This window comes from Lytechinus pictus, chromosome 17 (genome assembly GCF_037042905.1).
Source record: "Lytechinus pictus isolate F3 Inbred chromosome 17, Lp3.0, whole genome shotgun sequence".
Lineage (NCBI taxonomy): Eukaryota > Metazoa > Echinodermata > Echinoidea > Temnopleuroida > Toxopneustidae > Lytechinus > Lytechinus pictus.
The window spans coordinates 8,962,736-9,034,824 of record NC_087261.1 but is presented as its reverse complement, the minus strand read 5'-3'; the positions used below and the strand labels follow the sequence as shown (position 1 = coordinate 9,034,824).

The following is a 72,089-nucleotide window of genomic DNA, read 5'->3' as shown; positions in this document are numbered from 1 at the left end:
TAAAAAAAAACTAGTCAAAGGGAAATTTGTAATATTCTTCAACTTTTCTTACATACGTTTGTTTATAGTGAGTGGGTAAAAGTGCATTAACCTGAGCATGCACATGCTGTTCACAATTTGCCATAGTATTTTATATTGTTTATAAGATTTTATATTTTAGGGGATATCCAGTTGATTCGATGTTGAAATTTGATTTTTTTTTCTTCAGATTCTGGAGGCCATTTTCCCCGCACATATACGTAAGTTTATTAGTCTATTATGAGCTTTGTGCCTGAGTAAACTTGAAAGAGTCTTGAGCTTCAAGGTATCACAATAAGACCTTCTCAGCTTGGATTATTGTTGATTCTCTGCTTTTATGCTTCTGTGAATGGGACTGCGTGCTATATTGGACAATCTAGACTTAACACCTTCAGCTATACCTTGGTCACATTTGCTCTACGGCGGCCGTACGGCGAGTCGAAAACAGCCGTAGTATGTAGTTGGACAAAAAAAATGTGAAAACGGCTGTTTCGACTCGCCGTACGGCCGCCGTAGAGCAAATGTGACCAAGGTATAAAAGTCTTCAACAGAAAACACTTACTCAAGACAGTGAGGAATAATCTACAATACAGTGGCGTACAGATTGATTGATTGCAGGAAAGAAGGGCCAAATTTTCTTAATATTATTTCAAAATATTTTTTTTTTTTTTTTTTTTTTTAATAAATGTTGCCCTGTACGTTATATCTGCCCCCTTTTAATTTTCTCTCCTTATGACACTGCTACAATCCGAATAGTACAACAGCCTTTGAACTAGAGCTCCAACAGACGCGTACTCAGCGTCAGACCCTACAAAGCATTTCATGGGCCCAATTCAATTGTCAGGGACAATAGTCATGATAGTGACTCTTTTATGCTTGTGCATAAAAGAAAAATACATTTTCTTTGTCATGGTAGATGCTGCATGGGTACCCTAGTGGGTGACGTGCATGCAAATCCTGGACTGGAGAATCGTGATGACCCTGTGCTGTCATGATGACCATCTGCTACTCACAGGGTCCCCTGTACTCTCCTCTGAACTCTCTCCATGGAGATTCACAAACTTTCCAGTATCGTCTGTTTATGACGCCATCCACACCTGAATTGAATTGAGCGGGGAGGTGGGGGTGGGGGGGGGGGGGCAAGGAAAGGACGAAGAAGCGGCAAGAGGAGAAACCTTATACGACAATAAAAAACGTCAAAACCATCAGAACAGCTTCTTCTTTGCTCCACAAAATATGTTCATTCAGTGCGCAACAAATGGAGATGGCGGGGTTCTGAATTCTGATTGGTTCTCGTCGGGCGAGGGTAAGGCCGTGACGCATGCGCAATGCCTTAAAATGACGTAATCTCGTATCAGTCGTGTATGTCGATGTATGATTTTAAAAGTGCTTATTGATCACGACTTCATAATTATGTGTCAGTAACGCCGATCTGCTCCCTGTGACAGAAACTTGGCTCACAGACAGTGACTCGACAATAAATTCTGCGTGAATTTGTCCCCTTGACTATATGTTTATTCATTACCCTCGAAGCAACCGCCGAGGTGGGGGAACTGGACTAGTTTTCAACGAAATCATCAATGTATTTCAAGCATCTGCCGGTGAGAAAAGATCGTTTGAATTTTCAAGTACCAGTGTCATATAAGTCATATCAGTTATGCTTTATATATATATATATATATATATATATATATATATATATATATATATATATACATAAGCACAAATGGTTTAGAAAATGCCGTAGAAATAAAATCGTATTTTAAAAGGAGCATAGCTCTCAAAAATGAAAGGTAAAGTCACACTCTTCGTCAGTATTGTATTGTATTGTATTGTATTTATTTAATCACGGTAAAACTTACATTCAGTCATAACAGACTGCTTTTCAGCAAGTCCGTGAACATTAAAAACATGTAAAAGTGAGACAATACGAAAATATTCAAAAATATTACAGTAACACATAAAATAAAACATACATAATTAAAATGAAAAACAATGATAATTAAAACTACATAAAACCGCATGTACGAAAAGAAATTATAGAAATTCTCTAGCCCCCCCCCCCCGGCAGATGAGTTAGAAGTCGATGGAATTAACTGATTTCATAAATAAAGAGAACTGATCCAATTGACGGGTATTACTTGGTAAGGAATTAAATAATTGAATACCTATATAGAGACCGCCGTCCCTTATGAAATTTGTTTTTGGTTTTTCGAGATTAATCCTACACTGGTAATTTCGAAGAGAATAATTACTTTTCTTGATACTTATTTTGGAGCACAAGAAAGATGGAAGTTGTCCATGAAGTAATTTAAATATAAAGGAAACTGCCTGTTTTTTCCATCGCAATTCTAACTTGTCAATGTTCAGAGTAGAATACAACAGGTTGGTACTATATCTATAATCAACTCTTAAGACCATACGCAGTGCTCGATTTTGAAGAACACTCAATTCTTTAAGTAAAACTTTCCCTGCATTGAACCATACTATAGAGCAGTAATCAAAGTGTGGTTGAAAGAGTGATTTGTAAAGCATTACTACGGAAGCTTAAAGGAGAATGAAACCCTTGAAACCAGCTGAATCCATATCAAAGAGAAAAATCAAAGAAACATATTGTTGAAAGTTTGAGGAAGATTGAATGAATAATAAGAAAGTTATGAGCATTTGAATATTGAGATCACTAATGCCATGTAGATCCTCCCATTGGCAATGCGACCAAGATCTGTGATGTCACACACGTACAACTCCCTCATTACTTTAGTACTTATTTCACTTATATTCTCACTTTTATAGAGTCTATCACAAAGTGAGGTGTTCTCTTTATGAGAGGACAAGTACAGAGGTTTCACAACATTATATCATTGATGAATCGTTTGTCATATGATTAGAATGAGCAAAAAGAGATGTTTTGGGGTATATTTTCAGTGTCCAAAAGGGGAGAGTTGTTCATCTGTGACATCATAGATCTTGGTCGCATTGCCAATGGGAGGATCTCCATAGCATTAGTGATCTCGACATTCAAATGCTCATAACTCTTCTATTGCTAGTCCTATTTTACTCAAACTTTTGTTGATCTTATTCTTTGATATTTCTGCTTTCACAAAAGCTAACTTGCTCCAAGAGTTTCATTCTCCTTTAAAAGTGCCACCTACAAGGCGACTTGTGTAACTCGCTAAGGCGCCTTGTCTAAGACGAGAAGGCGAGATGGCGTCTTGTACAAAGTCGCCGAGGCGCTTTGTTTAATACGAGAAGGCGAGATGGCGACTTGTACAAAGTCACCACGTCTAAGACGAGAATGCGTGATGGCGACTTGTATAAAGTCACCAAGGCGCCTTGTCTAAGACGAGAAGGCGAGATGGTGACTTGTACAAAGTCGCCAAGGCGCCTTGTCTAAGACGAGAAGGCGACTTGATCGTCGCTAAATGGTTTGACGTCACGTGGGCTTTCCTTTGTCGACGGCGTCCGACCTCCGAAAAAGACTGGAACGTGTAATGTGGAAAGATTGAAGGGCGCCATCATATTCAACTACTACTACTACTTCTATTACCCTCACATGCACACACACCCACACATTTTTCCAAAAACACGCACGCGCACACACGTTCACCTACACAACCTCACGTGCACACACCCACACTCATGTTTTTTCCCCCAAACACACACATACGCACCCACACATTCGCCCTCACCCTGTCAGATCGAAATAAATTCCCGAGGAACTGTATTATTCCTCTCCCTTTTGACTCTTGGGTGTGTTTTTACTAGCACTAACATTCATGGAACCTCAGTTGGTTTAATGTTTGTTTTTATTACCCTGGCAATATATATATTCCTGATTGCTTTCGAGGTCATAACTTCCTACAACAAATAACCAAGTCGGAAATACGGAAGTAAAATAATGCCAGCCCTTGTAATGATTACAACATGTCCGACGAGATGCAATGTCAAGAATCCAGATGCGAACGAAACAAAGTTTTTGAGTCATTTCTATAAAATACAGATACTTCGGTAAGATCGCCGACACAACTCATCAAACTTTTAAAGTGTTATATTGATATATTGATCACGGCGACAAGATGAAACTTGCTCTGTTGACCATCGCCATTCTCGTCGTGGTAATCCCGTCAGTGATTGGTAGGTTGCAATTAATATTTGGTTCAATTTTTTTTTATGAACCCTGATTTCTTACTACTTTTGTATTATCATGATAATTTGGTTTGTGTCTTAACATCCCTAATTTCTTTGTCATATGCCATATTTTTTCATATCAACGTGCATGATATATATGCACCGATCATTACTAGCCCGGTCAGAAATTGTATGATCATTCTCCACTCACTGCGCAATTAATTTATTCGTGCATTATTAGGTTGTACAAAAAATGACTATACACTAACTTATTGAGAACAATCCCTAAATGCGTAATTCATGGGATAATTTTCAATACTATTCAGAAGTTGCTTTCTAAAATGGCTATAACAAAAATCGAGGCTCAGGTTTGGTCATTATTGAAACTCTGTTATTACCAGGGACGTCCCTGGTTATTACATATCATTAGATGTTGTTTGAAGGTTTGCATGGTGGCATGTACAATCGCTGATGTGGTTTACGGTACACCATGTGGAGTGTTATAGAAACAGTGGATAGAAGAAGAGAAGAAATGGATAGGCGAGAAAGTGGAGATTTGAGAGTAGAGTATTCTTTCTTGAAAGTAGTCCTGAAAAGGACTGTAAACCAGGAAAGATTGATGAGTTGAGAACAGCTTGAGTAGTAGAGCTAATGAGGAGATGCTGGCTTGAGTCTGCGAGTAGAGATGATGAGTAGTAGAGAGACTGTAATGAGTAATGAGTCTCTCTACTACTCATCATCTCTACTCGCCGACTCAAGCCAGCATCTCCTCATTAGCTCTACTACTCAAGCTGTTCTCAACTCATCAATCTTTCCTGGTTTACAGTCCTTTTCAGGACTAATGAGTCTCTCTACTACTCATCATCTCTACTCGCCGACTCAAGCCAGCATCTCCTCATTAGCTCTACTACTCAAGCTGTTCTCAACTCATCAATCTTTCCTGGTTTACAGTCCTATTCAGGACTACTTTCAAGAAAGAATACTCTACTCTCAAATCTCCACTTTCTCGCCTATCCATTTCTTCTCTTCTTCTATCCACTGTTTCTATAACACTCCACATGGTGTACCGTAAACCACATCAGCGATTACATAGCATTAGTTTTCCTAATAATCTTTCAATTTGGGAGTTAATTATGCCAATGATACCGGCATTTCAGAGTTTGCAAAAATGAAATCCCGCCGATTATTTTTTTATATTAATGATAATTCCTTACCACTTTTAGCTGGTCTGCAAATATTACGAACTGGTGTTATGCCCGTAATCACCTTATTTATTATATTAAACCCTTTTAAGTAAAAGGTTATAAAATGGAATTGCATTATGTGATGCCAGAATCTCCAAGAAGCAAATCAAAATATTTGCTTCCATTGAGAAGAGATTGGGAGAATTAAACTAGCCATTTTAATTCATCCGGCCCGAAGGGCCAGATGAGCTTATGCCGTGGCGTGGCGTCCGTCGTCTGTCGTCCGTCCACAATTTCAAAATGCTTCTTCTTCGTCATTTTAAGTCCGATTTCCATTCTGTTTGCTTTATATGATAGCACTGGGGGATTCAAAACTTCTTCACAGAATTTTGAAACTCATTAATTAAGCTAATTTATGCGCATTTTTCAAAATTCACAAATAAATGCTTCTTCTTTATTTTGTTGACCGATTTTGATTTTTTGCTTCCATCTGGCATGTCTGGTCGAGCTTTATGAGGTTCACCAAACTTCTACACAGAAATTTCTACACAAAATTTTTGACTAGAAAAATGTTTATGCTAATTTAAGCGAAATTGATTTATACATATTTTTAGAAATTCACATAAAATGTTTCTTCTTTATTTGTTGACCGATTTTGATTTTTGTTTCTTCCGTCTGGTAGAGCTGCATGGGGTTTATCAAACTCTTACACAGAATTTTGAAATTTTGAGTAGGAAATTATTTATGCTAATTTGTGCGAAATTCATAAACCACAGAAATGCCTCTTCTTTTTTGTTCGTAGACCGAATTTCAAAATGCTTCTTCTTCGTCATTCATTCAATTCTGTTTGATTTATATGATAGCATTAGGTGACGGTCGGGGATTCAAAGCATCTACACAGAATTTTGCAACTAATCAAATATGCTTATTTATGCGCATTTTTCAAAATTAACAAAAAAAATGATTCTCCATCTTTTTTTGTTGACCGATTTTGATTTTTTTTGCTTCCTTCTGATAGAGAATCATGAGGTTCACCAAAATTCTACACAGAATTTTGACATTTTGACTAGAAAATTTAATTTATGCAAAACTTATTCATAAATCACAAGAAATGCTTTTCCTCCTTCATTTGTTGAGTAATGTCACTTTTGTTTGCTATATATGATAGCTCCAGGTGGGGATACAAAATTTCAACACAGAATTTTGACACTCATTTAATATGCTAATTTATGCATATTCTTCAAAACTCACAAAAAATACTTGTTTATTTGTTGACTGATTTTGATTGTTTTGTTCCATCTGAGAACCGATGCTCTCAGTGTAACATGGTCTGCATCCTTAATGCTGATACAGAAGCAAAGTTGAACTTATTTTTCTTATAGGATGATGTGTGGTAGCAATGCTACTCAATAATCTTTGACGTTTTCCATCCCTTTTCAATTCCTGCTTCCATTTGTTGTTCTATCCATCAGCCGATTACTCGAATGTGTACCACTGGCATTTCAATTTCAAAGATTTCCCCTGCGGTGTGCCCTCCTCCTCTTGGTCGGGAAGACGAAAGCGTGATACTTACCTCAACAAGTGGGCTTTGAAACATTCTATGGTGAAATTCAGAGGAAAGTTCTATGAGTGGGGAAATGACGATGTGATATATAGAGATGGGGGCATAGGAAGAGAAGGAAGATCCTACTGTTATGGATGGAAGAGCTACGTAGGACGAAGTAGATGTACCAAGGAACAAGCGGATCGGCTCGGAGCATGGTACATCCGTAATAATGTCTACTGGCTTTTGTATAATAATTGTCATCACTACGCAGAGTGGTTGATTAACAGGTTGGTTAATAATAGGTGCTGACTTGTTAAATCTTGTCTGGATGGTTGATTAAGTTGGTTAATAATAGGTGCTATATCTGACTTGTTAAATCTTGTCTGTAAGGTTGATTAAAGTTCTGGTTAATTACATCTCGTTAAATATAGGCATAACGCAAAACTGCCATTTAGGGAACTATTGATGGTATGTGTTAATAATGGATTTTTTTCTTGGTAGCATTTAGTTTACTGAAATCCACTTACTGTTTTTCTAGCTGCATGGCATCGTTTTAAATGTTAATTCATTTTCTATTGTTGACTTTTCATTCTTATTCTTATTGAAGAGACAAAATATGAAGAATATTATAAGATTCTATATAGTTATAATCGGAATTTACTGAGACTTGAGTCTATTGACCTATGGCTTATTAATACGGGATCATAAGATTCCCCTCCTAAAATTTCGCTTTAAGTCTTTGCTAAATCAATTTTCTTTTTATTTTCGAAGTTTTTCATTCATTGTCAATATAAAATAAATATAAAAAACAGTAATGCCTGAAATACAATCTAAAATACAGTGCTTATTGATAAACATTCCGATAAAATGTATAATGTTAAAGTGTTGGCCTTGATCCTCTGACAAGCCCCACCATCACAGATCGTGCTATTAAAAAGGAAACTAAGTTTTACGAATTCAGTGTTCAATTATCAATCACTGTCAAGAACTCTTCGAACGTAGTGCACGACATATGAACTAATATAAAAATCATATCTTCCCTTCTTTTGTAATATTTGAGCATTTTAAAGAGAACCTACGTAAAAGATATCTTTATTATCTGCCTTGAATACACTGTAACAATTAGAGTAGAATTGTCGACAAAGCACCTGTGGTGTAATAAGACAGCAATTTTGAGGGACGAAACATATTATTTTGGAGAAGATTAAAAGAAGCTACAACATGTGTGAAACTGTTTTGGTCGTGTGTAGACATAGTAGACTCTACTGTTATATGTATAAGGATCATGAATGAGAGAGAGGAAGAGAGAGAGAGGGGGAGGGAGGGAGGGAGGGAGATAGAAAGAAGGAGAGAGGGGGAGATAGAGGGGGAGGGGTGGTGAGAAATGAAGAAGAAAATTTCAGATTCAGATTTCGACAATTAAGACAATGAAGGCCAATTATAACAGCAAACGTGCCCGTCGTAGTGTACTTCTATCAAGCCACCTCTCGTGCTTTTAATTTTATTCCAGCACTCTTTCTCAAAGCTGCAATCGTAACCAATAAATGCTAGGTCTTTTTACCTCTCACATAATTGTACCCGTAAACTTTTACAATTTTCTGATGATGCCATATGGGCGAAAATTTGATATTCATCCAATTTGTCTACATGCCATTTTATTTGTTTTAACGTGAACAAACACAGGGACAACATACCAATTTCTGCATTTATTATACCCGTATATGGCGGAGTGTAAATAAAGACTTTGTTACTGGACGCTCTAGCAATTAACATGATTAAAGAGAACACTACGGTGAGAGAGTGCCATTTAAAACTTTTGAAAACACTCCCTTTTGGTGAGAGAAGTAGAATGTACTTCACCCCTCCTAGAGATCTGGAGCCCGTTGCAGCAAAAGTGCTACGTTTGAACGCAAATCAACAAATCAAGCGCTAGGCTCTAATACGTCTATTTCATTGGGTGAAAGTCAAGTTGTGTATGATACTTTGAGTTGCGTATGATACTTTGAGTTGCGTTTGATCGTAACTCTTCTTGCAATACGCTTCAGGTGTGTTACGCAGTCACAGCAAAGAAGCCCACTCCAAACCGATCAAAGCTATGTCTATGTCATTGCCAATGACATTCCAGCAGTCCCGTTTGGAATGGGTCCGTGTGACGGTGATACCAGGGTCATTGCTATTCTAGCGAGGCTGCGATATCATTCGAAAATTGAACATGTATTAGAATTTGCCTCAGACAACTCCTCTCTGTATCTTATAAAATAACACATTAGAAATCGACTTTCACTCCGACTGACTGAGATTGATATCACCAAGTTCAATGATCTAAAGAGACGGATAAAGGAAACCCTGGATAATCACCAAGAATGACTTTATAAAGCACGATGTCGTTGGCGGTAAGGATATCGGTATTTGCGATGTTTACTTCGGTCGTGTATGGATGCATACCAATGGGTACTGGCTCAGCATTGTATACTAACTACGCCGATGAAGGTACAAAGTTTTATTTTGAAATAAACTTAATTTTAAAAATAATATTCTTCAAAAAGAAATCAAGGCATATCTGCTTAAAATAGAAAAGAAGCCAACAGAATCGTCAATTGTGTGTTTTTAAGTCACAATTTTGCAAATATATGTTATGAAATAAATACGGCGTGCTGAGGTTTTTTTTGTTAGTCAAATATCTTGGTGCAAGTCGCCGTTCCCGGTAATATCATATTAAATGCATAATTAAGTTTCAGTATGTTTTTCATTAATTAATCTTTCGAAATTTTGTATCTACCTGTCTTATGGTAAACCTTGAAATTCGTAAATCAGGATTCGGTAGAAGGTACGTTTTGAAATCGTTGGAGAAAAACAAAATAAAAATAAAGCAACATTAAAATCAGAAAAAAAATGGCATGGTTGAACCCCCCACGTTTTCAGGAAGATACGTTAAATATTGGTTTAATGATGGGTGATGACGGTGAAATAGATTGTGATGACGATGATATATAAAGTTATGACGATGAGATAGATAGTGATGACAATGATATAGATATTTATGACGATGAGCCCCTACAGAAATTTAAGCGTGCTGCATGCTAGTAACTAGCATGCGCTAGCATGCGACTAGCAGGGCGCTCGCTTTATAAGCGAGTGCATGCTAGCAAACAGTTCCTGGCATCATAGTGAAGATGGTGAGAAAGATAGTGATGATGATGATGATACAGATAGTGGTGACGATCAAATAGATAGTGATGATGATGAGATAGATAGCTATGACGATGAGATATAGTGTTGACGATGAAATAAATAGATATGACGATGAAATAGATAGTGATGACGATGAAATAGATAGTGATGATGATGAGAAAGATAGTGATGATGATGATGAAGATGATGAGATAGATAGCTATGACGATGAGATAGTGTTGACGATGAAATAGATAGATATGACGATGAGATAGATAGTGATGACGATGAGATAGATAGTGATGACGATGAGACAGATAGTGATGATGATGAGATAGATAGTGATGACGATACATTAGATATGACTAGGAAATAGATAGTGATGACGATGAGGGTTCAAATTGAAATTATTTTACTTTTATCAGACTGAAAGTTTTGAACTAATGAGAAGCGAAAAGGGGCATTTCTCAGAACTCATTGTATAGTATTTATTTTCAAACCATATCAAACACAAACAATGGTACAGAATACAACATCATATAACTCAGAATGACAGGTTTGGGACCCCAGTGAAGCACAGCTTGTTAACGGAGCCCCTTTACATAGTGAGTAATATATTTTACAGTGAGTATAACTTAAGAACAAATGACTTAACAGCACTGTAAAAAAAATATGAATCAGTAGTTAATACTTAATGAATATAAGTAGAATTTATAATTTGTAATTATTTTTCATTTTTTAAGTAGTTTTAACTTGTCTTTTAATTTACTTGATTTATTTGGGTTCAATATACATTTAAGAAAATTCACTTATTGCTGGCTTGCTTTGATTGAGTAAATCTAACTCAATTAGGCTAAGATGATTATTACTTATAAATCCTTGTTGAATGTACTTATATTTTTCAATTAACGCCTTGTTTAAATAATACATGAATATTCATTAGACATGTTACAGCAAGGAAATGTTTTTTTTTTTAATGACTGTCATATCTATACACAACAAAAAAAGTAAGTCCCCCCTAAATCAAACTGCTGTAACTTTTTAACGGAATTATTTTGAGATATGATATTTCTTAGGTGGTTTTCTATACTCATTAAGCAACTCCTAAGTAAAAATGATATTGATCGGTTGAGTCATGCATGAGTAATTAAAGATTGAATTAAAAATGACCATTTTTGAAAGTCACAAGAGTCGTTTTTCAGATTGTGCAAATACAAAGTTGGGCAAAAGTTGTTGTTAGGTGAATTTTATGGTGTTGATGCCGTTTTACTATCCATCATTTAGCCACTCCACACACAATTTTGATATCGTATGTTCATGGTTGAGTGAGCACAATATTGCAGGGGCCGCAGAAGCGGGGTGGAGGGGGGGGGGGGGCTGGGGCCCCCACTTTTTTCCAAAAGCATGTACAAAAATGTAAAAATTACCATAAGATTGTGATTTGTTTGCATGGTCAGTCCCCCCCCCCCCCCCCCCACTTTGAAAACCGTTCCTCGGCCCCTGTGACGTATCATCATAGGGGTTTTTGGTAGTATCCTCTACAACTTGTTAGGTCATATTAAAATTTGAAAATGTTGGTGGCTCCCCCGATTATAGGGCCCTCCCCCATTTTTAAATTCTGGATCCACCCCTGATTTGTCCATACATTAAACTGATCATGAGAAATTGTTATAAAAGAATACATTCATGCAGTGTAAAGAGTATTCATTCCTAAGTTTTCGAATGTGCTCGCTCGACCATGAAAATGTTTAAAGTTCGGAAAGTGTGTGGTGATAGAAATGATGGATGATAAAAACAACAACAATTAAAGTCATATTTGAAACCGAATTTGACCCCAATATTCACCGTATTACTCTTTAAAATGAGTCTGTGACATTGAAAATACCAATTGTCCCACTTTGATGCGTGCTCACTCATCCATAAATAAACAAATCGATTTTATTTTTGCACAGAATTTTGCCCATAGGTTGATAAACATTACTGCCAAATGACATTGCTAAAGACAGCCTTGAAAAAAAGTTCCACCGTATTGAATAAGGGGTTACTTATTCTTAAACATATGCACCCATAATGTACACAAGTCTATGAGAGAGGAAGTCAAAATTTTGACAAATATGAAATAAGGGTTTGTTTCATGGACGGTTTTTGTTACTTCTGCCAACAGTTATTTCATGAAACTTCGCACATGGCTTCGGAGTAACACTATCCAAAAGGCGCGCACACCAAAATAACAATTCGATATGGCACAGAGTGGGGCCAAGGCCTTGAACTTTCTTCTCATTTGCATAATTTTCGAATAATGTGTGCTCACTGATGCATTAAACATCGGGATTTTCATAAAAATCAAATCAAATGAACCATGCAAGGAGGTTTGTGACAGATATCCATAGTTATAAATTGCATTTTTTCCAATAACGTAAAAAGGAGCTAATCACATTCCACATGTTCATTCAAGCGTGAATGTTTAATTTAACGCCTTTGAATCATTGAAGCATGTTAATTGGTCATAAACATAACGGAAAAGTTGATAAAAGATCAGTTTCAGTTACCAAAATGAAACAATACTTGCCTATGATATTTGAAAATCGTATTTTTTGTTTTCAATAAATGTTCCTTGAACCGTGAAACGATGAATATTGTTGAAGATACTCTTCCCAAAAATAACTGTCATCATATTTTATCATTCTTATTGATAAAAATGTGTAAAAAATCCAATTATAGCAAATTTGGACTTGTGTTTATTCAACCGTGAAATTTAGCCAAAAAAGTCGTATCGTCTTTTAGAAAGTACCTTTTACAAACCTTCTGACTATTTTTCATGATGAAAATGTGGAATCAGTTCCAATAAATTGGAATCTAAATCATGATATTTGGCTTGTGACTTTTGAAAAGTGACATTTTTGCCTTCTGAGGGTGCTCACTGAAGCATGACGTAAAATACATCCATAACATTTACTCAGATGGGAGCTTATAAAATTACCTACACGCTCATGTAAAAATATATCAAAAACTCGCTTTGGTTCGGAAATTATTGATGTTTGTTCAAGGGGGGACTTCCTTTTTTTGTTGTGTATATTTGTGTTTGATTTTTTTTCGGATAAGGGTGTGCTAACTATTTTATTCTTTTCTTGAATCAAAGAAAGAGCATCATTAAATAGTCATTTAGCAGAGAATTTCAGATGTCTTTTTAGGTTTTCGGAAAATGATTATATTGTTCTCACTGTTTTATCTGTAAGAATGAAACGATTGCGTATAGATATCAATGTAAGTACCTATATATGTAACAGGTAAGTGAAAATGCACAAAGTCTAATATTTGGATAAAAGATGTCTAAGATGAAAATGATGCCACTAAAGTAAAAGTGGGACGATGGGGGAGCGGACTTTCGAATAACGAAAGTCCACTCCCCCATTTGATTTTTCAAACATTTTAGTGATTGTTTTACTAAATTGAATTAAGTTATTGTAACTTAATTTTCTTGAGTGAAATGGATGCAAAGAAAATGAGTAAAGTTTACTTAAAACTGCCAAATTCATAATACTTAAACAAATTAAGGCAATCTGTTGAAACAATTTTATTGAGTAATTTCAACTATTTTTTTTTTACAGTGAGTATAATAAAAGGGGTAGGTTATAAAATAGAGATGTTTCAGCCTTCCTAGGGTAACCCTAGTAACAGCCTAAATGAAGCAGGGCCAGGACATTCCCCAAAGCATCCTACAACCTCATTCATTAAAATCGGTCCAAATTTGTGAGTGCATAAAAAATGCTCAGGAAACTAGATAAGGGAATTAGTTGGAGAACTTGATCAGATGTGAAAATTAGGGATTTAATGGAGAAGAATTTGATTATGACAAAGGGAGTTAAAGAGACTAAAAATTTCTCAGTTATGAAACTGCATGACACTTTATAGACAAAAGTTCCTTGATTATTTTCTCTTTGAATACTTAATTATTTCATTTTTAACTTCAAGGGGGCACATGTGGTCCATTGAAATTCTATCTGCGATAAAGTTTATCTTGTACGGAAGCTCAAAAGTGCCACCTACACGGCGACTTGTGTAACTCGCCAAGGCGCCTTGTCTAAGACGAGAAGGCGAGATGGCGACTTGTACAAAGTCACCAAGGCGCCTTGTCTTAGACGAGAAGGCGAGATTGTGACTTGTACAAAGTCGGCAAGGTGCCTTGTCTAAGGCGAGATATTTGATCGTCGCTAGATGGTGTGACGTCACATAAGCTTTCCTTTGCCGACGGCCTCCTACTTACGAAAAAGACTGGCTCGTATAATCTGGAGAGATTGAAGGGCGCCATCATATTCAACTACTACTACTACTTCTATTACCCTCATATGCACACACACCCACACATTTTTCCAAAAACACGCACGCGCACACACGTTCACCTACACAACATGACGTGCACAAACCCACACTCATGATTTTCCCCCAAACACACACATACGCACCCACACATTCGCCCTCACCCTGTCAGATCGAAATAAATTCCCGAGGAACTGTATTATTCCTCTCCCTTTTGACTCTTGGGTGTGTTTTACTAGCACTAACATTCATGGAACCTCAGTTGGTTTAATGTTTGTTTTTATTACCCTGGCAATATATATATTCATGATTGCTTTCAAGGTCACAACTTCCTACAACTAATAACCAAGTCGGAAATACGGTAGTAAAATAATGCCAGCCCTTCTCATGATTACAACATGTTCGACGAGATGCAATGTCAAGAATCCAGATGCGAACGGAACAAAGTTTTTGAGTCATTTCTATAAAATGCAGATACTTCGGTAAGATCGCCGACACAACTCATCAAACTTTAAACGTGTTATATTGATATATTGATCACGGCGACAAGATGAAACTTGCTCTGTTGACCATCGCCATTCTCGTCGTGGTAATCCCGTCAGCAGTGGCGTACCTAGGATTTTCCACAGGGGGGGCAAAATCGGCCGCCAAAAAATTTGACAAGCAAAAAAAGGTCTTCAATAAAAAAATTTAGGTTTTCATACCAGAAAATAATTTGACAAGCAAAAAAAAAAAAAAAAAAGTCTTCAGGCTCTTCAGGGGGGCCTTAAAGGTCTTCAAGTTCGTCAGGGGGGGGGGGGGGGCAAATAAGGTCTTTTAAGCTCGTCAGGGGGGACAGGTATATGTCTTTTGTATGGGGTTGTGGCTCGTCAGGGGGGGCAGAGTGCCCCCTCTGCCCCCCCGTAGGTACGCTAGTGCCCGTCAGTGATTGGTAGGTTGCAATTAATATTTGGTTCAATTTTTTTTTATGAACCCTGATTTCTTACTACTTTTGTATTATCATGATAATTTAGTTTATGTCTTAACATCCCTAAATTTTTAGTCATATGCCATATTTTTTCATATCAACGTGCATGAGTAATGAGTCTCTCTACTACTCATCATCTCTACTCGCCGACTCAAGCCAGCATCTCCTCATTAGCTCTACTACTCAAGCTGTTCTCAACTCATCAATCTTTCCTGGTTTACAGTCCTTTTCAGGACTACTTTCAAGAAAGAATACTCTACTCTCAAATCTCCACTTTCTCGCCTATCCATTTCTTCTCTTCTTCTATCCACTGTTTCTATAACACTCCACATGGTGTACCGTAAACCACATCAGCGATTACATAGCATTAGTTTTCCTAATAATCTTTCAATTTGGGAGTTAATTATGCCAATGATACCGGCATTTCAGAGTTTGCAAAAATGAAATCCCGCCGATTATTTTTTTATATTAATGATAATTCCTTTCCACTTTTAGCTGGTCTGCAAATATTACGAACTGGTGTTATGCCCGTAATCATCTTATTTATTATATTAAACCCTTTTAAGTAAACGGTTATAAAATGGAATTGCATTATGTGATGCCAGAATCTCCAAGAAGCAAATCAAAATATTTGCTTCCATTGAGAAGAGATTGGGAGAATTAAACTAGCCATTTTAATTCATCCGGCCCGATTTTAAGTCCGATTTCCATTCTGTTTGCTTTATATGATAGCACTAGATGGGGGATTCAAAACTTCTACACAGAATTTTGAACCCATTAATAAAGCTAATTTATGCGCATTTTTCAAAATTCACAAATAAATGCTTCTTCTTTATTTTGTTGACCGATTTTGATTTTTTGCTTCCATCTGGCATGTCTGGTCGAGCTTTATGAGGTTCATCAAACTACTACACAGAAATTTCTACACAAAATTTTTGACTAGAAAAATTTTTATGCTAATTTAAGCGAAATTGATTTATACATATTTTTAGAAATTCACATAAAATGTTTCTTCTTTATTTGTTGACCGATTTTGATTTTTGTTTCTTCCGTCTGGTAGAGCTGCATGGGGTTTATCAAACTCTTACACAGAATTTTGAAATTTTGAGTAGGAAATTATTTATGCTAATTTGTGCGAAATTCATAAACCACAGAAATGCCTCTTCTTTTTTGTTCGTAGACCGAATTTAAAAATGCTTCTTCTTCGTCATTCATTCAATTCTGTTTGATTTATATGATAGCATTAGGTCGGGGATTCAAAGCTTCTACATAGAATTTTGCAACTAATCAAATATGCTTATTTATGTGCATTTTTCAAAATGAACAAAAAAAATGATTCTCCATGTTTTTTTGATGACCGATTTTGATTTTTTTTGCTTCCTTCTGGTAGAGCTTCATGAGGTTCACCAAAATTCTACACAGAATTTTGACATTTTGACTAGAAAAATTTTAATGCTAATTTATGCGTATTAAAAAAAATTCACATACATTCATCTTCTTTAATTGTCGGCTGATTTTGATTTTTTCTTTTATCTGGTAGAGCTAAATGAGGGTCACCAAATTCCCACAAAGAATTGTGAAATTTTGACTAGAAAATTATTTATGTTAATTTAAGCAAAACTTATTCATAAATCACAAGAAATGCTTTTCCTCCTTCATTTGTTGAGTAATGTCACTTTTGTTTGCTATATATGATAGCTCCAGGTGGGGATACAAAATTTCAACACAGAATTTTGACACTCATTTAATATGCTAATTTATGCATATTTTTCAAAACTCACAAAAAATACTTGTTTATTTGTTGACTGATTTTGATTTTTTTTGTTCCATCTGAGAACCGATGCTCTCAGTGTAACACGGTCTGCATCCTTAATGCTGATACAGAAGCAAAGTTGAACTTATTTTTCTTATAGAATGATGTGTGGTAGCAATGCTACTCAATAATCTTTGACGTTTTCCATCCCTTTTCAATTCTGCTTCCATTGTTTGTTCTATCCATCAGCCGATTACTCGAATGTGTACCACTGGCATATCAGATTCAAAGATTTCCCCTGCGGTGTGCCCTCCTCCTCTTGGGCGGGAAGACGAAAGCGTGATACCTACCTCAACAAGTGGGCTCTGAAACATTCTATGGTGCTCTTCAGAGGAAAGTACTATGAGTGGGGAAATAACGATGTGATATTTAGCGATGGGGGCATAGGAAGAGAAGGAAGATCCGACTGTTATGGATGGAAGTACTACGTAGGACGAAGTAGATTTACCAAGGAACAAGCGGATCGGCTCGGAGCATGGTTCATGCGTAAAAATGTCTACTGGTTTGTGTTTAATAATTGTCATCACTACGCAGAGTGGTTGATTAACAGATTGGTTAATAATAGGTGCTATATCTGACTTGTTAAATCTTGTCTGGATGGTTGAATAACAAGTTGGTTAATAGGTGCTATATATCATTGAGGGAAGTATTGATCGTATATGTTTATAATGGATTTTTTTTTTCTTGGTAGCATTTAGTTTGATGAAATCCAGCTGCTGTTTTTCTATGGCATTTTTCTCATGGCATTGTTTTAAGTGTAAGCCTTTTTTCGATTGTTGACTTTCCATTCTTATTCTTATTAAAGAGGCAAAATATGAAGAATATTATAAGATTCTATATAGTTATAATCGGAATTTACTGAGATTTGAGTCTATTCACATATGGCTCATGAATACGTGGTCATAAGATTCCCCTCCTAAAAGTTCCCTTTAAGACTTTGCTAAATCAATTTTCTTTTTATTTTCGAAGTTTTTCATTTATTGTCAATATCAAATAAATAATGTCTGAAATACAATGTAAAATACAATGCTTATTGATAAACATTCCAATTAAAATGTATAATGTTAAAGTGTTGGCCTCGAACCTCTGACAAGCCCCACCATCACAGATCGTGCTATTAAAAGGAAACTTTAGTTTTCAATTATCAATCACTGTCAATAACTCTTCGATCATGTACGACATATACTAATATAAAAAATATGTCTTCTCTTCTTTTGTAGTTTTCGAGCATTTTAAAGAGAACCTACGAAAGATATCTTTATTATCTGCATTGAATACACTGTAATAGTACATTAATAGTATAATTGTCGACAAAGCACCAGTGGTGTACATGTAATAAGACAACAATTTTGAGGGGCGAAGCATATTATATTGAAGAAGATTAAACGAAACTAAAATATGTATAAAACTGTTTTGGTCGTGTGTAGATATGGTAGACTCTACTGTTATATGTATAAGGATCATGAATGAGAGAGAGTAAGAGAGAGAGAGGGGGGGGGGGGGAGATAGAAAGAAGGAGAGAGGGGAGATAGAGGGGGGGGGGGGGGTGGAGAGAAATGAAGAAGAAAATTTCAGATTTAGATTCAGATTTAGACAATTAAGACAATGAAGGCCAATTATAAACAGCAAACGTGCCCGCCGTAGTGTATTTCTATCAAGCCACCTCTCGTGTTTTTAATTTCATTCCAGCACTCTTTTTCAAAGCTGCAGTCGTAACCAATAAATGCTTGGTCTTTTTACCTCTCACATAATTGTACCCGTAAACTTTTACAATTTTCTGATGATGCCATATGGGCGAAAAGTTGATATTCATTCAATTTGTCTACATCGGTTTTATTTTCTTTGAACGTGGACCGACACAGGGAAAACATACCAATTTCTGCATTTATTATACCCGTATATGGCGGAGTGTAAATAAAGACTTTGTTACTGGACGCTCTAGCAATTAAAGAGAACACTCCGGTGAGAGAGTGCCTCTGAAAACTTTTAAAAACATTCCCTTTTGGCAGGAGAAGTAGAACGAAGTTCACCCCTCCTAGAGATCTCGGGCCCTTTGTAGCAAAAAAGTGAACGCAAATCAAGAAATCAAGCGCAAGTTTCTAATACGTCTATTTCATTGGGTGAAAGTCAAGTTGTGTATGATACTTTGAGTTGCGTTTGATCGTAACTCTTCTTGCAATACGCTTCAGGTGTGTTACGCAGTCACACCAAAAGAAGCCTACTCCAGACCGATCAAAGCTATGTCTATGTCATTGCCAATGACATTCCAGCAGTCCCGTTTGGAATGGGTCCGTGTGACGGTGATACCAGGGTCATTGCTATTCTAGCGAGGCTGCGATATATTCGAAAATTGAACATGTACTAGAATTTGCCCCCGACAACTCCTCTCTGTATCTTATAAGATAACACATTAGAAATCGACTTTAACTTCGATTGACTGAGATTGATATCACCAATTTCAATTATACATGTATGAAAAGACGGATATAGGAAAGCCTGGATAATCAACAAGAATGAATTTAAGTAGAAGAAATAACCAGTTGTCTCACGATGTATCAACTGGTTATTTCTTCTACTCAATACTTCACCACGATGAACCTCTTCCACAAGAATGATTTTGTAAAACACGATGTCGTTGGCGGTATGGATATCGGTAGTTGCGATGTCTACTTCGGTCGTGTATGGATGCATACCAATGGGTACTGGCACAACATCGTATCCTTACAACGGCGTTGAAGGTAAAAAAGTTCTCTTTTGAAATAAACTTGATTTTTAAAATAATATTCTTTGAACAGGAATCAAGGTATATCTGCTTAAAATAGAAAAGAAGCCATCAGAATCGTCAATTGTGTTTTTAAAGTCACAATCTTGCAAACAAAAAATTGTGAAATAAAAACGGCGTGCTGAAGTTTTTTGGTAAAAAAACTTGGTGCAAGTCGCCGTTCCCGGTAATACCATATATTATTGTATAATTTAGTTTCAGTATTTTTTTTAATTTTATCTTTCGAAATTTCATATCTACCTGTTTTGATCGTAAATCGTGATATTCGTAAATCAGGATACGGTAGAAGGTATGTTTTGAAATCGTTGGAAAGAGAATTCAAAATAAAGCAAAATTAAAATAAGATTTTTTTTTTTTTTTTTTTTTTTTGGGGGGGGGGGGCATGGTTGAAAAAGAAAACCCACAACGTATTCAGGAAGACACGTTGAACATTGGTAAACACCCCCAAACCCAAATGGAGTACAATGATGAGAATGAAATAGATAGTGTTGACGATGAGATAGATAGTGGTGACGATGAGATAGATAGTAATGACGATGAGATAGATAGTGATGACGATGGGATATAAAGTGATGACAATAAGATAGATAGTGATGACAATGAGATAGATAGTAATGACGATGGGATAGATAGTGATGACGATGAGATAGATAGTAATGACGATGAGATAGATAGTGATGACGATGAGATAGATAGTAATGACGATGAGATAGATAGTAATGACGATGAGATAGATAGTGATGACGATGAGATAGATAGTAATGACGATGAGATAGATAGTGCCACCTACACGGCGATTTGTGTAACTCGCCAAGGCGCCTTGTCGAAGACGAGAAGGCGAGATGGCGACTTGTACACAGTCACCAAGGCGCCTTGTCTGAGACGAGAAGGCGAGATTGTGACTTGTACAAAGTCGGCAAGGTGCCTTGTCTAAGGCGAGATATTTGATCGTCGCTAGATGGTGTGACGTCACATGGGCTTTCCTTTGCCGACGGCCTCCTACTTACGAAAAAACTGGCTCGCATCATCTGGAGAGATTGAAGAGCGCCATCATATTCAACTACTACTACTTCTATTACCCTGATACGCACAAACACCCACACATTCACCCACTCATTCACCCTCACCCTGTCAGATCGAAATAACTTCCATATGAACTATTATATTCCTCTCATTTCGACCCTTGGGAGTGTTTTCACTAGCACTAGCATTCATGTTACCTATGTTGGTTTAAGGTTTGTTTTTATTACCCTGGCAATATATATATTCCTGATTGCTTTCGAGGTCATAACTTCCTACAACAAATAACCAAGTCGGAAATACGGAAGTAAATTAATGCCAGCCCTTCTCATTATTACAACATGTTCGACGAGATGCAATGTCAAGAATCCAGATGCGAACAAAACAAAGTTTTTGAGTCATTTCTATAAAATGCAGATACTTCGGTAAGATCGCCGACACAACTCATCAAACTTTAACAAGTGTTATATTGATATATTGATCAAGGCGACAAGATGAAACTTGCTCTGTTGACCATCGCCATTCTCGTCGTGGTAATCCCGTCAGTGATTGGTAGGTTGCAATTAATATTTGGTTCAATTCTATTTTTTCTTAATAAATGAACGCTGATGTCTTACTACTTTTGTATTATCATGATAATTTGGTTTATGTCTTAACATCCATAATTTCTTTTTCATATGCCATATATTTTCATATCAACGTGCATGATATATATATGCACCGATCATTACTAGCCCGGTCAGAAGTTGTATGATCATTCTTCACTCACTGCGCAATTAATTTATTCGTGCATTATTAGGTTGTACAAAAAATGAGTATACACCTATTGAGAACAATCCCTAAATGCGTAATTCATGGGATAATTTTCAATACTATTCAGAAGTTGCTTTCTTAAATGGCTATAACAAAAATCGAGGCTCAGGTTTGGTCACTATTGAAACTCTGTTATTTCCTGGGACGTCCCTGGTTATTACATATCATTAGATGTTGTTTGAAGGTTTGCATGGTGGCATGTACAATCGCTGATGTGGTTTACGGTACACCATGTGGAGTGTTATAGAAACAGTGGATAGAAGAAGAGAAGAAATGGATAGGCGAGAAAGTGGAGATTTGAGAGTAGAGTATTCTTTCTTAAAAGTAGTCCTGAAAAGGACTGTAAACCAGGAAAGATTGATGAGTTGAGAACAGCTTGAGTAGTAGAGCTAATGAGGAGATGCCGGCTTGAGTCGGCGAGTAGGATGATGAGTAGTAGAGAGACTGTAATGAGAAATGAGTCTCTCTACTACTCATCATCTCTACTTGCCGACTCAAGCCATCATCTCCTCATTAGCTCTACTACTCAAGCTGTTCTCAACTCATCAATCTTTCCTGGTTTACAGTCCTTTTCAGGACTAATGAGTCTCTCTACTACTCATCATCTCTACTCGCCGACTCAAGCCAGCATCTCCTCATTAGCTCTACTACTCAAGCTGTTCTCAACTCATCAATCTTTCCTGGTTTACAGTCCTTTTCAGGACTACTTTCAAGAAAGAATACTCTACTCTCAAATCTCCACTTTCTCGCCTATCCATTTCTTCTCTTCTTCTATCCACTGTTTCTATAACACTCCACATGGTGTACCGTAAACCACATCAGCGATTACATAGCATTAGTTTTCCTAATAATCTTTCAATTTGGGAGTTAATTATGCCAATGATACCGGCATTTCAGAGTTTGCAAAAATGAAATCCCGCCGATTATTTTTTTATATTAATGATAATTCCTTTCCACTTTTAGCTGGTCTGCAAATATTACGAACTGGTGTTATACCCGTAATCACCTTATTTATTATATTAAACCCTTTTAAGTAAAAGGTTATAAAATGGAATTGCATTATGTGATGCCAGAATCTCCAAGAAGCAAATCAAAATATTTGCTTCCATTGAGAAGAGATTGGGAGAATTAAACTAGCCATTTTAATTCATCCGGCCCGAAGGGCCAGATGAGCTTATGCCGTGGCGTGGCGTCCGTCGTCTGTCGTCCGTCCACAATTTCAAAATGCTTCTTCTTCGTCATTTTAAGTCCGATTTCCATTCTGTTTGCTTTATATGATAGCACTAGATGGGGGATTCAAAACTTCTTCACAGACTTTTGAAACTCATTAATTAAGCTAATTTATGCGCATTTTTCAAAATTCACAAATAAATGCTTCTTCTTTATTTTGTTGACCGATTTTGATTTTTTGCTTCCATCTGGCATGTCTGGTCGAGCTTTATGAGGTTCACCAAACTTCTACACATAAATTTCTACACAAAATTTTTGACTAGAAAAATTTTTATGCTAATTTAAGCGAAATTGATTTATACATATTTTTAGAAATTCACATAAAATGTTTCTTCTTTATTTGTTGACCGATTTTGATTTTTGTTTCTTCCGTCTGGTAGAGCTGCATGGGGTTTATCAAACTCTTACACAGAATTTTGAGTAGGAAATTATTTATGCTAATTTGTGCGAAATTCATAAACCACAGAAATGCCTCTTCTTTTTTGTTCGTAGACCGAATTTCAAAATGCTTCTTCTTCGTCATTCATTCAATTCTGTTTGATTTATATGATAGCATTAGGTCGGGGATTCAAAGCATCTACACAGAATTTTGCAACTAATCAAATATGCTTATTTATGCGCATTTTTCAAAATTAACAAAAAAAAATGATTCTCCATCTTTTTTTGTTGACCGATTTTGATTTTTTTTGCTTCCTTCTGATAGAGCATCATGAGGTTCACCAAAATTCTACACAGAATTTTGACATTTTGACTAGAAAATTTTTAATGCTAATTTATGCGTATTTAAAAAAAATCACATAAATTCTTCTTCTTTAATTGTCGGCTGATTTTGATTTTTTCTTTTATCTGGTAGAGCTAAATGAGGGTCACCAAATTCCCACAAAGAATTGTGAAATTTTGACTAGAAAATTATTTATGTTGATTTATGCAAAACTTATTCATAAATCACAAGAAATGCTTTTCCTCCTTCATTTGTTGAGTAATGTCACTTTTGTTTGCTATATATGATAGCTCCAGGTGGGGATACAAAATTTCAACACAGAATTTTGACACTCATTTAATATGCTAATTTATGCATATTTTTCAAAACTCACAAAAAAAATACTTGTTTATTTGTTGACTGATTTTGATTTTTTTTGGTTCCATCTGAGAACCGATGCTCTCAGTGTAACACGGTCTGCATCCTTAATGCTGATACAGAAGCAAAGTTGAACCTATTTTTCTTAGGATGATGTGTGGTAGCAATGCTACTCAATAATCTTTGACATTTTCCATCCCTTTTCAATTCCTGCTTCAATTTTTTTGTTTTATCCATCAGCCGATTACTCGAATGTGTACCACTGGCATATCAAATTCAAAGATTTCCCCTGCGGTGTGCCCTCCTCCTCTTGGTCGGGAAGACGAAAGCGTGATACCTACCTCAACAAGTGGGCTTGGAAACATTCTATGGTCTCCTTCAGAGAAAAGTACTATGAGTGGGGAAATGACATAGTGATATATAGAGATGGGGGCATCGGAAGACAGGGAAAATCCCCCTGTAATAAGTTTTATGGACAGAAGAGCTACGTAGGACGAAGTAGATGTACCAAGGAACAAGCGGATCGGCTCGGGGCATGGTACATCCGTAATAATGTCTACTGGTTTATGTTTAATAATTGTCATCACTACGCAGAGTGGTTGATTAACAGGTTGGTTAATAATAGGTGCTGACTTGTTAAATCTTGTCTGGATGGTTGGTTAACAAGTTGGTTAATAATACTGTAGGTGCTATATCTGGCTTGTTAAATCTTGTCTGGATGGTTGATTAAGTTGGTTAATGATAGGTGCTAACCTGTTAAATTTTGTCTGGATGGTTGATTGAGTTGGTTAGTAATAGGTGCTATATCTTACTTGTTATATCTTGTCTGGATGGTTAATTAAGTTGGTTAATAATAGATGCTGCCTTGTTAAATCTTGTCTGGATGGTTGATTAACAAGTTGCTTAATAGTAGGTGCTATATATCTGACTAGATAAATCTTGTCTGGATGGTTGAATAACAAGTTGGTTAATAATAGGTGCTATATATCATGATTGATCGTATATGTTTATTATAATGGATTTTTTTCTTCTTGGTAGCATTTAGTTTAGTGAAATCCCGCTACTGTTTTTCTGTGGCATTTTATCTTGGAATTGTTATAAGTGTTAGCTTATTTTCGATTGTTGACTATCCATTCTTATTCTTATTAAAGAGACAAAATATGAACAATATTATAAGATTATATAGAGTTATAATCGGAATGTACTGAGACTTGAGTCTATTGACGTATGGCTTATCAATACGTGGTCATAAGATTCCCCTCCTAAAAGTTCGCTTTAAGTCTTGGTTAAATCAGTTTTCTTTTTTATTTTCGAAGTTTTTCATTTATTGTCAATATGAAATAAATATAAAAGAAAGTAATGCCTGAAATACGATCTAAAATACAATGCTCGTTAATAAACTTTACAATCAAAAAGTATAATTTTAAAGTGTTTGCCTTGATCCTCTGACAAGAATCACCATCACAGATCGTGATATTAAAAAGGAAACTAAGTTTTACGAGTTCAGTGTTTAATTATCAATCACTGTCAAGAACTCTTCGATCGTAGTGCACGACATATGAACTAATATAAAAATCATATCTTCCCTTCTTTTGTAATATTTGAGCATTTTAAAGAGAACCTACGAAAAAGATATCTTTATTATCTGCCTTGAATACACTGTAACAATTAGAGTAGAATTGTCGACAAAGCACCTGTGGTGTAATAAGACAACAATTTTGAGGGACGAAACATATTGTTTTGGAGAAGATTAAAAGAAGCTACAACATGTGTGAAACTGTTATGGTCGTGTGTAGACATAGTAGACTCTACTGTTATATGTATAAGGATCATGAATGAGAGAGAGGAAGAGAGAGAGAGGGGGAGGGAGGGAGGGAGATAGAAAGAAGGAGAGAGGGGGAGATAAGGGGGGTGGAGAGAAATGAAGAAGAAAATTTCAGATTCAGATTTCGACAATTAAGACAATGAAGGCCAATTATAACAGCAAACGTGCCCGTCGTAGTGTATTTCTATCAAGCCACCTCTCGTGCTTTTAATTTTATTCCAGCACTCTTTTTCAAAGCTGCAATCGTAACCAATAAATGCTAGGTCTTTTTACCTCTCACATAAGTGTACCCGTAAACTTTTACAATTTTCTGATGATGCCATATGGGCGAAAATTTGATATTCATCCAATTTGTCTACATGCCATTTTATTTGTTTTAACGTGAACAAACACAGGGACAACATACCAATTTCTGCATTTATTATACCCGTATATGGCGGAGTGTAAATAAAGACTTTGTTACTGGACGCTCTAGCAATTAACATGATTAAAGAGAACACTACGGTGAGAGAGTGCCATTTAAAACTTTTGAAAACACTCCCTTTTGGTGAGAGAAGTAGAATGTACTTCACCCCTCCTAGAGATCTGGAGCCCGTTGCAGCAAAAGTGCTACGTTTGAACGCATATCAACAAATCAAGCGCAAGGCTCTAATACGTCTATTTCATTGGGTGAAAGTCAAGTTGTGTATGATACTTTGATTTGCGTATGATACTTTGAGTTGCGTTTGATCGTAACTCTTCCTGCAATACGCTTCAGGTGTGTTACGCAGTCACACCAAAGAAGCCCACTCCAGACCGATCAAAGCTATGTCTATGTCATTGTCAATGACATTCCAGCAGTCCCGTTTGGAATGGGTCCGTGTGACGGTGATACCAGGGTCATTGCTATTCTAGCGAGGCTGCGATATCATTCGAAAATTGAACATGTATTAGAATTTGCCTCAGACAACTCCTCTCTGTATCTTATAAAAAATAACACATTAGAAATTGACTTTCACTCCGACTGACTGAGATTGATATCACCAAGTTCAATGATCTAAAGAGACGGATAAAGGAAACCCTGGATAATCACCAAGAATGACTTTATAAAGCACGATGTCGTTGGCGGTAAGGATATCGGTATTTGCGATGTTTACTTCGGTCGTGTACGGATGCATACCAATGGGTACTGGCTCAACATCGTAAACTAACTACGTCGATGAAGGTGAAAAGCTTTCTTTTAAATTAAACTTAATTTTAAAAATTAATAATTTTTTTTAAAGAAACCAAGGCATATCTGCTTAAAATAGAAAAGAAGCCAACAAAATCGTCAATTGTGTGTTTTAAGTCACAATTTTACAAATATATGAAATAAATACGGCGTGCTTAGGTTTTTTTTGTTGGTCAAATATCTTGGTGCAAGTCGCCGTTCCCGGTAATATCATTTTAAATGAATAATTAAGTTTCAGTATTTTTTTCATTAATTAATCTTTCCAAATTTTGTATCTACCTGTCTTATGGTAAACCTTGAAATTCGTAAATCAGGATTCGGTAGGAGGTATGTTTTGAAATTGTTGGAGAAAAAATAAAAATAAAGCAACATTAGAATCAGAAAAAAATGGCATGGTTGAACCCCCACGTTTTCAGGAAGATACGTTAAATATTGGTTTAAAAAAACACAGATGAAGTACAATGATGAGTGATGACGGTGAAATAGATTGTGATGACGATGATATAGATAGTGATGACAATGAGATAGATAGTGATGACGATAAGTTAGATAGTGATAACGATGAGATAGATAGTGATGACGTTGAGATAGATAGTGATGATGATGAGATAGTGATGACGATAAGATAGATAGTGATGACGATGAGATATATAGTGATGACGATGAGATAGATAGTGATGACAATGAGAGAGATAGTGATGACGATACGTTAGATAGTGATAACGATGAGATAGATAGTGATGACGATAAGATAGTGATGACGATGAGATAGATAGTTGTGACGATGAGATAGATAGTGATGACGAGGAGATAGATAGTGATGACGATGGGATAGATAGTGATGACGATTGGATAGATAGTGATGACGATGAGATAGATAGTGATGACGATGAGATAGATAGTGATGACATGTATTAGATAGATAGTGATGACGATGAGATAGATAGTGATGACGATGAGATAGATAGTGAGGACGATGAGATAGATAGTGATGACGATGAGATAGATAGTGATGACGATGAGATAGATAGTGATGACGATGAGATAGATAGTGATGACGATTGGATATATAGTGATGACGATGAGATAGATGAGATAGATAGTGATGACGATGAGATAGATAATGATGACATGGATTAGATATATAGTGATGACGATGAGAAATATAGTAATGACGATGAGATAGATAGTGATGACGATGCGAAAGATAGTGATGACGATGAGATAGGCAGTGATGACGATTAGATAGATTGTAATGACGATGAGATAGATAGTGATGACGATGCGAAAGATAGTGATGACGATGGGATAGATATTGATGACGATGAGATAGTGATGACGAGATAGATAGTGATGACGATAAGATGGATAGTGACGACGAAGAGATAAATCTCTGAATGCTCGAAAAAATAATTTTTCTCGATTTCGATAATCATAGTTATCCACTATCATGTGTGCGGTTGTGCAGTCACAGGTAAGGATTTTAAAAAGGGTGATCATTGTCTTTAGGTACAAGGGCACTGGAAGGAGGGGGAGTAGAGGGGACTCTTGCCCCCACACTACAATTTTGGGGTCTTGCAAAATTATTTTTGGGGTGAAGATAAAGGGATTTAAAAAAAAGGGGGGGGGGTCAATGCCATTGGGTCCAAGTGTGCTGGAAGTGGGGTCAAAGGGGGCACTTGCCCCCCACAATACAATTTGGGGTCTGGCAAAACGAATTTTTAGGGTGAAGATAAAGGGATTTAGACGAGAGGATAAATGTCATTGGGTCCAAGGGCGCTGGAAGTGGGGTTTAGAGGGGGCACTTGCCCTCCCCGACAATGAAATTTGGAGTCTGGCAAAACAGGTTTTTTGTTTAAAAATAAAGGGATTTCAAAGGAGGGATCATTATTATTGGGTACAAGGGCGCAGGAAGTGGGGGCAGAGGTGGCACTTGCCCCCCCCCCCGCGTCGTTATCCGGTTCAGCTGCTCTTGAAACAAAACGAAAGGGCTCAAATTGCAATTATTTTACATTTATCAGACTGAAAGTTTTGAACTAATGAGAAAAGAAAAAGGACATTTCTTATCATAAGTAAATAATGGCATATAATTGGGGAACTTAATCAGATGTGAAAATTAGGGACATTATGGAGAAGAGTTTGATTATGACAAAGAGAGCTAAAGAGGCTATAAATTTTTCAGTTATGGAACTGTATGACACTTTATATAAAAAAGTTCCTTCATTCTTTATTTTCTCTTGAATACTTAATTGTATCATTGTTAACTTTAATGGGGCACATGTGGTCCATTGGTGTACTCAGCCAAGAGGGAAGATCTCACCCAGACATAACATTTTTTTACATCTTTTAATGAAGATTTCCATAAAATTCACCCAAATTGCATATGATCTCCTTCGATTTTATCTTAGAAAATGCTAAAGTGCCCCATGACAAGCTCGATCACTTCACTCCTTCACTTTCGAATTTCTTGCCCCCCCCCCCAAGCCTTAGGACCAAAAAACAATCGGATGAAGAACAGGAAAGGAGGCAAAAACTAATTTTTCAACCCCAACATTTATTGTTTGGGTGGGGACAAGCCCCCCCCCCCCACGCTTTCAACGCCAATGGGCCCAATGGCGAGGATCCACCTTGTTTCAAACCCACTTACACCCATCCCCCAAAACATGTTTTACCACCCGCAAACTTTATTTGTAGGGGGCGCAAGAGCCCCCTCTTCCACCCCATCCCCCGGCTTTCAGCGCCCTTGGACTCAATGACAATGATCCCTTTTTAAAACACTTATACCCCTTCACCCCCTGCATATCCCTGACTGCACAACGGATATAAAGAATACTCTGATTATCGAAATCGAAAAAAAAGTTTATCTAAATCGAAACACTCAGTTTATCGAATTCAATTAACTAAGTTTTTTCGAATTCAAAAACCTTAGATTTTCGCCGATAAACTCAGTTTATCACTTGACAAACTCAGTTTAAAAAGAAAAACTCTGTTTTTCAGTCGAAAAGCATAGTTTTTCGCCAAACTCTGTTTTCAAATGAAAAACTTAGTTTATCGCTCGAAAAACCAAGGTAATCGAAAAACGATGTTTTGCAAGTGAAAAACTAAGTTTATCAAACGAGAACCTAAGTTTATCGAATGAAAAACTATGTTTCCGGCGATAAAATGAGTTCTTCGAATGATAAACTTAGTTTATCGGCGAGAAACTGAGTTTTTCGATCGAAAAACTAGGTTTATCGGCGATAAACTGAGTTTTTCGCCTTTATGGGTCAAATGGCGCAACATACGCGTATCGAGTGGACCTCCCGAGGTTGCACAGGCCTAAACCATTTCCCAAGACCCGTGTGTCATAGTGGCACTTTAAGAAATTAATATAAAATAAGGAAGAAATTCGAGGGTCGAATGTTTACTACCAGTGGATAGAAAATATATCTTCCATTCCATATCTGACCAGAAAAGGGTATCTCGGCCGGCTCATTTTAAAAATAAATCGGCATTTATGAAGACTACGCTTGACAGGATCATATTCAGCACCTGAGACAGTAAAATGGCCCTTATTCTTCCATTAGTCAAATTTAGTTCCAAACTTGGTGATATATCTTCCCAATTTGGGAAAAGGAAGTTCAGTAGTTACCAAAAATAGAATCAGTGTTAGATGGACAATCATACTCATTCACTTTTGTCAATCAGCAATATCAAATAAAAAAATTGAGAATGGGTTGGCTCGAATGAATATCTTTTGCCTGCCAGTTTTAATTAGGCCCGTGTGACCCTAAAAGCAATACTGCAAAGTGTTGCTGTCGTCTACGTCTATTGGTTTGTGCCTAACCCCCCCCCCCAAAAAAAAAAAAAAAAAAAAAAAAAAAAAAAAAAACATGCGCATGGCATGAATGATTTTACGATGAGTGAAACATTCACGGGAAGCAGAAAATATAAAAACTTCGTTTAAACTATATTCATTTATTGATGTTTACTTGGCTTTTCCCATTCGTGATCAATTCCTCATCCCCTGAACGCACTCAAAGTTTTAATCTTTACAATTAGTTATGTGTGAAATTTGGCTACCTTTCATTAAACCACATCTTTAAACCGGGCCTTAGGCCTACATATCAAGATAGACGGGAGTTCAAAATATACGGGAATATGTAATTACAAAATTATATACATGTATGTACAAAATTATAACGTATGGTCACTTATGATGAATTATATAGTCTCTTCCATAGATATGCATTGTATAAACTCTGATGTCAATCGATCAATGAAAATATATCATATGGTGAATAAGAAAGAGTCCCTATTTTAGTCAAGAAAGCCACAAGCAATTATATAAAACAAAAATCCATAACCAGATAGTTGAATAATAATTACACACTAATCAAAGGTAGGATTTCGTTTACCGTTATTTTTATAGGTCCATGGTCAAAATAAACGAAGACAACCTGAAAAAGTCCACTACTTGTGTGGTCTCTACTTTCCTTTATCTTGCACAGACATGATATAAGGTTGGTTTTATAGTCCGATGTTCCTTTCTTATTCACTTCTTAGGATTTAGCGTTCAGTTTCCCATACGGATTGCTCGAATCCATAGCACTGATGAAGTCTTTGGAGGTCGTTTCTCTGGGGTTCCTTTGGAGATGTGAATAGTCGCTATCTTCATTGGTCTGAACGTGCCCTTGCGATCCGAGATTATCCAAGGTCTGATAGGCGTTCGCTGAATCCTCAATAGCAGGGCGAGGTTCTTCATAATCACCGGTATCATTGGCATTCTCTACCATTGGGTGCGGATGTAACGGCTTCGACCATTGCTTTCGTTGGAGATTGTCGTATGGCTTTTCTGGAATAACCTGTATTGGATCTTCATAATCAGATGTCACCCCTTTCAGTGCACCAGGATTCTCTTGGCTACGTTGCAGGGATTCATATGAATGTTCCTGGCCATTTTCTCTGTCATTGGTACTCTCAGTTGATTCGTCAATATCAGCTGGTTCTAAGACTGCATATTCAGGGCTGGTATCATCACTACGATCGGGAGTATAATCAGAGGTACTTGGTAACTTCTCTAGAGTCTGGTACTCATGGTTCTTGACAGACCCTGGCTTTGGATTTGTTGAAGATTGGTCATCCACATTTGGCTCAAGGCATGCGTACTCCGGATCGCTTGTCTGCAGAGCCTGATAACTGCTATCAATTTCAGCAACTGATGTACTCTGCTTAGGTTTCGAAGGTGTATCGGAACCAGGATGAAGGGACTTGTAATTGTCATCATTTTTGCGCAAATCCTGATAGCCTTCATTGTCTGTTTCAGTCCGAACCCTATTTTTATTTTGACCGTGAAAGTCCATAGCTTTAGGATTGGAAACTCCTCCCTGCATTCCAGATGTTAGGAGATCTTGGTAAGCTGCATTTGGTGATTTCTCTGCACACCCTGGTAGGTTGTACTCGTGGTAGTCACCATGTTCTTTACCCCCAAACAGCATATTGTAGTCCTGTTCCCCCACTTCATTGTAGATGCCCCCGTTGTTTACAGGCGGTACGACAGAACGTAGTTCAGAGTAATCTCCGTCCTGATCTTGTGAAATTTGGTTCACTATCGGAGAGATATTCTTAGAAACGGGACTCGTGGGTTTCCCGTCGCGGATGAGGGAGGTGTAATCGGAACTTCCCTGACGTAAATCTTCATATTGGTTGCTGTCTGTTTCTGTAGGACCCTCTTTATTACGAGGCCGAAGGACCTTGTCTTTGTCTTCTCCAGACTTATGTCCAACACCGTTTAACACGTTACCTGAGGGGGAAGTGGCTATGCCTGATATTCTATCTTTCAAAAGGTCCTGGTAAGTGGTATTCCTTGTTGTGCGTGTACTTTCTGGCATGTTGTACTCATGATAGTCACCTTGTTCTTTACCCCCGAATAAGACATTGTAGTCCTGTTCGTCCACCTCGTTATAAATGCAGTTCTCACCTATTTTAGCAGGTTGCACGGAGGAAGGTAATTCAGTATATTGGTGCGATTGTTGACCTTCAGCTGAAGATACAGGCATTGCAGCATTTGAAGCGCCCTCTATGGGCTTTAAAAGTCCTGTGTAGTCATTTTTATCGACATCAGGGGCAGTGAAAGCTGGGTTTAGAACGTGTGCCGGGTCACGCAGTGTATCCCGAATTGCGGATTTGGATTGCAGTCTATATAAAGAATAAATGGCAGGATAGAATTCAAGATGTTATCAATTTCAAACCATATTCTCAAGGGGAAAGTAAGACTTGGGTCCGTTCAGACCGAATCATTCTTTATGGATTAGTAATTTTGCTTTACATGCTTGGTAATCTGTCAAATAGAAAAGAGAAACAGAATGGTGTAACTCTCATGAATATCGTCAAATTTTGTTGAACTTACTTCTTCATTTTACATGTCATGAATACATAATTGACCTCACTTCACATAGAGACTGGATCAAAGGACACGGCGGCGCACCGGTTTGAAATTGACTCATAAATTAATATGATGTTCATGATCTTGGGATTGGTATACCATTGTTTGATCAGAGAACAAAAACACCAACTTAACTACATTGACGAACCTGCCATAGATATTTAGATACTCTAGAAACAAGGATGACAGATTGAGATAACGAAGATAAATACCTTCTTTTGTAGCAGATGACTCCAATGACAATGGTAAGCAGAAAGACGACTGCAACGCTGATGACGGCTGGAATTACTGAGCTAATAGGGTCTAAAGACAAAATACGTAAGAGAGTTCTCTTTGACACCGACTTATAAAAATCATAGAAAGGATTTCAGATAGATAAAATTTGTTATATGATCTCGAATCTCGAATGGGTGAAAATGAAGTATAATGTTGAAGACCATATGAATGACCACAATGATTCCTATTTACAATCAGTACGGAAAAAGATGTGGGGGTCCGTCGCTGAGAGCTTCCATAGTCATGATAGGATCTGATAAAATGCAGCATTTGAGGCATTAATAAACAGATAATTAGTTGCGTAATCGTCACATTTGTAACATAATTTTCCATAAATATAAATAATTGATTGAAAATAGATAATCAGTGAAATCACCATGCTCAAAGATTTAGCTGTAAGAGCTATGCCATCAGCATGGTAGTGAAACTTGTTTGACTTTAAATAGTCCATTTTAAACATAGTTTATCCATTATAACTAGATATTTATACACTTATGCTAATTAATAATAATAATATAGGATTTGTATAGCGCACGTATCCACCTTGCTAGGTGCTCAAGGCGCTCCTATATTACCCCGGCTAAGCTAGTCTACCGATTCTGGTGCGCACAGCTTATTGAGGAATTCCTTCCTGCCGGTACCCATTTACCTCACCTGGGTCGAGTGCAGCAAAGTGTGGATAAATTTCTTGTTGAAGGAAAATACCGTACGCCATGGCTAGGATTCGAACCCACGACCCTCTTTTTGAAAGGCGAGAGTCAGAACCACTAGACCACGACGCACCTACATTCCAGTGTCTAAAGAATCAGTCATTGCATTATGTCCTTTCAAATCAGCAACACAGGTTAAGAAGGAGGAAACTGAAATTCATGAAAACAAACCTTTTCTCGAAAAAAAGTAACAAGAATTTGCCTAAGTTTCTTTCCGCTTTGACCAGTGCTCACAATACGGTAAACAATACGGTATAGCGCACGTATCCACCTTGCTAGGTGCTCAAGGCGCTCATATATTACCCCGGCTGCGAAATTATTTTTCCCACCGAGTTCTGGACCAACATATGAATATTCATGAATTGCGTCTTCGGATTAAGAGTACGCATGCGCGTGGACTTTGCCTCGACCGTACCAGTGCCCGTCGTAAGCATTCACGTTCAGTTGCTCAGAATGAATTAGCATCGTCAAATTACCGGTACCTAGCTTACATAGTTACATAGGCCTTACAGGCTTAGATCTATGTATATATATCCAATTCTTAAACACTTATCAAACTAGCTGCCATTAATGGCAAGACATGTGCTAGGCTAGGGCTAGCTTAGGCTAGCGCATTAACTTAACCTCAAATCTGGACCTGTCTAATGCCTAATACTAATAGTAATAGCCGACTAATGCCATGGTTAACTTCGAACCGGTAAATTCCGAAATTTACGTTTGATTTTATTTACCATGGTTTAATATGTCTAGTCCGTATACAGAACCAGTCCTAGATCTAAAAAAATATCTTAGTTCTAGTCTAGTCTCTAGATCTAGACTCTGATCTACGCTGTATCAGCACGGAACAACTAGTGTATCAAAGCTAGGGGGGCAGACTGCCCCCTGACGATTTACAACTGATCCAGGGGACGTGCCCCCCCTCCCCTTTGAGAAACCAAATTAATTTGTAATGTAAAAATGCGCTTATGTCCCCTCTTTTGAACGTGAAGATTTTTTTTTTTGCTTGTCAAATTGTTTTCAGCTAAGAAATCCTTAATTTTGGGTGAAGACAGGGATCAAGATCACTGACGTTAGTTTGTGCCTGACGTTAGAATACGTTCCATGCACTGCAGTGGCGTAGCTAGGATTTTTTTCCTGGGGGGGTCCTTGCTTTTTCAGGGGGGGGGGGGCACGTGCCCCCAAGCCCCCCCCGTAACTACGCCACTGATGCACTGGCGTTTACCTAGGATTTTCCATCCACGAAAAATGTGACAAGCCCCCCCCCCCCAAACAAAAAAAAAGAAAGAAAGATCTTCACGTTCAAAAGAGGGGACGTACGTCTTTTTCATTGCATTTTTACACTACAAATTATTAATTTGGCTTCTCAAAGGGGGGAGGGGCACGTCCCCTGAATCAGTTGTGACACGTCACAGGGGCAGTCTGCCCCCCCCCCCTTGGTACACTAGTGGTTCCATGCTGATACAGCGTAGATCAGAGTCTAGATCTAGATCTAGAGACTAGAATCGAACTAAGATAATTTTTTTAGATCTAGGACTGGTTTTGTATACGGACTAGACAAACCATGGCAAATAAGCTAACATTTGTCTAACCCTAATTAAACGTAAAGTTCGGAATTAACCAGTTCGAAGTTAACCATGGCATTAGTCGGCTATTCAGTGTTGTAGTCAAGGCTCAAACCTCCAAGGCCAAGGCTTCAATACCAAAGGCTAAGGCCAAGGCATGGAAACCCAAGGCCAAGGCCTGAAAACCTCGAGGCCAAGGCATTTCAAACTTACGATATCCAGAACAATGAACTAACAATACTTAGGCGGCAGACATCACACATGGTAAAATGTATGTGAGCGAGGGGACTGAGCGAGAAAAAAATTTAACCTTTGTACATTTAAAACAAAAATAATTTCATGATAGAGACATATTAAAATAATGATATAGTTACCTGTGTACACATAATCCATAATTTTTCTAGGCGATTTACATTGCAATAATTATTATTACCACGGTCATCTGATCCTGGCATTCTCAACGTATGTTTTTCTCCACTCCCTGGGACAGGGGCAGCATGAAATTATTATTGGGGGGGGGGGTCAACGCCAAAAGGCACTCATTTATCAAAATGAGTTTTTGTGCAAACAGATTCATATATTTTTAAAATGAGATTATGAACTGCGTGAAGTAATTGTGTGTTTGTAGAAATTAAGTTGAGCAAAGGCTTTCTAAAGTGATTTTTAATTATAAGATAGATATTTTGATTTAGGTTTAACTTCTCAGCGACAAAGCATAGCCATAGCGAGCAAGCGGTTTTGAAAAAAAAAATCAATTCTGAAGTTGTAAAACTTGATTTATGGTCAATTATGGGGCTAATCATTGTTAAAAGGGCATCCTTGCGCAATGCGCGAACCACCAGCTCAAACTTCTTAACATGTCGTGTAATAAGACATGGAAATTAAATATTCTGAGCTGGTTTTGTAATCATGAAAAAGATGTGTATCTAACTAAAAAATAACTGTACGCTCGCTATTTTTTTTTACATACTGACCAGTAAAGGAAGCAGTTAATTACTGCATTTTAAATAGGATACATAACTCACCAATAAAAATAATGCGAGCGCAAAGCGCGATCGCAAAGCGAGCTCAAAAATTTGTGATATTCCAACCTGAAAACTGGACATTCTAAGCATTTTTTTGTGAACGGGAAGAGAGCGAGTACAATAATTGATGCGAGTGCAGGAAGCGAGCCAAAAATTTGTGATATTCCAACCATAAAGCAAAATTCTATACATTTTTGTAACCATGAGCAGGATTAGTACTGTACTAAACAATAATTGATGCAAGCACAATTCAAAATCTGTGATTTTCGAACCTAAAATGTATTATGTTTTATTATTAAAGAAGGTATATTTCTTTTTTAAAAAGGGCATATTTCATTTGGAAAAAAAAATCCTACAGGGATTTTTTTTGGGGGGGGGGGGTGCAAGAGAGCACAAAGCGCAAGCTAAAATTTTCAAATGCTTAAACTGAAAATGAGTCATTTTTACGCTTCTTGTCAGTTTTCATATTTTTTTTTTGCTTACAACCACTTTTAAATTTCAATTCTCATTTCTTGTATCTTCTACACTTATTTCACCTTAAAAAAACAGAATAAAGAATACTAACTAAATAAAGTTATATTCAAAAGGATATAAAATAAACAGGGCGCACCCCATATCCTTAGTTGGGAGAGGGTAAATCTTAATTATTTCTTTAAACAGTTAATCAATCCTTAATTATTAATACTTATTAAAAATATCAATAATTATTGATTATTCAATTATTATTTTTTTATGAATTATTATTTCTTGAAACTATATTGACACAAAACAAATCCGTTGTTTATTTCCTTGAAACTGTAGAGACATGAAATTCACTATTGAACGATATAAATTATGATAAAAAAGAAGTAAACATTTTTTCCCAATTGTTTTGTTAAATCTGATCCAAAACAAATATACAATTTAGAAAAGAGATAGAGAGAGAAGAAGTTCCACCACCAAGAATAAACTTAGACAAGGGGGGGGGGGGGGGAGGGAAAGTAAAAGATGGAGTAAATGTGATATTATTTTTTAAACAATCTATCGCAAAATTAGCTTTCCTATAGAAAGAGGGGGACAAATTTTGTTCACTCGCTCGTTTCAATCGCTTTCTTCTTTTTTTGACAGAAATTTTGCTCTATGTGCCATGCTTGGCCCCTCAAAGTTTCTGGTTCATCATGCCATTGACATAACCCATTTGGATATGACAAATTGAAGACTGTGTTCAAGTTTACCAAATCTTTTCAGAATATCATTAAGACTTAAAACATTCTTGTTGGCCAAAGAAAATAATACAAGGAAAATCCTAATGGAATAGATATCAACCTTGTTATCGTTCTTTAGAGTTAGCTATATGTAAAGTATGAAAATTATTGTCAAAATTGCAGTCAGATGTCAAATTTATTCTCGTCATCAAAGCACTATTATCTTGATCATGATCACTATTATTTACTGTCATTATCATCATTAGTCATGATTACAACACATTACCAATACATAATGCTATTTTTCATAACTGATATATTCTTTGTTTGAAAACTCTTGATAATGGTGACAATTACAATTGATGACACTGCTAGTACACTTACTACTGCTGCTGCTAATGTTACTGGTGACTGGTAGTATTGACCATTAGTGTCATTAAATATTAAAAAAAAACAATTGAAACATTTATAATTACTTATTCAAAACAAATGAAAGTACAAAGTACAAAATGCCTTGAAAAGGCCTTGAAAATGCCTTGAAATATCAAGGCTCAAAGTCCCCAAGGCCAAGGCCCTCTCAAAAAGTTAATGCGCTAGCCTAAGCGAGCCCTAGCCTAGCACATGTCTTGCCATTAATGGCAGCAGGCGCGTAGCCAGGGGGGGGGGGGGCGGTGGGGGCGGTCGCCCCCCCCAAAACGTCCCCAAAAAGAAAAAAAAGAAGGGAAAAAAGAGAGGAAAAAAGGAAAAGGGAAGGGAGGAAAGGGAGGAAAGGTAGCTTTGTCGTTTTTTTTTCTTTTTATTCTTTATTTTTTTTCTCAAAAGAGAAACTCTTGCTTTAAATCTATATATGAATTTTGCTTCCGCGCTGCGCGCGGTTAAATGACAATATTGAAGTTCTCCATTGTTTCCCCACCCTTTCTCTAACCCTGCTTTTCCACCTCAGCTATATGTGTTTCTTGCCAGTTAAAGTTCAAATGTATAGATTAGGGCATGGAATTAGAGTAAGGTTAGGCCGAAGTATATGAAGTTATCTTTTTTTTTATTGATCGCGCAACTTCTGGTCGGGTCGGCTCCGGGCGGGTAAAATCTTTATATAAATTTCTGCCGTCACCTCCATAAAGTCAACTTCTCCCGCTTTTCAGGTCATTACTAAACAACCATAATTTGGGGCAAACATGTTCCTAATTTAAAAAGAGGAATGTATAAAATTCGTGTCGTATTATATAAAAAAGTACAATTTTTTTTTCAAATTCTATTAATCTTCATGTTATTTCCCTGCACATTCATCTCCTGTCCTGTTTCGCGCCCTCAGTTTGAAATTTTGAATGATACTTCAAAATGAAGCGCTTCAGGATAAGTCAAATAAATTAGGCATCCTTTTTTATATAAGTTTCAACTTTTTGCGCACTATTTTTCTTGTAATGAAGTTCAATAATCTTAGGAAATCAATTGAATTAGAGCCGATGGGGTATTAGATATATCTGCATTTGATGAAACGTCCGCCCTTTGAAATTTCAGAGTTTTATTGCTCTGCGCGGGAGGAATATCTTCCTCCCGGCATATACACTTCTTCTCCTCTGTTTTGCGAGTTAAAGCTATGCACTGTCGCTAAATTGTTTGTAATCAAATCTGATATTTCCAAGGGAAGTATTCAATATATCTTTGAGAATACCCTTTTCTCGGGACCCTTTTCATGGCAAAAAAATTGATAAAACGCTTTAGCTTCCGCGCTTCGCGCGGGGTTATTATGATTTTAATTTCCTCCATTGTATTCCTTTTTGTGCGTTCACAATCACTTTTGAAAACAAGGTTCAAAATCACAATAAAGTCAACTGAATTGGAGCTGATATAGGTACTAGAGACAAGAGAGACGGCTCTTTTTCATTTTAATTTATGAAACACCAAAAGCTTCGCGCTTCGCGCGGGAGGGGGAAACTCCCCCTCCCTGCACCCACCCCCTAGGGAGCGCGCTTCGCGCGCTCTGTAAGTGTTCGCACGCTTCGCGTGCATTTACCGCCCCCTCCAAAATGAAATCCTGGCTACGCGGTTGAATGGCAGCTAGTTTGATCAAGGAGATATCACCTCTAGAGGTGATATCTCCTTGGTTTGATAAGTGTTTAAGAATTGGATATATAGATCTAAGCCTGTAAGGCCTATGTAACTATGTATGGGTACCGGTAATTTGACGATGCTAATTCATTCTGAGCAACTGAACGTGAATGCTTACGACGGGCACTGGTACGGTCGAGGCAAAGTCCACGCGCATGCGTACTCTTAATGCGAAGACGCAAGTCATGAATATTCATATGTTGGTCCAGAACTCGGTGGGAAAAATAATTTCGCACCCCGGCTAAGCTAGTCTACCGATTCTGGTCCGCACAGCTTATTGAGGAATTACTTCCTGCCGGTACCCATTTACCTCACCTGGGTCGAGTGCAGCAAAGTGTGGATAAATTTCTTGTTGAAGGAAAATACCGTACGCCATGGCTAGGATTCGAACCCAAGACCCTCTGTTTGAAAGGCGAGAGTCAGAACCACTAGACCACGACGCACCCACATTCCAGTGTCTAAAGAATCAGTCATTGCACCATGTCCTTTCAAATCAGCAACACAGGTTAAGAAGGAAGAAACTGAAATTCATGAAAACAAACCTTTTCTCGAAAAAAAGTAACAAGAATTTTCCTAAGTTTTTTCCGCTTTGACCAGTGCTCACAATACGGTAAACTACTTTCCTCTTTGACCAGTGGTCAAAATCCGGTAAATTTCTTTCTGCTTTGACCAGTGCTCACAATACGGTAAACTACTTTCCTCTTTGACCAGTGGTCAAAATCCGGTAAATTTCTTTCCGCTTTGACCAGTGATCACAATCCGGTAAAATTCTTTTCACTTTGAACAGTGGTCACAGTCGGGTAAATTTCTTTCCGCTTTGACCAGTGATCAAAATCCGGTAAATTTCTTTCCGCTTTGACCAGTGATCACAATCCCGTAAATTTCTTTCCGCTTTGACCGGTGATCAAACTCCGGTAAATTCTTTTCTGCTTTGATCAGTGGTCACAATCCGGTAAATGTTTTTCCGCTTAGACCAGTGGTCAAAATCCATTAAATTTCTTTCTGCTTTGACCAGTGATCAAAATCCGGTAAATTTTTTTCCGCTTTGATCAGTGATCACAATCCGGTAAATTTATTTCTGCTTTGACCAGTGGTCACAATCCGGTAAATTTTTTCCCGCTTTGACCAGTGGTCAAAATTCGGTAAATTTCTTTCCGCTTTGACCAGTGATACAAATCCGGTAAATTTCTTTCCGCTCCGAGCAGTGATCAAAATCCGGTAAATTTCTTTCCGCTTTGACCAGTTGGGAATGGAATTAATACATGTGTACTTTTGATTATGTTATCTTATAATTGTATATATCTGTATAAATCAATTAAATGAAACCGTTTATCTATTTGTAATAAAAGTAATTATAGTAATACTATGTGTGACATTTGTCTTATTTTTTTATAGTTGCGTGACAGAGAGAAAGAGTAGCAGAGAGTAAGAGGAAATTTGGAGTTACAGGCACAGTTTTTTCTCATTTGAGGTGTTCATTGTTGTATGGTTTAAATAAACATTTACCATCAAATGGACATAAAATTGGCTAATTATATCCGCATATAATAATATGTTTGAGTCTATTTACCAATTCATTCATAAATTCGATTTCTTTTGAAATAATTTGCTGTTTATTGATAATACGGGTCATTTTCAAGCTGGATTGTGAAATGGTGAATCATATAATATTCATCGCAAATGCATGAAATGAGATAAGATTAGCATTGAAATTTATCGCTGGTATTTGTAAGAGATCTCTAGTGGATAAAATTTGAACAAGTTCCTGAGAAAGTTGTCCATGTTTAGAGTCACTTGTCACAAAATATGTTATAATGTGAAACTGTTCAGCGAAAAGTGGAAAGAGTGGTTGACTATCAAAGTCAAGAATACCTTGATGCGCGGAGACATCAGACGCTTGAGTCCTAGGTAGGCTAATCTCCTGTGTTGTCACTGTTTTTGTTGTGACAGAGAATTCCGTTGGTGCCTCGGTTGATTTTTGACCTGTGTTTGCATATAAATTGAAAAAATTACACAAGAAATTTCGTTCAACCATAACAAAGTGAGGGAGGGGTATAGTTATGAAACATAACATCAGTTTAACATCATCAAAATGATATAACAAGAAACAATTCATATTAATGAAAGTTGTCGGTTTAAAACCGAAATGGTAGTTTTATGGTAATCACAGTAATTAAATTATATACCATACTGTAAATGATAACATGTCACCCTGTATCATTGTGATTAGGGCATCTTCTTCAAGAAAATGTCCGATAAATGTTGACCTGGCATGAGTAGGGTTCCCTCTTACACGTTTCTAATCACCATGGCGCAAAAATGCATGCAAAAATAACTATCTATATCACTACAGGAACGCTAACTGTCATATTATGGCCATATTAGAAGACATGAATCTTTACCATAGAAAATCATGGAAGGAACAATAAAAGGCAGAAGAGGAATGGGACGTAAATGGAAAAGCTGGCTTTGAAATATTGAAGAGATGACAGGCAGAAAGATAAACGAATGCTGAGAGATAGCATTGGACAGAGACAGATGGAAATCCATGATATCCAATCTCTTTAGAGATTTTAGAGAGATCTTTAGAGAGATGGAACACAAGTGAGGTAGCTTAGGTTTTGATGTGCACTCACATCGGTGCAGGACCCGCAAACATGACAAATTAATTGTCTAGGGTATGATAGACATAGCGGCTCAGTAGTAGAGCGTCCGGCTCATGAACGAGAGGTCATGAATTTAATCTAAGCCGAAGTCATACCAAAGATATTAAAATGGACCTTGGCTTTCTTGCACTAGGCGCTCGACGTATTGGAATGGAGAAGGGTAACAGAAGTGGCTTCCCTGGGAATTAAGAATTAGTACGTAGTTGTAGTTGTAGTAGTAGTAGTAGTAGAATAAGAAAAATGGAAGTAATAGCAGTGGAAGAAGTAGTAGTAGAAGAAGCAACAGTAGTACATAGTAGTAGTAGTAGTAGTAGTAGTATAGTAGAAGTAGTAGTAGTAGTAGTAGTAGCAGTAGCAGCAGTAGTAGTAGTAGTAGTAGTAGTAGGTGTAGTAGTAGTAATAGGAAAGACATGGTATTATCGAAAAGTGGAAAGAGTGGTTGACTATCAAAGTCAAGAATACCTTGATACGAGGAGACACCAGACACTCGAGTCCTAGATAAGCTAGTCTCCTGTGTTGTCACTGTTTTTGTTGTTACAGAGAATTCCGTTGGTGCCTCGGTTGATTTTTGACCTGTTTTTGCATGTAAAAAAAAAAAAAAATCGTTCAACCATAACAAAGTGAGGAAGGAGTATAGTTATGAAAAAATAACATCAGTTTAACATTATCAAAATGAATATGACAAAGAAACAATTCATATTAATGAAAGATGTTGGTTTGAAACCGGCATGGTAGTTTTATGGCAATCACGGTAATTCTATTATACACCACACTGTAAATGATAACACGTCACCCTGTATCATTATGATTAGGGCATCTTCTTCAAGAAAATGTCCGATAAATGTTGACCTGGCATGAGTAGGGTTCCCTCTTACACGTTTCTAATCACCATGGCGCAAAATGCATGCAAAAATAACTATCTATATCACTACAGGAACGCAAACTGTCATATTATGGCCATACCAGAAGACATGAATCTTTACCATAGAAAGTCATGGAAGGAACAATAAAAGGCAGAAGAGGAAGGGGACGTAAAAGGAAAAGCTGGCTTTGAAATATTGAAGAGATGACAGGCAGAAAGATAAACGAATGCTGAGAGATAGCATTGGACAGAGACAGATGGAAATCCATGATATCCAATCTCTTTAGAGATTTTAGAGAGATCTTTAGAGAGATGGAACACAAGTGAGGTAGCTTAGGTTTTGATGTGCACTCACATCGGTGCAGGACCCGCAAACATGACAAATTAATTGTCTAGGGTATGATAGACATAGCGGCTCAGTAGTAGAGCGTCCGACTCATGAACGAGAGTTCATGAATTTAATCTAAGCCGAAGTCATACCAAAGATATTAAAATGGACCTTGGCTTTCTTGCACTAGGCGCTCGACGTATTGGAATGGAGAAGGGTAACAGAAGTGGCTTCCCTGGGAATTAAGAATTAGTACGTAGTTGTAGTTGTAGTAGTAGTAGTAGTAGTAGAATAAGAAAAATGGAAGTAATAGCAGTGGAAGAAGTAGTAGTAGAAGAAGCAACAGTAGTACATAGTAGTAGTAGTAGTAGTAGTAGTATAGTAGAAGTAGTAGTAGTAGTAGTAGTAGTAGCAGTAGCAGCAGTAGTAGTAGTAGTAGTAGTAGTAGGTGTAGTAGTAGTAATAGGAAAGACATGGTATTATCGAAAAGTGGAAAGAGTGGTTGACTATCAAAGTCAAGAATACCTTGATACGAGGAGACACCAGACACTCGAGTCCTAGATAAGCTAGTCTCCTGTGTTGTCACTGTTTTTGTTGTTACAGAGAAGTCCGTTGGTGCCTCGGTTGATTTTTGACCTGTTTTTGCATGTAAATAAAAAAAAAATCGTTCAACCATAACAAAGTGAGGAAGGAGTATAGTTATGAAAAAATAACATCAGTTTAACATTATCAAAATGAATATGACAAAGAAACAATTCATATTAATGAAAGATGTTGGTTTGAAACCGGCATGGTAGTTTTATGGCAATCACGGTAATTCTATTATACACCACACTGTAAATGATAACACGTCACCCTGTATCATTATGATTAGGGCATCTTCTTCAAGAAAATGTCCGATAAATGTTGACCTGGCATGAGTAGGGTTCCCTCTTACACGTTTCTAATCACCATGGCGCAAAATGCATGCAAAAATAACTATCTATATCACTACAGGAACGCAAACTGTCATATTATGGCCATACCAGAAGACATGAATCTTTACCATAGAAAGTCATGGAAGGAACAATAAAAGGCAGAAGAGGAAGGGGACGTAAAAGGAAAAGCTGGCTTTGAAATATTGAAGAGATGACAGGCAGAAAGATAAACGAATGATGAGAGATAGCATTGGACAGAGACAGATGGAAATCCATGACATCCAATCTCTTTAGAGATTTTAGAGATATCTTTAGAGAAATGGAACAGCGGTGAGGGAAATTGCTTAGGTTTTGATGTGCACTCACATCGGTGCAGGACCCGCAAACATGACAAATGAATTATCTAGGGTATGATAGACATAGCGGCTCAGTGCTAGAGCGTCCGGCTCATGAACGAGAGTTCATGAATTTCAATACAAGCCGAAGTCATACCAAAGATATTAAAATGGACCTTGGCTTTCTTGCACTAGGCGCTCGACGTATTGGATGGAGAAGGGTAACAGAAGTGGCTTCCCTGGGAATTAAGAATTAGTAGGTAGTTGTAGTTGTAGTTGTAGTTGTAGTTGTAGTTGTAGTAGTAGTAGTAGTAGTAGTAGAAGAAGAAAATTGGAAGAAATAGTAGCAGAAGTAGTAGTAGTAGTAGCAGCAGCAGCAGCAGAATTATATAGTAGTAGTAGGAGAAGTAGAAGAAAATGCAGAAGAAGTAATAGTACATGTAGTTGTTGTTTTAGTATCATTTGTAGCAGTAGTAGTAGTAGTAGCAGTAGTAGTAATAGTAGAAGTAGTAGTAGTAGTAGTAGTAGTAGTAGTAGTCAGTGGCGGACCGTGACCCAAAGGAGACAAATGATTGGAGGGACACCGTATTCTTTGTGAACAATACTGCGCCCCTCCAATGCTTTGTTTCCTCCGGGTCACGGTCCGCCACTGGTGGTAGTAGTAGTAGTAGTAGTAGTAGTAGTGATAGGAAGGACATAGTATTATCGAAACGTGGAAAGAGTTGTCCACTATTAAAGTCAAGAATACCTTGTTGTAGGGTGGCTGAAGACGCTTGGGTCCTTGGTAAGCTAATATCATGTGTTGTTACTGTTTTTGTTGTTACAGAGTATTCCGTGTGTGCTTCGGTTGCTTCTTCACCTGTTTTTGCATATATCACAAAAATGATAAATTGCAATTTTTTTTAGTTCAACCGTAATAGAGTGAGAAAGCAATATAGAATTAGTATTACTAGTAGTAAAAGCAGTAGTAGTGTTTATTATAATTAGTGGTAGAGACAGAAGTAGTAATATAGTAGTAGTAGTTGTTGTTGTTTTAGTTGTAGTAACAGCAGTAGTACCAGTACTAGTAGTAGTACTGGTAGTATAGTAGTAGTAGTAGTAGTAGTAGTAATTGTAGTAGTAGTAGTAGTAGTAGTCATGGTAGTAGTAGTAATTGTAGTAGTAGTAGTTGTAGTAGTCATGGTAGTAGTAGTAGTAGTAGTAGTAGTAGTAGTAGTAGTAGTAGTAGTACAGTAGTAGTAGTAGTAGTAGTAGTAAAAGTAGTAGTAATAGTAGTAGTAGTAGTAGTATAATGTTGAAAAACCTTATTTATTAAATTGATCACTATTTCTTCTGGAATGCACAATAGGTAAATATTTGCGATTTTAAGTAAGAAATTTACATCCTTAATGTTCATACCGGGGTATATTCTTCATCTTATATGTTATGATTCTTTAATTTTTGTAGGTCAATACGTCATGTCAAAATTGGTAAGAGATAAATTGTCAAAAATACAAAATCTGCCCTGGCCCACTGTGCGACTACGTTTTAAAAAAATAATTATTACCCCGGTCTTCGTACCCTGGATAGCCACATACAATATTATAATGCGGGTATTCCAACCATCTTCCAAACTCAACTGCTAGGCATATGTATAAATAGGCTTTCGCAACCTAATGGGTACCCATCTAACACCTGGTTAGCCTCTTGTCGAGGCCCTGTCGGCTGCTTTAAGCTTTCCGAGCGAACCAGGCTAGCGCCAGGCCTAATTCGCTTCGCGAATTAGGAAATCCCTCGCTTCGCTCGGGAAGCAGCCGCCAGGGCCTCGGCAAGAGGCTAACACCTGGTTAGAGAGTGGCAAAGTGTGGGCTGACGCCTTGCCAAAGGACGCTTGGTTGCGGTGAGAATTCAAACCCTAACCACTCTCATTACAAGGCGAGGGTCAGAACCGTTACACCGTGACACTTCCACTGATATCACCCGCTCCCTCCTTCCCTTACTGCTCAATCAGATTTACGCCACTGCCTAAAATAATGATGAACTACTTTTGCGCAGAAATAATATAATAGTCAAGTTCAGAATGCAAATTGCAAGGAGAGCAGATCACTGTCTTCATAATTCATAATTTTGCCTCAGCACCATATGCATATTTGGGCATCGTACTCCGACTACATAGTACTACAGGCTGAAAATTATTTGGCTTGAAAGATAAAGTAAACCTCAGACATTCAGTACACTCAAAATTTCATCAATATTGGACAAGGAATAACAAAGTTATGAGTGACATTTGAAAGCTTTGCATTATTTCGGTGAACATTATATGCATGTCTTCATGTATATGCAATGAACAATCAGATGATGTAATTTCCCAAGTTATTCTATTAAAAAAAATATTATTACATGAAATTATATTTATCGAAATTTGTTCACCAAGAATGAAAATAAAAATCTATCGACAACTAATTTTGATAATGCACAAGTTATTCATCGCTTCAACTAATCTGTTACGATGTGGACGGTTATATGAAAATATAAAATAAATATGATTTCGCGTAATAACATACGCGATTTTGATGAAATTTTCATTATTTTGATCCATGAATATTATTCTTTTCATTTGTAAATAATTGTTTTCAGCCCGGAGTGCCCCTTTAGTATATATGTATTCATTCTGCGTTTTCCCAATATCTAACCTCCAAACATCGATGAAATTATAATGAAGAAATGATGGAAGGGTAGTAAAAATTTGCACCTTACGATATAGGTGTACTCACCGTCTTCGCTTTCACATATGTGATAATATTCGTAATTACAGGCTCTGTCAAGCCACTGAAAACTTTGACCGGAGTCCATGCGATAACAAATTTTTCCATTATCAAAGCTTCCACTGCCCGCAAATTTACTATAAGGAAGTCCTGAGCCATCTTCATTCCAGCCTGCGCTCGTCAGTCCTATCCAGTACTGCTTAAACTGGCGCTTACTAATTTCTTCGGCTATGAAATCTTGCTCACTCTCCGTTCCTATGAACACGAGGTGCATATCTTTCTCCTTGCATGCTGAGTTTGAACTTGAAAAGTTCGATTTGCTGGTAGAAAAGTTATAGCAAGATCCATTGTGTGAAACAACCGAATTAAGACCACCACAAGCTGTGAAGGGGAACAGACGTCCTCAAAACATGAATTGAAATTAATTTATCAAACTTTACTGAAAAAAAATCACAAAAATCACCCCCAAAATATTATCTTCAACTACATTTGGAAAACAGCATTAAATATTCTCATTCGGGGCAGTATTCGGCAAATAAATAACATGTCTATAATAATACAGCCAATAAGCAATGTATCTAGATAGTTGGATGATAATTATTTACTTCGTCTGATGATTATTATTGAATGATGACTATAATTGCAATCACTGGCGGATCCAGGGGGCACCCCCTTTTGATAGGCAAAATTATAATTTGTAATGTAAAAATGCCGTTAAAAGTGCCCCCTTTGAAAGTGAAGGCCCTTTTTTTTTGCTTGTCAATTTTTTTCGTGGACGAAATACCCTTTATTTATGGTTAAAACCCATTTTTTATGCTTGTCAAATTTTTCCTCGGGAAAATGTGCCCCCCTTTTGAAAAATCCTTGATCCGCCCCTGATTGCAATAACAAAAATGTTAATAACAACAACTGTGATTATAAAGATATTGACAATAATGGTAATTTTAGTATAATACCTGTATAGGAATAAAAAGCATCAATGATACTGGTAATACCAATAACTACCACGATAAATATCATTTCCAAAACAATTTTAATTACTATTATTATTATTAGTATTATTATTAACAATTTTATTATTATTATTATTATTATTATTTCTATTGTGCTTTTTATTGATGTCATGTTTCGTCATTAGTGTCATCATTTTCATCATCAAAACCCAATGTAGAAACAAAAAAAAATATTACAGAGCTTGTGATTTTATTGTTCTAATATGTTCCCCGAATAAAAATCAGAAATGGAAAAGAAAATGTACCCATAACTTGAACCCCTGATCAGTTACGCCATCTTACACATTCGAAAATACTATATGTTTCTTCTACGGACAATATGTACTCACCACCCTCTATTTCACAGATAAAGTATCTTGTTTCGAAGCATTCATCGTCGTACCACTTGAAATCCATTGATGGTCGTGGACGATCTGGGTATATCCTGAAGCAATGTGCACCATCGTTGAAAGCCCTTCCCGATCCAAAATTGTCGTAGGTAAGACGTGTCCCATCGAGCCAGGTCACTGCGCTCAACCCTATCCAGTAGTCTCGATCACGGTCACCACTGGCTTCGATCTTCCCTTCCAAAAAATCCTGTTCATCCTGAGATTCGATGTTGACCACGTGCATGCCAAGTTCATCGCACGAGGCCTGGGCGGAGTAGAAGTCTGATGTCTCTTGAGAGAAGATGTAGCAAGATCCATTGAATTCAGATTGACTAGCGTCACAAGCTATATAAAAGAATGATGGTTTAGAATGAGAAGGTAAAGTTAGCTATACCTTGATGCAAATAGGGCAGAAGATGGATATACAGTGGGAAACGAACAGTCATGCACAGTCATTCTCCACTGCTCCAATTGTCCCACTTGAAATTCCAATGGTCATACACATTCCTCTAAATTTCAGCATTGAAATAAATGTATTCATATAACATGTTAGAAAGTAAAAAAGGGGCCTAAGCTTTCGATCCTAGCAGAATCTTCGATCCTAGCAGAATTTTGCCTCCGACGAAGATTCTGCTAGGATCGAAAGCTTAGGCCCCTTTTTGACTTTCTAATTTACTCCATTGGCTCTCTTTTATTAGATAAGCAGTTTTCAGCAGCTTCTTTTTGCCATTCATATAACATGTTTCAGAAAATCATTACATGCTTTTCTGTAGAGTGTAGACTATATATTGCCTTGTTCAAAACGTCTTAAATGGATGCTCCGGGCTGAAAGTGCAATATCTAAATAAACAGAGTAAAATTCACAAAGCAAAATAGTGAAAATTTCATCAAAATCTGATAGTTTATCAATAAATACAATGTGAAAACAGTTATATGTATATGTACGTCGTCATTAATGTTCATTATATGGGCTGATCATGTCACATCCCCACTTTCCCTTTTCTTATGTTATCACATGAAATCATTTTTTATTTCATACACGTGTGAATGATTATGTTTCCCTTGTAATTCAAATGAGTTGTAGCAATGAATGTCTAATGTACATAATCAGTTATTATTCCAATATTTTTTCGTTATTGAAGGATTTTTTTTAAATAAACCTAATTTAATATAATTAAATACAAAAGAACAGTTGAGGATATGACATCATCAGTTCGCTCATTGAATATTCATGTAGACATGCCTAGATCTTTTTCACCGGAATAACAATGCCTCAACTTTGTCATTCTTTGTTCGAGTTTGATTAAATTTCATTGTTTCGTTTAACTAATTTTTCTTACCATGTTTAAATCAAATTATCTTCAGACTGAGTATCACTTTAAAGGAGGTATTAACTACTGCGAGCTAAACTAGAAACATCAGGAGAGAAATAATTCAATTCAAGGAGTAAAAACGAAGTAAATGTCATCAAAATCTGATGAAAATAAAGTTATTGGAGTTGAAAGTTTAACAATATTTTGTGAAAGAAAATAATGAATGCGGCAATTAATACGCAATACGTAGGCTAATATCCAAACTTTTTTTAAATTACATAAATAATTTCAATATTTTTATACATGTGTGCACAAAAAGGTCTCCCTTGTATAAGAAGATAAGTTTCAACAACGATTATCTTACTCAGTAAATCAGTAAGTCTAACCTATTGGAGGATAATATTGGAGGATATGACATTATCAGCTCACCATTGCATATTTATGAGGACATGCCTAGAACCGTTTCACCGACATAAAGCAAAATTTAAAATTATAGAATAGCCTTGACGGATATACTTAGGCTTTTCGACATGCCCTCGCCAGAGTAAAATCGCAAGCTTAAGTATTTCCGTTTGACGAGTTTGCGGTACCAAACACTTGATATAAGATTTAAATTGTTTAGCTTTGTTATTCCGTGTTCAATTTTGATGAATTTTTCAGTATTCTGTTTGACTGATTCCGATCTATCAGTTCAAATGGCATAATTTTCAGCCATGGGTACCCATTTGAGTGTGAAAATTGGTGACATTCAAGGAGAGTCCACCGAACTGTTAGTTGAACTTGAGTGTAGTATATATATATATACAAGAAGATGCCCCCTTGTATTTCAAATAAAGCCATTAATCATTTAGAATTGGCAAGAATCGGAATTGTACTTTTTCAAAATTGAGATTTTACATAGGTCTGCATCGACTGAAATATATTAGGTTTTAGTGTTAGTATTCTCATTAATCATAATTTGTATGAATATAAATTAGACTTTTCATCTAAAGACCGAATTATTTGTTCTAATACCACAATGCTTTTAAATTTCGTTGCAAGATTATTATTTTACTACAGCTTTTTCGAATGCAGAACAGCAATGATCTTTTTGGTAAACGAGTTGACAAATTTAGAATGCTAACAGAATACCAACCGATTACAATATCCGAAGAGGCAACTCTTTTGTAAACCCGCGGTCAGGGCCGGCCTCTCAAAGATTCTGGGTATATCATATTACAAATGTTGCGTAACATTTTTATACACCGGTCTCTAGTCTATTCTATTGCATCTCTATCGAAAGAAGTAATATCAACATAATAGCTATACTTTCATCATGCGTACTTAAAATTACTGTTGAAAAACTATACCAGGGAGTTGAAATAGATTCCTTATTATACCAAACTCACACAGGTGCTGGGCTGGCGCCAAACGTTGTCCTTGACAGGTGTATATGCTCAACAGGTAGTATTTATATAATTCTCATGTCACTACAAATATCAATTACCATGAATTATATTATTTTTAGATTAATTATTTTCGATGATGGAATTACCATCATGTTAGTTCATCAGTCAGTGGCGTAACAGGCGGGGGGCAGGGGGGTCAAGCTGCCCCCCTGGCGGATTTCACTGGGAAAATAAAAAAAAAACGGGAAAAAAATAAAAGGGAGGAAGAAAGAAAGGGAAAGGAAAGGGGAAAAGGAAAGGAGGAAAAGGAAAGGGAATGGTCAAAAGAAAACGAAGATTTTTTTTTTAATGGAAAAGGAAGGAAAGCGGGAAAGGAATGAAAGAAAAACATTTGAGAAAGAAGAAATCATTCCGAAATAGGCCTATGTATATAATGCAATAGCATGATGGGAAATAAATTAAAAGATGACCAAATGGCAAACAATAGCGGTAATGAAGGCAGAATGGAATAAGTCAAAAGCTAAATTGGAAAACAAAGAAAAGGGAAAAAATCTTAATAACACGACCGGGCTGCCGAGGATTAAAAATAAAGAGCGGGAAGAAAGATGGACTGCGTACAACACTGTGCTATAAACTTGCTAAATTTTATGCAAAATCGCTACCGGGGCTTTGCCCCAGACCCCACGCAGTAGGAGCTCTTCATCTATAACCCCTCAAATGGCTCTATAACGCCCCCCCCCCCTGTAGGGACCCTTCCTACATTACGCTTTACGTTCAATCACTGGCGTAAAGGCGGGGGGGGGGGGGGGCTTGGTTCCACACCGAAAAGAAATAAAAGAAATTATAGGAGACAACGTATAATGAAATGAATGGAAACAATGCAATGTGTTATTTGCTGAATATAATGGAAAAAAATCTATCACATAATTATAATTTAATTTCAATGGGCAATTTTTTTTCAGCTCGTTTGCTCGCTGGCGACTTTTTACAAATTTTCCAACATTGCTATGTTTTGCCCCCTCAAAATATTTGGTTCATTACGCAACTGGGTTGAATAAAATGTGTTGTGTAAAAGCTATATTCTGTATATACCCGCGATTTGATTAAAATTAGCGGCAACCTGCGAGGTTTAAATGGCTTTGATATCAAGAAGTTCCGGGGGCTCCGCCCCAGACCCAAACCGCATAGCGCTGCCGTATATGAGTGTGGAAGGGTTGGGCTATGGCCCACAAAAGTTCTACAACCAAGAAAAAAAAGGAGGAAAGAAAAGCAAAGGAAAAGTGTAGGATGTGATTTTATTTAATGAATATAATATCTCAAAGTTAAAAGTCTCATGAAATTGTGATTTTTTCTCGCTCGCTTCGCTCCCTCGGGACTTATATTAAGCGGCTTTTTAGCACATGTGCCATACTGCGCCCCTCGTTTCTTTTTTACTCTTCACGCTATTCGCAAAGAATCCTGTTCACAGCTGAGTGGCGTACAGACCCAAAAACAAGGAATGGAAAGAGCGAAGAGTGAAATATATTGTTTTCTGGATATTATGTCAAAATATATCACAAAATTTGATTTTGTATAAAAATGTCAAAATTTTTGCTCGCTCGCTTCGCTCGCTCGCAACTTAAAAAAAATATAAATTCTGCCCGTTACGCAATATCTGCCCCTCTCAAAATCGTCGCCTCATTACGCCTGTTCATACCATAATATGACCGGGAAATTTTGGCTCTTGCCCCCCCCCCCCCTGGCCACCGACCCCTGTTACGCCGCTGTCATCAGTGTGACATGTTCCTCATTCCTTTAACGATAATTGAATAATAGTAATAATATTAATGATGATGATGATGATGATAATAACAATAAAAATAAAAAAAATCAGCTCTTGTGTAGCGCACATAAAGTACCATTTCGCATCTCTAGGGCCATCCAGAGGACATGGAAATAATGGCTTAGTTTTATCATGTCCAGTCCACTATCGTGTCATTGCATGTGTGTAATAAATGTTTTGAAGTTTCATAGAGAATGTTGTCAAGTACCTTTCATAACAAGCAGTGAATTCGAGCAGTAGTTTCGTCCTTGACTCTGGACAAACGATATATTTGCAATTTTTCGTCAGCTCCGAAACCTGCGACGAAGTTACTCTCCTGGGTCACCCATTTTCGACAAAGACCTCCCAGCTGTTTATTGTCTTTGACGGGTATTTTCAACGCATTATTCTTGAGCCCGTCTCCGTTGCATATGCACAAATTCTCTAGTATTGTACTAGGATTGGACTGTCGTTTACTATGATATTTGACTAACATGTACAGTTTCTACTTTTCATATTTACTGATCAATATTTGACTACCATCACACAAAAAACTGAGGTGCTAAATGTTCGGTGCTGAGTGAGATTCTACACTTGAAGTGCCAAAATCAGCACTTGAAGGGTTAACTTTTACAAGGAAACCGAAACGTGCTGAATATTTGAGTGCTGAAAACGAGTGCTAGACGAGAAAAAATAAAAATGTAGCACTTCACATTGAGTGCTGACTGCAAAACGTGATCTGATTGGTTGCTTCGCAAAGCTGGGATCCGGATTTGCATACTCATGTCCTGACTTGTTCGCTCGCCGCTCGCTAGTGAGTTTGCTACACACGTTTCTTCGGGACCACCGTATACCCCTGGGGCAGGTCCGGCCTCGCGATCAGGCCGCGCCTGGCCGGCCTGGGCCTGATGAGGCATGGAATGCGCGCACCGTCTACGATCTATAGTGTGCACAAGACGTTGGGGGGACGTTGGTTCCGTCACGGTGTAGTCAGAGGCAAAGCAAGGTAAGTGTGGCGTGTGATACGTCGAAACCAAACAAACCCAAGAATCAGACCGAGTCTATAGTGTGTTGATGTGTGCACAATGAGACTGGTTCAATCTGCAATTTAATAACAGAATAAACAATACTTGTTTAAGCTGAAATGACAACAAGTCATGACACATATAAATAATGTACACAGATTTCCAAACAGGCAAATAACGTTGACTTGCATTACAACTTAAATTATTCAATAACCAAGAATGACCTTGACATGTTTCAAGGTCATATCAAGTATAAGCATACTGTAAATATCATGTATTGATTAATGCGCCCTAAATTCACCTTTTCTGTAAAACAGTTTTCATAATAAAGAAATCAACTACTACTTTAAATGCGTATCTGTTTACTTATTTATGTTTACATAGGTTATGACAATGCAGACCTCACATGCCCGAAGGCGCCAAATTCAAGTTACATACACAACTACGTATACCGCTGCGTACGCTTTCTATTACATAATGCATGCATGGGGCATGTACACGTATACGGTGTTTTCATTAGAACAAATTCACTGAGCCTACATAACTTTGAAATATTAATTCGTAATAACTTGAACCATATTTCAGCATGCCACTCGGCTTATCTGAGAATATAACTACTAAACTTCAAAATAAACAAATTAGAACTTACGTCATTGGGCTCGTATCACGAAATTATAGAAATTAACAACTAAACTGACAAGCGACACGCTTTTCATGACTGTACCAAAAAACAATGCGCCCTCAGTCGGTGAGTTCGAATCTAAATAAAATCGATTTACAATGTAAAAGAAAACAGTATCAAAGCAAATTAGAAATTACTAAAAACCTTATCCTGTACACGACATCCCGGCCCCCTTAAATGAGAAGCCTTTCTGAACATTTAACAATTCATTCTTTTACGAAATCAAAATTACATAAAAACTCACTATATTCATCATGAATTCCTATATTAACAACTGGTTTTTTTTTTTTTTTTTTTTTTTTTTTTTTTTTTTTTTTTTTTTTTTTTTTTTTTTTTTTTTTTAACAACTTTCACCTTTGAAATATTTGTTTATATCAAAACCCAAAATTCACAACTTCAGTTGATTAACTAGGCCTTAACCTATAAAAAATCCTTTCATAATGAAGAATACCTTTTAACCAACTGCATTCACTAGCCAATAATTTTTAGCATTCCTAAGAACAGATAGAAAATACCAAATCCAAAATAGCATTAAGTATACTGCAATGAACATTCTTCTAACGTCACCATGACAACACCGAGTTCAGAGCCTCCAACTTTCCGTGCCTGAAGGAGGATCGTTTTGGTAAACATTTGACACAAAAGGAAACTGATTCGTAACTACAATTCCATACACCAGGAATGACACTGGAAATGTTTAATCAAAACGACATCTTCCTTCTGGCTAAGAAAAAGGACATCTGTGACACTTAGGAGAAAATTACTATGTTAAACAAGCAATCATAAAAACTTGCCGTTTCTCAACACGTTCATTTTGCAAAATACAATATATAAACTCTGACTTTAACTTCTCACTAAGAGTTTAACTCTTCCTGTCTGACTCAATACAAACAGCTCTAAGAATGCATTGACAAGATCATATAACATTCAATACATTTTTGAAGTTCTGCTTCAAAATAAATTTGCATATCTTTCATTTATCATATCAAATTGACAGTACTGATGTTTCTAAACCATCATTTGAATACCATATCACCATATAATAACTTTCTAGTATTGTCTTTTGTCTAATCTGCACAAAATTTGCTTAGCATGACATGTCGATTTTCTGTACTAACAAAAAATCCTGAATTTCTAAAACAATCCTTTTTATGGTTATTTCTTCTTCCACCACATTCAACTTGAGTATGGTGACCTAAAACAAATACAAAAGTATTCAAGTTTTCACTGTAGCTTAAATCCTGTTAAATCAGATTTACAATTCACACTGGAAATTATAAATTTTCTAAATTTACATAACCCATATAAACTTTGTCACATGTTTTATGTCAACCGAGCAAATTTCTTAAAAAATGACAACATGCAATTTTATTTTTTTTTTACATATGCATGAATAAACATGAATATTCTGAGAAATCAGTCCACAGGTAATGATTCATAGTCTTCTTAATCAGGTTACAATTTCAAGTCCATTTCTTGTAATTTTTTTACATTAGCTTCTTAGTTCTTGTCTCATTTCAGTTTTCAGATATCAGTACTGGTAAGACTACTGTTGATACGCTGACCGCGTTAAAGTCACTTGTTAAATCCAGCTTACAAGATTATCAATCACGCTATAAACTTCCCGCGATGATACAAATCAGTTTGACACTTGATGTAATCACTGTCGACATTATGATATTACATTTTGATGAATATATAGTAATGCTTTCACGAAACAGAATCCACATGATTTCATATTTTGACGATAAATGACTTCAAAATGCTCAAATCGCGATAAGTTCAAAGATCACTGCACATGATTATCTAAATTGATCCTATCCTTGCAAAGACAATTGTTGATTCAATTATCATAAATTGCATATATTTCACAAGTTTATCTTTCTTCTGAAAAATAGGTCCCGACTTTAAGTGCTACATCAGCATTATAATCAATAATGTCTTTTCAGAAAAATGTATAACCTTGAGGTAGGTAGAATATACTTATGCTAGTCTTAGTTTGGATTTTCCGCGGTTGACCCCTTTCTTGCCTGGAAAGTCTGGAGAAATCTTCCAAGCAGTCACAAAATAAGTGAAGAGTTTCCATTGGCTTCAAGCACAAGGCAACTAATTCGTAGATTGCAATGCGAAGGTTTCAACGTTTCAAATTTACACATGAGGTAAGTATTCTCTTGACTAGTATTTAAAGGTGTCTGCTAAAGGTTGTACCTAACTCTGAGTCATCTTCGAGACATCTGGTCTGACTGTTACTTCTGGAAGTAGCTTTAGCTTCCTGTCTAACAGAAGTAAGAGCTTCGAATTCACATCTTCATCATCATAGACCTTTGGTGATTCTCTTGTTGGTGGCCTGCTGCTGACGATGCCTGTGATCTTGGAGAAAAGCCCTACCAGACCTTCATCTTTCTCAGGAGCTGCATCAAGAACCTCTTTAGCATATGATTCTTCCAGCAAAGACTTCATCTCCTCCCTGTAGTTAGCATGTAGACAATCACCCTTATCCAGTCGAGTCTTCAGGGAGCCTTGTCTGCTTGTCACTTGGGGATTATTTGGCAGATCGTGAGTTAGGGTGTGAGATGGAAGTTGCCAATTATTATCATCTCTGTCAACTCTTTCTAGCTTACAAGTTTGATGAGGTTCGACTCCCATCAGTATGTTTCCTGCAGCAGAAACGAAGTTAGATGGAGCTTGATGAATCAGTAGATTACTTTCATTTCCCAGTGGTCCATTTAACGTCCACCCAAGTGCTGTCCTGATGGCATAGACTTCACCTGGAGCACCTGCTCTGATTTCCAGTGGCATCAGAGCTTCGGGCATATCCTGTCCGATAAGTAAAGATACCTCCTTTCCTGTTGTCACTTGGAGATCAATACCAAAAAGATGTTGATATCTGGAGATATCTTCTTCAGTGGCCATGTTCACTGCATTGATATTCAAGCTTGGACGTGTAAGGAACTCAGCATCTATCTTCTTGCTTGATGTACCAGAAGACCCCTTTACACTCAGTTTCACTTCTTTGCATTCCATGGTGTGGTTAGGAGCTTCTAGTGTAGATACTGATACGATCTTCTTTCGTCCCTTTGTCTGGATCTTCTCTGCTATTTCCTGTAGACAAAATGAGTTTGTGGAACCAGAATCCAACAAGGCAAAGGTCTCAATAGTTCCTCCTACTTCACCTGGGACACTAACAGTGACCGGTACTATCGGAAGAGCGATTCTGCTAACTCCGGCCCCCATGGCGCCACAGCTGGCATGGGATGATACATCGCTGTCAGTTTGAGTAGACGCGTCACTTGCACTGAGAAGCGTATGGCGCTGTGGAGATGATGTCATCATCCTTCTCCCAGTATGTAGGAACTTTGTGTGTCTTTGATCGCATCCTCTAACAGAGCAGGTTCTGTTGATGTTGCATCTAGAAGAAATGTGGCCAGGTAAGAGGCAATTGAAGCATAATCTGTTCTTGAAGGCAAAATCAAAGCGTTCATCAGGATTCATGTTCTTGAACTCCTGACAGCCAAAAAGATCATGGCTGGCATTACACATAACGCAGTTCTGAGTTGATGGATTGGCTGAAGTGGTAAATACGCTCACCTGACCTCTACCTAACATGGTTCTCACTTTGTCAGTACTTCCGCTCTTTGATCCTCCAGTAAGAAGTGCACCAAATACAGGATCATTAAGCTCATCAGCTGCATCAGTGATAAAGTCAACTGCATCTTGAATGGTAGGCTGTCTTCCAACATCTCTGATGGATTTCACATGACGTACCCAGCGGCTCTTCAGGTGAAATGGCAAACGGTCAATGATCTTCACCAGTTCACTCCTAGAGCTTAACTCTCGGAGCATTCCTATTGCCATCAATGTTTCTCCACAGGTCTTAAGCTGATCAGCGAAGTCCCTCAGCTGCTTTGGATCATTTTGTATGATAGGTCCTTCTGTGATCTTCTTGATCCAGGCATCACAGATCTTGAAGGCATTTCCAAATCGATCAGTCAGTAGCGTCCTTGCATGTAAGTATCCATCATCTGGATGCATCATTAGACAGCAATGGATGATGTCTTTGGCAGCTCCACTACACAGATGATATAACTTGAGTAGCTTGGTGTTATTGTCCAATGAAGATCTACCAATGACGCTGTCAAACGACCGCATGAATTCATAAAAATTCAGAGGGTTACCATCAAATGACATAATGTTGGCAGTGGAAATGGTGATAGCTTCCAACAGCTGCTGATGTTGTTTCTGTCCTTGCTGTAAGTGATGGAAAATGTCAGAATGCATCTTACCCATCATCTTATCACTTTCACTGGTTGAAGAATTGTCACAAGTTGGTGTCAGTTTTGTCTTAGCCGGCATTGTCGAATTGTCCCTGGAAGGTTCAAGCTTACAAGATTCTTCAGTCTTGTCCTGTTCTAAAGGATCAGTCTTTCCTTTGACCTTGACATCTGACTGTGTACCTTTATAAACAGCTTCTTCTGCCTCTGCTACCTTCAATTTCATTTTAAGAAGAAGTTCAGCTTTCCTTTGTTTCAACTTGATTTCCTCAAGCTCAAGCTCTTGTTGCTCTTGCAGAGCCATAACTTCCGCTTGTAAGGCAGCTCTCCTAGCCCTAGCTCGAAGCCTCCAACTAGCTGACGTGGTACTGCTACTACCCCTCTGACTCACAGAGTCTTCGGGCCTGATGTCATCTCTGTTCATAAAGTCACTGTGCATCTTGGCACTGTCCATCTTTACACAATCCTCCGACTTACTATTGACCTTAAAGGTGACTTCTTCATCTATGCTGCCTTCCATTGCAGTGACGTACTTAAAGGAGGATGACACTCAAGACACTCAAGCTGACATTGAACTGTAGATGTGGCGTGTGATACGTCGAAACCAAACAAACCCAAGAATCAGACCGAGTCTATAGTGTGTTGATGTGTGCACAATGAGACTGGTTCAATCTGCAATTTAATAACAGAATAAACAATACTTGTTTAAGCTGAAATGACAACAAGTCATGACACATATAAATAATGTACACAGATTTCCAAACAGGCAAATAACGTTGACTTGCATTACAACTTAAATTATTCAATAACCAAGAATGACCTTGACATGTTTCAAGGTCATATCAAGTATAAGCATACTGTAAATATCATGTATTGATTAATGCGCCCTAAATTCACCTTTTCTGTAAAACAGTTTTCATAATAAAGAAATCAACTACTACTTTAAATGCGTATCTGTTTACTTATTTATGTTTACATAGGTTATGACAATGCAGACCTCACATGCCCGAAGGCGCCAAATTCAAGTTACATACACAACTACGTATACCGCTGCGTACGCTTTCTATTACATAATGCATGCATGGGGCATGTACACGTATACGGTGTTTTCATTAGAACAAATTCACTGAGCCTACATAACTTTGAAATATTAATTCGTAATAACTTGAACCATATTTCAGCATGCCACTCGGCTTATCTGAGAATATAACTACTAAACTTCAAAATAAACAAATTAGAACTTACGTCATTGGGCTCGTATCACGAAATTATAGAAATTAACAACTAAACTGACAAGCGACACGCTTTTCATGACTGTACCAAAAAACAATGCGCCCTCAGTCGGTGAGTTCGAATCTAAATAAAATCGATTTACAATGTAAAAGAAAACAGTATCAAAGCAAATTAGAAATTACTAAAAACCTTATCCTGTACACGACAGTAAGCATGCACTAAAAATTTAAGTTCAGGTTTAAGTTAGAAGTATAATACAGACTACCTTCATAGTTTAGACTCTAGTCTAGAGTCTTGTCAAACTTAGAAGATGGGGTATCTTTGCTATAAATGTCATTTGATTATTCCAGGGCCTGTTGCAAAGTTGATCAGCCATCTACACATGGCTCATGCGTTATTTGACATGCCCCATCTTCATTTGGTTTGTGGTCAAGGTGCATGTCCTTCATCGTTTCTCACTTTCAACTCGTACAGGAAACATTTATTAAACCAACATCCACAAGATGAACCTGAACCTGAAGTTGTACAAGGTATGGATGGTCTAGTTGATGCTGATTTGGGTGTTGGTGTTGGTGAAATGCATAATCCTGCATGAAAAATATTCTCATTTTGTTTTCATTCTGTCTCACATTACTGCACCTAAAGGGGTGTAAATTTAGCACTTAAAGATCCAATTTTAGCACTTTTAGGAGCTTGGATAGTGACTGCACTCGATGTGCTGGTTTAGCACTTGCATAAGGGTTGATCTGATAGCACCCAAAAGGGAGCTGAAGTTAGCACTTTAAGTGCACAACAATCAGCACCTTTCGGTGCTAGCAAAGTAGCCCGGGTGCAAGTGCTAAATCAGCACTTCGAGTGCAGTCACTATACAAGCTCATAAAAAGTGCTAAAATTGAATCTTTAAGTGCTGATTTTAGCACTTTATTTTTTTGAGTGATGTACGGTTTCTGCTTTTCATATTTACTGATCCGTTGAAAGAAAATACAATTGGAATGACATGCAAACTACGCACGGCTACCATTTGGCAAATATTGATGCGAAGCCCGTAGTCAAAAGACTAAAAAAATTGGCTGTTGAGATAATTTGTTGAAAACGAACGTAATATTATCAAAACTGGATTTAAGATTCGACATAATTAAAATATTTGTAAATATTTCGTTTGTTCTCATATATCAGAAAAGGAGTTAGTATTGTTCACTATATATTAGTCTTATAGGCCTATAAAGTGAAACCGATTGTGAATAGTAAATATCCAGGACATAAAACTAAACAATGTCAACAACACAGAGAATGGACAGAAATGTTCAAAATTAGTTAATTAATTTAATTAATTAATGTTCACACTTCCTCTTTTTATTCCAAAGGAGAATATACAACTTATTTTGAAACTTTAATATCTACCATTGTGGATCGATGATACACATACTAATTCCAATAATGCGAAATAGCAATTTCGTGATATCTTTGGACCTATTAAGCGGGGGACGGGGGGGGGGGGGTCGAGACGATCCTTTCCATGGTCTTTTATACTGTAAAAAAATCGAAAGTCGAGGGGAGTGTGCACACGTACTCCAGTCCCTCGGGATCATCGCCAATTAATGTCCAACATAATATTGTACATGTATTTCCATACTAGGACACATCAGGTCATCGTTTTACTAAGTGGAATTTTACCAATATCCTTTATTTTTTCTAAAGAGTTCACTAGCCTAAATTCAATTCGATATACTTTAATTTGTCAAAGCGCTGTCAGCATACGATTTCGTGAAACAACTTCCTAGAATCTGAAATCACTGGACATTTGGCGTGCTTATTAAGAACAGCGTAATAAAATAAGAATCAATGACAATCAAATAAACATCTGTCTTACCCATGCATATCCTCGGAAGATGCCAAATTGAAAGACCAGCTAAAGACAAAAGAAACATCCGTAAATCCATGATTTCAGATCTACTGTAGTCCCAGCCAGTCCCAGAGCGTTGCTGATCCAAATACCTACTTTTACGAGAGCTCGTGTCTGAAAAGGACCGTTTTGTTGTTGAAATATAATATTGTCAATATAACTTCCCCTTTGACGATAAAGCCAGGCGATAAAGTCACTCATAGAAGGCCGCAGTTAGTGCTTTGTGTTTGTTCATCAAACATGAAGCTTGACTATTTCCCTTTTTTTCCAATAACAGACATGGAATTTGAACAAACAAGTGCATGTTCTTACACATAGCTGCATGAGCACCCTCATCATGCACAGTGATTTGTTAAGAAAGAAAGGATTAAAAAAAGAAACGAAAATTAAATATTGCAATCTTAAGGCCTATATCGCTGAGTTGACCGCCCCCTCAATATTTTCTTAAGCAAGGGATAAACAAGGAAGAAAATGATATTAATGGGAGATATAAGAATGAAGTGTTTGGTAAGTAGAGACGTGGGTCGTGTAAACTTAATTATCCATGTAACTCAATTAATTAAACGAATAATGTCATCTTGAGGTTGTCTTGTACTCTATCAATATAAATAAAATACTCTGGCGCCTCCCCCCCCCCCCATTTGGTAAGTAGTTTCGGTTAGTTTCAGATAATTATGATTAATAGTCCATCCCTCTGTTCTTTTAAGAAAATAAATCATATCATCTTCAATTCAATAATCACCGCGTTGAAATTACCGTTATAGACCATAATTACTTTCATTTTCAGCTTATATGTTGTCTTTTTCCTCGCTTTCCTTTTGTTTCCATGTCCTTGTCTCCTCTCGATTTTTAAGGTCTTTTTTTATTTGCGCATTTCCTATTCAATATTCTGTTCCTGTATTTTGCAATTTTTGCGCAAGAAAAAAAAGAAATATTATGTATATCTCAACTTATATTGTTTGTATGATTACGTCATTATGCAATGTGATTGTAATACTGCATTTTTTTTTCAGTATAACCATGAACAGAATGTACATCCTCCTAAAACACAATATAATGAAAATTCGAAATCCGAGCAGGAGAATATATGCATATTGGCTTCAAAACTGGATACTTTAAGCCCCATGTTCCTCTCCCTCCTTTTTTCTTACTATTTTCTTTTTTTTTGCGCGGCCAAAGGGGAGGGGAAAGGGCGTGGCTCCTTCGGTCCCACCTGGATCTGCCCTCCCGTGACGATCCCTGCCAAAACCCCCACCCCCAACAATAAAGTGGTCTGATGGAGACGGCCGTGATAACCTACTGCATAACAAATGCAAATTCGTCCCAATTTTTCAAAGTATTTGAGTGCCATTTCATGTGCATATTTAAGTAATTAAACTTGACAAAAGCACCATTATCCATTGCTTCCGTGCATGATGTTGCAGTCGTGCTAAACGAAACCGGCCTCAAACCGGTACATTCGACTGTGTTGAAGTCGGTTCCGGTTCCTTGGTCCGATAAAACCAAAGCTATGCCCCGTGAAACAAACAAATGCTGTCCTAGAATAAAAAAAAAAGAAATCTGGGGAGTTTCGAGGAATTATAGGACCCTTCTGCTTGATCGGAGAATGTTAGGGATAACCAGCGGATTTTAGTTTGCATGCACAGTCCAGATAGGCCTATTCAAATTTTGATTTATATTCCAAAGAAAAGTACTGGATATTGCAATAGGCACAGAATAGATTGTAAGTAAAGGTACATTCATATATTTCTGTAAATATTATTCAAAAACTACTATCCAATACTAACGAACGGATGTCCAGGAAAAAATCAAGAAAAAAATAGACAAGTTTGAAGAGGAAACAAGTATGAATGTTTTATTTTCTATAAAATCATTTTATTGTACAGTTACATTTCGATACCATAGCAAAATGTACTATCGTATATTATAAACACAGTTTATACAATGACACATCTGAAATATAATTTAAGTATTCATAATCAGAACATGGTAATTAAAATTAATATGCAGCAAAACAATGCTCTTCCATTTTTTTTCAAAATCATGAAAAATGATACCGATTTGTTGATTTTAAAATAATGATGGTTGAAGCCTCAAATTGGAGGATGTCTTGCTTCTACTGACTTATTTTGCAGTCTCCTGCGTGTTCTCTGGTGACTACCAAGACCATGACTTGTTTAGCCAGGTAGGGATGTCCCCATATCTGGTAGGCGGGTTTTTACAACCATCTTGCCTGTCTTTGTGATTCTGTGACATCTCAAGCTTGGCGCATGTTGCACCCGTAGTGCTCAATATGAGCGATAAAAGCTCAACATTTATCGAGTTAATGAAATTTGCTATTATCCTTTCATGCAATGAGAAATGCACAGTGTTTGGAATAAATTGAACCCCATCATTAACAACAAACACACAGAAGAAAATAATTTTCCTGAAATAAATAGTATAATATAAATACATAGTTGTGTGAAAATTCCGAGAAAAATGTTCGCATACGGAAGGTAAGACATGTCGATATCCAAGATCGTGTCATCTGATCATCTCTCACACGGGATGCACTGTTAAAAAACCCTGATTTTACAGGAAAAAAAAAGATTTTGCAGAAAGCAATAACATAATCATTATTTAAATTCATAAAACAGGAATTTTTCTGCAATTTAACAGAACAGGTCTGTTTAAAAAGGGGAAAAAGGTGTTTTCTTAAAGGAAAGTTGTAAGGTTCCATACATCAAATACCAATTTTCCTGTAAGATTACGCAATCTGGTAAGATTACAGGTGTTCTCGAGATTCTGCTGCAGGAACTTCTTTTATTTTAAGGATAAATTTTCTAACAGTGTGTAGACATGACGAGATCGACGTCCCATGGGAGAGATGATCAGATGACACGATTTCGAATCTCTTCATGTCTACATCCATTTTGAGAGATGACCAGATGACAAGATCTTGGATCTCGTCATATCGACGTCCCATGGGAGAGATGTTCAGATGACACGATCTCGAATATGGTCATGTCTACATCCATTTTGAGAGATGATCAGATGACAAGATCTTGGATCCATCATCATGTCATCTGACCATCTCTTCTAAAGATGTAAACATGACGAGATACTGAGTACGAAATCGTGTCATCTTATCATCTCTCAAACGGGATGTACATGTAGACATGACGAGACGCGGAAACTCGTCATCTTTTCCAAGGATGGTAGACATGACGAGATGATTATCTGCACATCTGGATGGCACTTATAAGCTTCCATACACAACGGTTTATTCCCATCGAAAATAGACGCGAGCTCTGGAGGATAGTATATACCGCAAAGGTGACGCATGCGCTGATGGTTCAATCGTCAATTTCATCGTCACAGAAGCCGAATCCGTATAGTTTAAAACAAAAGTTCCTTAATGCGCGGCACCACTGCACAAGTATCAACGAAACTGCCTCCAAAGAACGATCACAAATATTACATTATGAACAGGCGATAAAAAATACAAATTCCGGCCTCTTTGTTATGACTGCTACAATGAAGAGCGTTCGTCTTTTTACACCACGAATTCACATGCTTCTACCATGGTTCATTTCAAGCATGTGAATAGTGTCAATGAATTTTTGCTTAAAATCAACATAGGTGAAATGGGATATCTCAATCAAAACAACAAATATATCATGTCACAGGTTATAATCATAAGGCCATGTACATGGTGTGTGACTTATAATCAGATTAATATATACACCCTCCCCATAGTGTTCGAGATTCGAACATTCCGGACCTTTCGTTTGAGGACGCGCACGCTTATTTACGACGTTAGTTGATTTTGGAAGATACTTTTTGGGCCCGTCATCATGGTCGTCCTGCAATGCAAATTGTGTGACATGAGATTTTTTTTTCGTATCGCATCTGCGACGGAAACATTCAATATGCGTTTCGTGTGCAAAATTTTGGTTGCTACTATGGTAACAGCGATATATCTCATTGAGGACGACTTTCCAAAGCCACATTTGACTCCTCCTAGAGCTCGAGAGGCCGCCCGGGGGGCCCACTTCCATTGATTAGTGGATCCCAGGAGCGACCACGCGTAAAAGGGGACAGAGTGGGCAGGTACGTTACGTATAGGCCTATGTAACGTTATAAGGGTGTCAAAACGATGTTTAAAATGCTGACAAAAAAGGGATATCCAATACTTGTAGGGTTTCACAAGCCAAATTCTTGTTAAGAGATGCATTTTCATAATCTGGAAAAGAATTACTTCCCAGCTTGTTTAGGGTATTTTTCGAAACCCCATGGTCGTGCCTGGTATCCACTCATTAATGGAAGTGGTCCCCCCGGAATTTGAATCTAATCCCCATTTCTGGGGGAAGTAAAACATAATGCCCATTACATCGTGTGCGAGAGGCATATCGTTTGTGTAGAAGGAATAAACAAAAGAAACAAAAGAAACAAAAAGAAACGAGTTCAAATGTATTACATAATGGTGTGCACATATCAACTCACGCGAAATGTTCGGCTGGAGAGGTTGATCTGACCCATGAAATCAATTGCCAGTGATACACCAATAATCCACATTAAATGTAATATCGATTCGATGGACTGTAATGATCTATATCTAAGCCTTCATTCAGTAAGTTTTTCCTCACTCAATATGTACTCGATTTGTTTGAAAAACCACTTTCTTATCCATGTCATAATCTATTTTAGGTCTTCATTTCGAATATCTCAAACCATCAGTCGTAATATACATGCTATGTATGGTGCGAGTGTCGCAGAAAAGGATTTTGCACACGAAAAGCAGATCTGTAGGGCCTGTAACCCCCCTGTAACACAAAGTTTAGCATTGATTGTAGAGCAGTTTTCTACGTTTGATTCTATTGACTATAATGCACATTCAATCTTAAAAATCAAGTGTATGATTAAGCGTTAACTTTTGTGTTAGGGGACCCTAATATTAGCGTCCGTGAGGATTGCGAAAGGTCCCAATTGTTTGATAGACGACGCCACTATCCCATGCTATTCATTTACTATTTTGCTTCAAAGTTTAGTTTCCCATAATGATTGTTTGAATCAAGAACATGGATCAAGTCTTTGGGGGTTGTTTCTCTGGGGTTCCTCTGAAGGTGTGAATAGTCGCTCTCTTCATTGGTCTGATCGTGCTCTGGAGATCCGAGGCTGCCCAAGGTCTGATAGGCGTTGGCTGAATCTTCAACAGCAAGACGAGGATCTTCATAATCATCGTCATCCTTCTCTTCCATTGCGTGTTGGTAAAATGGTTTTGACAATTCCTTTCGTTCGAGATTGTCGTATGGCTCTTCTGGAATAACCGGTACAGGATCTTCGTAATCAGATGTCACCATTTTCTCTGCCTCAGGATTCCTTTGACCACGTTGCAGGGATTCATAGGTATGTTCGTGGCCATTTTCTGTTTCATTAGTAGGGCTACAACTAGTTACTGCCTCAATATCAGTTTGTTCTAAGATTGCATAGTCAGGAATAATGTCATCACTATCATCGAAAGTACAATCAGAGCTACTCTCCAGAGTCTGGTATTCGGGGTCTGAAAGTGAGCCTGTCTTTGGATCTGTCAGATATTCGTTGTCCACATTTGGTTCCAAGCATGCGTACTCCGGATCGCTCTTCTGAAGTCCCTGGTAATTAGGCGTCTTGTCAAAGGTGTGCGTGCGTCTTTTCCTTTATATTCTACGGCGAACCCGTTGAACGTGCCATTGTCCATTTTCCTTACCTACGGGTCAGTGCTCTTGCCATTCAAGACGCCAGCGTGCCCTTTTGCAGCGAAAACGGAAGCGTGCGCTTTTATCTTTTCTTTTGACACTCCCGGTTGGCTCTCCGATAAGATGTTTTTGCATGAGCGCCCTCTATGTCCACGATATCGGCGTTTTAGGCAAACTATTAAACGCCCGATCTCTAGTCACTGATCTGAATATCGTTGTGTCCTTGTATCGGTGTGCCTAGTCCAGTGGGGTATATTTTCCAAAGTTACGCTTTCACAATTTCTTTTGATAATTTTTCGCATCGGGTTTCAGTATATGACAAAGTTCAATTAGATTTAGATTTCATTTCTTTAATAGAACAATTAAGCTTTAGCCCTTCAGCACGAGCATGTTGTTTTATTTTGAAGAACATAACGTTAAGATATTGAATTTCTAAAAGTAAGTGTTCAGGCGCGGGTAAGATTTTTTTCATCACACTGAGCCCACACAGTCAGCATTGTCGGGTGAAAAGGAAAAATATGGAATTGTCCTTAAACGAAATGCAAAAACCCTCGCAAAAGACACAATATAAATCATACCTGGGTCCAAAAATGACGGCATTTAAATTGATACATTGAAACGCTACTGTGACAAAAAAAACACATAAAATGCAAACGTTTTTTGTGGAAAAAAGGCTGAAAACTAAGAGCATCGTTGAAACCCCCCCCCCCTCCCCCTGACGAGAAGTTGAAGACCTTTTTTTTTTTTTCTTGTCAATTTGTTTTTGCTGTGAAATGTCCTTTATATCCTGTTGAGGACTTTTTGGGCGATTCTCCCCCCCCCCTCCTGTGGAATATCCTAAGTGCGCCACTGCATTTGTTTAAACATTTAAATTCTAGAAACTTATTTATGCACACATAATACAGATGCCGTGCAAAACAAACGAATAAAATATCATTAATTTGAACTTTAAAAAATAAATTGGATGCTCAAGCAGTCATATCGGTAATTGTAGCTTCAATGCACAATTCTTGAATTTCATTGCCCGAAATTCAGAACAAAAAGTACTTTCGTTACTTTGTAAGGCCATTACAAACATCTTTACCTTCGAACGAAATCAAAAGCACTTAAAAATAAATATTGAAATTATCAAAGTTGAGGTAGTATTGACCATGAATCGAGTTGAGTGTTTATAAAGGAATTATAGCGTGTTCTATTAATCCCATTCTAAACTTTGAATTCGTTCATTCATTTATTTATTCATTTTTCCAACAAATTTTTTATGCAATAATTACAATATATAAAACATAACATCAGACAATATAAATACAAATATGAATGACCGCTGAAAAATATCGCGTGAATTAAAATGCAAATTAACACATTTAAGTGACCCCGACATGATATTGGACAGGAAAATCTATATTATCTTTATACCTGGGATATAGTGTTCTTGATTACCATCCAGGAGCCACAGAACCGAAGGGGGTCTGAGGCTGAGGCATCCACAAGTACCATGATTCTATGCATGGCGACCCCACCCATTCAAACCAGTCCGCGGGGGGGGGGGGGGGGTGGCTTAATTATTTCTTTAAATTTTGCTGTTCTACTTACAATATTCAATTTTGTCAACTTAATTCTAATGGTTCCTTTTTTTTAAAATCTTTTCTATACCTATTATTTTTTTAACCTTCACGTTTGACTTGTACAATACGTGTATATTGCCGTTGATTTCTTCTTCCTATCAAAATTAATCTGCAATGTGTGTGTGTCAAATATTGCAAATTAGATTCCCAGTGTCTAAGGTAAACATAATTTACCGACGTAAAGTTAGTAATACGAAAGCATCTTTGGCCTATAGTTTTCCTTCCAACATTTTATTTCACCTCTTAATCGTATAGCTGCATTCTGTATAGCTTGCATATTTGAATATACAAAATAAAAATCAATAAACGTACAGGAAATGGTAATACCTCGGTCACATTTGCTCTACGGCGGCCATACGGCGAGTCGAAAACAGAAACCTCCTATATTTAGCTGGTACAAAAACTTAAAACGACTGTTTTCGACTCGCCTTAGAACAAAATGTGACCGAGGTATTTGGCATACTAGGTCAACAAGGATGGAGTGCATGCGGTGCGGATCCTGCCGGAGTAACACAATACAATCCAATAGGCGCCGTATAAACAATAGTTGGGCTGTCAAAAGTATTGTGGTCTATTTTTTGACCTCTATAAAAGAAGTCAGTGGGTCTATATTCTGCACCTGGAGGGTACAGTTATGTAGTGAATCCGGGGGGGGGGGGGGGGGAGCATCCGGCCGGTGCGCCCCCCCCATTTGAAAGCCATTATCAATTTTGTTAATATAAATATGCCATTTCTATACAAGTGTGCCCCCTTTGAAACTCACCGCATGTATTTTAATGAGAATATGTCGTTCATACACAAGTAATGACGTTCACTTTTGCCTGGTAAACACCCATTTTCTAAATATATTTGGTTGTTAAAATACACAGAGAGATGGTAGGCAAAGAATATAACTCGAATGTTCATATTAAGCGTATACCTATAAAGAGGGAAGTTACATGCTTAATTAAAAATGTGTTGATAAAATATCAGTCGGAAGTTATGTTATAATCTGCTTAGCCAAACAGGTTTTTTAATATGTTATATTGCTCTTTATAAAGGCAAGTATTAAACTACATTAAATGTCGAAATGTTGAGAAACATAATGGAAACAATATTAAAATGCACATTACGAAAAGAAACAAAATCAAGGTTCTAGTATGGGGACAAAACGAGCACAAGAAAACTACCCATTTGATGCTCATTTTAATTCCCCGAAAGCCGGACGTTGAAAATATAATGGGTCAGCGTATTGCAAGCTGTATTTAACGGCTTACCCCATTGTCAAGGTAGATTTAAATTACCCCATTCTTGATTGGGGAGACTACCCTATATTCTTGAACACAGAGGTGGTCCGACTGGTGGCGGATTTTAATAGAAAGATGTTCCCCGATGTGTCTTCTACTCGAAAACCGTGTTTGCTGCTAATCCTAATTATGAGACTATTTGGCATCAAAATGAAAGCCTTACTGCACCCTTTTCATAGATTTCGTTTGAAAATAAAATACTTACGTTTTAGGTAAA

At 37.3% G+C, this 72,089-nt stretch overlaps 2 protein-coding genes and 1 long non-coding RNA gene across 4 annotated transcripts; 1 reads left to right on the top strand and 2 right to left on the bottom strand.

Moving 5' to 3' along the window:
* The first annotated feature begins 21,298 nt into the window (after window positions 1–21,298).
* On the top strand, window positions 21,299–25,837 carry LOC135157270 (uncharacterized). The gene is made up of 2 exons (XR_010296285.1): window positions 21,299–21,498; window positions 24,308–25,837. It is a non-coding gene; the product is annotated as an uncharacterized LOC135157270 (long non-coding RNA).
* A 5,204-nt stretch (window positions 25,838–31,041) lies between these two features.
* On the bottom strand, window positions 31,042–51,470 carry LOC129280358 (uncharacterized). Its single transcript, XM_064112191.1, has 9 exons — window positions 51,455–51,470; window positions 49,587–49,970; window positions 48,254–48,625; window positions 46,249–46,359; window positions 44,774–44,884; window positions 43,521–43,631; window positions 42,265–42,375; window positions 33,739–33,829; window positions 31,042–33,279 (listed from the first exon to the last, which is right to left on the bottom strand). The coding sequence occupies exons 1-9, from the start codon at window positions 51,468–51,470 to the stop codon at window positions 31,644–31,646; spliced, it is 2,943 nt and encodes a 980-aa protein (XP_063968261.1). The 3' UTR covers window positions 31,042–31,643.
* A 4,706-nt stretch (window positions 51,471–56,176) lies between these two features.
* On the bottom strand, window positions 56,177–63,327 carry LOC129278255 (uncharacterized). 2 transcript variants are annotated; one of them, XM_064112110.1, is made up of 2 exons: window positions 63,209–63,327; window positions 56,177–60,777 (listed from the first exon to the last, which is right to left on the bottom strand). In XM_064112110.1, exon 2 carries the CDS (start codon window positions 60,623–60,625, stop codon window positions 58,043–58,045), a length of 2,583 nt encoding a protein of 860 aa, XP_063968180.1. In that variant the 5' UTR covers window positions 60,626–60,777; window positions 63,209–63,327; the 3' UTR covers window positions 56,177–58,042. The 2 variants fall into 2 exon arrangements, with proteins under 2 accessions (XP_063968180.1, XP_063968179.1); XM_064112109.1 differs by lacking the exon at window positions 63,209–63,327 and adding an exon at window positions 61,351–61,488 and having other exon boundaries at window positions 56,183–60,777.
* Window positions 63,328–72,089: the final 8,762 nt, after the last annotated feature.

Excerpts from the sequence above, each read along its gene's own strand:
- LOC129280358 (XM_064112191.1), bottom strand. Across the intron at positions 48,626-49,586 it reads TATCTGTGAAATAGAGGGTG|CTTGTGGTGGTCTTAATTCG; the intron begins GTGAGTACATAT and ends TCCCCTTCACAG. Across the intron at positions 33,830-42,264 it reads TGATGTCTCCGCGCATCAAG|ACCCTATTAGCTCAGTAATT; the intron begins GTATTCTTGACT and ends TTTTGTCTTTAG.
- LOC129278255 (XM_064112110.1), bottom strand. The coding sequence starts at position 60,625 with ATGGAAGGCAGCATAGATGAAGAAGTCACCTTTAAGGTCAATAGTAAG.